This window comes from Crinia signifera, chromosome 4 (assembly GCF_055691185.1).
Source record: "Crinia signifera chromosome 4, ASM5569118v1, whole genome shotgun sequence".
NCBI classification, from domain to species: Eukaryota; Metazoa; Chordata; class Amphibia; order Anura; family Myobatrachidae; genus Crinia; species Crinia signifera.
In genome coordinates, this window is record NC_139220.1 from 274,704,194 (window position 1) to 274,776,282 (window position 72,089).

At 45.2% G+C, this 72,089-nt stretch overlaps 1 long non-coding RNA gene across 1 annotated transcript; it reads right to left on the reverse strand.

Moving 5' to 3' along the window:
• Positions 1-8,876: 8,876 nt before the first annotated feature.
• LOC146072595 (uncharacterized) lies at positions 8,877-60,033 on the reverse strand. The gene is made up of 4 exons (XR_014473206.1): positions 59,939-60,033; positions 11,927-12,090; positions 11,427-11,700; positions 8,877-9,708 (listed from the first exon to the last, which is right to left on the reverse strand). It is a non-coding gene; the product is annotated as an uncharacterized LOC146072595 (long non-coding RNA).
• Positions 60,034-72,089: the final 12,056 nt, after the last annotated feature.

Below are 72,089 nucleotides of genomic sequence, written 5' to 3' on the forward strand. Positions count from 1 at the left end.
CGAAAGCTCTAGGTCCATAGTTTTGGACATGCCTGCCATAGAGGAAAGGTGCTGCATTCGTTTTTCATTATATAGGATATAGTTAATGGGTACTTTAAAAATTTGGCACTGATAATGGGTAAGTAAGTGCCCTACTTCAAATTCGTATTAAACAGATTTTCCCAGTATGGAGTATAAGAATGGAGCATAAAAGGCCCACTTAAAAGGAATAGGTCTTATTCCACAGGAAACTACTGTAGGTGATTCACCTTACACAGATTGCGTTCTTAATCCCTGACACTACTTCAAAACCCTGTTAACTAACCACACAGCACAGCGACTCAGACACTGCAACAGATTCTTCATCATCAGCCTACTGGTGGGCATATTGTCAGCATAATAGACCTGATCGGCCTGGTATATCGCCATCTCATTGAGCAACCCTTATTTATTATCAGTTTTTTATATAGCGCACACATATTCTGCAGCACTACAGCGTATATTTGGACATTCACATCAGTCCCTGCCCCAGTGGAGCTTACAATCTATGTTCCCTACCACATGTTCACACACATACACACATTCTAGGGTTAATTTGTTGGGAGCCAATTAACCTACTAGAATATTTTTGGATTGTGGGAGGAAACGGGAGCACCCAGAGGTGATCAGGGAGAACATGCAAACTCCACACAGTTAGGGCCATGGTGTGAACCGAATCCATGACCTCATTTCTTTGAGGCAGTAAAGCTAACCATTACACAGTCCATTACCATCTTGCATCACAAGCATCGTATGGGATTTTATCTACTTAATTGCAATCTACATTTTGTACCACATTGACTATTTTTACTATTGCTGGATCTTTGAATGGGGACACAACATTATAATCTTTACAGGCACCTTGCAATTTATATTAGCCCTATTGCCTGTTATTTTATTTTATTATCTATACATATGTGTGTTTGTGTGTGTACTGTTTAAATAATTTTTCTTTTGTGGAAAGCGCAGGCTCCTGAGTCTCTATGGGTGCAGAGCACATGTAAACTCTAAACAGATTAACCCCTTATATATACACTAGGTGATTCATCGCGCCCTACGGGCGCTCTTCACACCGTCGTAAGGGGCTGCGCCCCCTTAATTTGTGAACGTTTGTATATGAGAAATATGGTTAGAATTGTATGAAAGATGCCCTGTATTGCAACTTAGGTGTCCGCGAATCGCGGGAGGGGGGGTCGCGGAGGGTGCCGCGAATTGCAGGAGGGGGGGTCGCGGGGGGTGCCGCGAATTGCAGGAGGGGGGGTTGTGGGGGGGTGGATGCTGCGAATCGCGGGAGGGGAGGGATTGCAGAGAATCGCGGGAGGGGGGTCGCGGGGTGGGTTGCCGCAAATCGCGGAAGGGGGGTTACGGGGGCGGGGGTTGCGGCGAATCATGGTAGGGGGGGTCGCGGGGGGTGTGCCGTGAATCACGGGAGGGGGGGTCACGGGGTGGGGTGCCGAGAATCGCGGGGGGGGTGTGTGTGTGCCGTGAATCGCGGGAGTGGGGGTTGCGGGGGGGGGTGGGGGGGGTGTGACGCGAATCGCCACAAGAAAAAATCAACACAGAAAGGTCAACACATGTAAATGTTGACATAAGTGTGGCACTTTATTGGTGTATATGTCGACACATGAGAATGAATATGAAAACATTCAAAAAATGAAAAAAAAAACTTCAAAAACTCATGTCAACCTTTTTCATTGTCGACCATAGCCATGTCAGTGTTTTCCATGTGCAATTCAATTCTGGAGCTGCCGCGAATCGCGGGGGGGTGCCGCGAATTGCGGGAGGGGGGGTCGCAGGGGTGGGTGCCGCGAATCGCGGGAGGGGGGGTTACGGGGCGGGGGTTGCGGCGAATCATGGGAGGGGGGGTCGCGGGGGTGTGCCGTGAATCGCGGGAGTGGGGGTCACGGGGTGGGGTGCCGAGAATCGCGGGGGAGGTGTGTGTGTGTGTGCCGTGAATCGCGGGAGTGGGGGTTGTGGGGGGGGGTGGGGGGGGTGTGACGCAAATCGCCACAAGAAAAAATCAACACAGAAAGGTCAACACATGTAAATGTTGACATAAGTGTGGCACTTCATTGGTGTCCATGTTGACACATGAGAATGAATATGAAAATATTCAAAAAATGAAAAAAAAACTTCAAAAACTCATGTCAACCTTTTTCATTGTCGACCATAGCCATGTCAGTGTTTTCCATGTGCAATTTAATTCTGGAGCTGCCGCGAATCACGGGGGGTGCCGCGAATTGCGGGAGGGGGGGGGTCGCGGGGTTGGGTGCCGCGAATCGCGGGAGGGCGGGGTTCACAGGGGTTCCGGTGGGGGGTTGCCGCGAATTGCGGAAGGTGGGGGGTCACGGGGGGTGCCGCGAATCGCGGGGGGGTTGCGGGGGGGGTGTGACGCGAATCGCCACAAGAAAAAATCAACACAGAAAGGTCAACACATGTAAATGTTGACATAAGTGTGCCACTTCATTGGTGTCCATGTTGACACATGACAATGAATATGAAAACATTCAAAAAATTAAATAAATCTTCAAAAACTCATGTCAACCTTTTTCATTGTCGACCATAGCCGTGCCAGTGTTTTGCATGTGCCATTTAATCCTGGGGCTGCCGCGAATCGCGGGGGGTGCCGCGATTTGCGGGAGGGGGGGGGTTGCGGGGGGTGGGTGCCGCGAATCGCGGGGTTCATGGGGGTTCCGGTGGGGGGTTGCCGCGAATTGCGGGAGGGGGGGGGTCGCAGGGGGGTGCCGGGGTGCCGCGAATCGCCGGAGGGGGGGTTGCGGGGGGTGTGACGCGAATCGCCACAAGAAAAAAATCAACACAGAAAGGTCAACACATGTAAATGTTGACATAAGTGTGGCACTTCATTGGTGTCCATGTCGACACATGAGAATGAATATGAAAATATTCAAAAAATGACAAAAAAACTTCAAAAACTCATGTCAACCTTTTTCATTGTCGACCATAGCCATGTCAGTGTTTTCCATGTGCAATTTAATTCTGGAGCTGCCGCGAATCACGGGGGGGTGCCGCGAATTGCGGGAGGGGGGGTCGCGGGGGTGGGTGCCGCGAATCGCGGGAGGGCGGGGTTCACAGGGGTTCCGGTGGGGGGTTGCCGCGAATTGCGGGAGGTGGGGGGTCACGGGGGGTGCCGCGAATCGCGGGAGGGGGGGTTGCGGGGGGGTGTGACGCGAATCGCCACAAGAAAAAATCAACACAGAAAGGTCAACACATGTAAATGTTGACATAAGTGTGCCACTTCATTGGTGTCCATGTCGACACATGACAATGAATATGAAAAAATTAAAAAAATTAAAAATAAATCTTCAAAAACTCATGTCAACCTTTTTCATTGTCGACCATAGCCATGTCAGTGTTTTGCATGTGCCATTTAATCCTGGGGCTGCTGCGAATTGCGGGGGGGTGCCGCGAATCGTGGGAGGGGGGTCGCAGGGGGGGTGCCGCCAATCATGCAAGGGGGGGTCGCGGGGGGTTCTTTTTGCCGCGAATCGCGGGAGGGAGGTCGCGGGGGGGGGTGTTTTTTCCGCGAATCGGGGGGGGGGGTGTCACGGGGGAGGGTTTGTCGCGATTCGCAGGAGGGGGGGGTCGCGGGGTGGTGGTTATGCCGCGAATTGCGGGAGGGGTCGTGGGGGGGTTCTTTTTGCAGCGAATCGCAGGAGGGGGGGGTCGCGGGGGTGTTTTTGCTGCGAATCGCGGTAGGGGGGGTCGCGGGGGAGCGGGTGTTTTTGCCGCGAATCGCGGGAGGGGGGGGGCGCGCGGGGGGGGGAGGTTTTGCCGCAAATCGCGGGAGGGGGGCGCTCACCTGGTGGCTGTGGAGTAGCAGTGCTGGGCAACATGGGAAGGCAGTGGGTGTCTGGCACTGTCTGTGGGCTCACTGGGCTGGTTCTCTGTCACATACCTCCCAACATGACCCTCTCCAGGAGGGACACAATGCTCTGTTTCTAGACTTCCCCTTAATGTATGATTGCCATCACCTGTTTTAAACAGGTTAATTTCTCAGAAAGGTGTTCAGCACAGATGAAGGCAATCACACATTAAGAGGAAAGTCCAGGAACAGAGCGTTATAGACACAGACACCCACTTTGAGTGACAGATGTAGCCAAATATATAGGAGATATTGGGGGAAATTTTATAGGATGAGAGATTTGGTAAGAAATCTTCAGTCGGCCCTGGGTGAGAGATTCAGAAAGTGAGAGATATGGTGAGAAATCTCCAGGTTTTTTAAAGCGGCAATCATTTACCCTGTAAAACCAGTTTGATTTTGCAGTGTAAATGATTGCTGCTTTACAAAAACTAGAGATTTCTTACCAAATCTCTCACTTTCTGAATCTCTCAACCTATTAAATGTCACCCAAACTTTAGTATCAGTGCATTGGATACATTATTTGCTTTTGTCCATTTATCTTAAAAAGGGAGTGCTTCTACTACCACTTGCTGCTGTTGGAAATTATTAAGGACATATTACATATAGGCCCCTATTCTGATTGAGTCGGATGGCTGCGTGTTCGGTCGGACGGCCGATGTTTTGTGTGTGCGCATGTGCAGAGGCTTTTCTGCACATGTAAATTATATTACCAACTATAATCTCCCTGAAACTAGTTTTCAAAAGTAGGCAAGTATGATATAAACTAATATAAAAGGTGCTAAGAAATATTGTCAAGCCATAACATTTTAAATGGGTCTTTTATGATACATTTGATGTTAAGTAACACCGTTAAAAGATCATTTAACAAATAGGTAGTTTATTAGAGGTTCAAATATTAATACCAGTACTATTGGACTCTTATTAATATGAATAGCAATTCTTGGGAGGATTGAGCATTATATAGTGTTGCATAACTGCCTAACGATTTACGTCTAACTATGTTTAAGATATATTAATAATCTTCCAGTTATTCATTTCTTAATGGGGTCTGAGGGAATTTCACCTGATAGAATCCCAGTGATGAATACTATTCCTGGGGCATCGTCATTAAAAAGTTGAACCATTAGCAAGTGGAGGACCCTGTTAGATATACATACAGTATATTTTGTGACTACGTAATTTAACCTTGAGTGACCACAGGAATTTGTCACTTTCAAGAAGGATATACTGTACCGTATAATTACGTAACTGGTCTTTTAAATGATTATGGCCTTGATTCAGTGTCTGCTGCAAATTGCTGATTGCAATCTGCGCATGTGTACACGCGACTGCAGTTTTAGTAGTGACAACGCGATGGGGAGCAGTGGCCGAGCACTAGCAGTGAGGGATCGAGCATTTTGTGGGAGCAGTCTGGCTGTATTAGCGGCTGTATTCGCTTGCTGCCAGCTGGGCATCACACTGGCCGGACCTCTCTTCGTAAAAGACTGTAGTCAGGCTGTGCAGGATGCAATGACCATGTAATACCCCATGGCAATGAGCATGCAATCTCCCATGGCAGTGAGCATGTAATCCCCCGTGGCAATGAGCATGTAGCCCCCCATGGCAACAAGCATGAAACCCCTGGCAAAGATCATGTAAACTCCCATGGCACCGAGCATGTAATCCCCCGTGAAAATGAGCGTGTTATAGGCATTAAGGTATGTGGCATAATGTGTATTAGGCATTATTTGTGTGTTATAATGTGTAATGGGCTTTACGGTGTGTGGCATAATGGCCCTGATTCCGGTTCATTCGGTCCCCTGAGCGTTCACACAGGGGACCAATGTTTTTTGAATTTGCATGCAAATAATGATTTATGTCCATGTGCAGGGTCCCTGGGTGAATGGGCTAGGTGACTTGCACAGAGCGATGCAGGCCGTGGGTGTGGGATTTCCGACTCAGACGTTGCCTATGGGAACGCCCAGCATTTCATGGTCGCCACCATGAAATTGCCGGAAATTCCCATAGGATTGCGGATAGGACAAGGTGTGCATCCCATAACTTCAGCCGCCCGCCCTGTCTCCGGCCGGACGCCCGCAAATATAAGTCAGTCTCCACTGACTTATATTTGCGAGCCCTGGAGAAATCATTCAATGGTCGCCGGCCATCAAATGATTTTTCCAGCTGTGAGCACATGCGAGGGGATGTTTCTTCATCCTCTCATGGTTGCAAGGGGATATGACTACAGGGGGTTGCGATGCACGGGGCGGTACAACAACTGCTCAGTAAGCTGCAAGCTTCGCAGCTTACCAAGAAGATCAGCATGATGGCCAATGTGTAATGGACATTACGGTGTAAATTGTCCCGATATTGAAAGTTTATGTGTCTGGGGGGTTGGGGGGAGGCACGGAGGGAGGGTTACAATTCCTTTTCTGGCACAGCGCATCAACTGAGAATATGCGATCCGCCATGGCTTTACATGTATTGGAAAGACTGTGTATATTCACCCCTATGTGTATACATCCTATGGTACGTAGACTTTTAAAAGTATGCTTGAGTGAATGTCAGGTTCATGACCATTTTTCCATTATTGTGTGTTTGTGAACAGGGCCACTTGCTTCAATCCCCCCCCCCCCCCCCCAGGCTAAAAGTTGCCAGCCAGCCCCTGCCCAGCACCCTTATATTTGCCTCTGTAGAACAACAGTAGAACTAGATGAGAAAGAGTAGCAGCCATTTTTCTGGAGATTTTCACACTAGAGAAGTCACTGGGAACATGGCATAAGCAATTCCACTGTCTACAGTGCATCCTCTATTAAACCACCTCTGGATCTGGCAAACCAGTTAAAAACCAAAGCACTTTGTAGTGTGCTCCATAAATAAGGCCCACAGTGTGACGAAACCCTAAAATACAGTACTGTATATCTGGCTTTTATTCCCTTTATTCCTTTGTTGTAATGCAAGTTTTTAAAGCTCAGTTCTGAGGTTGTCATTCTGTCAGACCTCATCTCTGTACTTTTTTGGATGTACCCTGGGGATTCAGAGGTTATTTTGGTCAGAGACAGAGGCGGCAGCAGCAGGTGACTACAGGTGAGTGACAGCTGTCACTGCTCACTACCACAAAACTTAAAGAGTCAAACAGGGATAAACCAGGCAGGAAATGTACATGTAACTACTGTATAATGAAATAAATAAATCTCACACCAGATCTGCAGCAGTAAAATGTGAGTGTTTGTTCTAATTCTCTTGGCTACTATAAAACAAATTGAAGACTGTAGAGTACACTTACTAACGAGCACTTTGAAAAGCATCTGATCATCGACAGCCTTGATCGATAGGTTCAAGACGGCAATAAAAAAATCAGGCTCGAGCAGCATTTATTTCTGTTCCCATTTTGAAACCTACCAGTCAAAACCACTGATTGGCGGCTTTGGAACACCAATCATCAGTGGTTCCCGTCACATATACAGTAGGTTGAAAAAAAAACAACAGGCAAAGGAAAAGAAAGACGATGGAGAGGGAGGGCAGGGAAAATGGGCAGATCTTAACTAAACATGGATACCAAATGTCCTCAGCCCTAATTACTCCCCCTAATCCTATTTGGCTAAAACTCACTAATTTGCTAACCCACAAACTCCTTTTTGAGGCTTTAGCAATCTCCCACTCGCTGGGAGTTTATATTTGCTCCTGCTCATTCAAGTGGACATCACCACACATTAAACCTTATTTGATAATGATGATGATAATAATAATAAAGAAGTTCTAACTTATCTAGACATTATTACATGGACAACTGAAATGCCATTATAATGGGTCAACCATTATTTATTTTACAACATTTTAAACAAGTATGGTTGTAGAAGAAAGAACCTGCCAGATGATCAGAGATATTACCTCTTAACGCTGTTCTCATGTCCACGACATGTCCTTAACTCATCCCATTGGCCACGCCAATAGACTGCTGAGGCCTCAACCCTCCCCCCCAATGCACCACAATAGAGCCGGCTAGACAGCCAGTGCCCCTGACCCCCCAGTAGGGAAGGTCAGATTAGATCAGTGTATCGGAAAAGAGAGCGCGCTTCCATAAAATACTGCCATTCTTTCCCACCACGTACTGTGCCCGCACAAAGCCAGTGCTGAAACCATACTCTAAACTAGCCTTCAAGCTAACCTAAACTAAACTATCAGCCTGTGTGGTGAATCATATTTGTTTAGCATTCAGTTCAATTTACATTTTAAAACTGTTGGTCATGACTGCCAATGGAACTCATGGCAGAACGCCATGGAAGACTTTCTGCCAGTCTATCTTCAGATACTCATGTAAAACATAACTTTTCACCAAAACCTCCCACCTCTCATAAATCTGCACTCTTCTCCAATCCATTGACGTTCTCTCCTCCCAAGTTCTCCAAGTTAACCATTTCTTTCCTGTAAACTCTCAAGGGCAGGACCCTCTACCTCACATTCCTCCTCACTCTATCCTTGCTTCCAGTGCTCGACTGGGGCTGATTCTGAATCCCAGGCTGCTGCTTAAATTTAAAAGTCTGTTGCCGAAGTTGCTTCTACAACTGCATCCTAATGCTCTTGTCTGCTACTGTTCTTCCTTTCTGTTATTCCACTTTTCTGTCAGATAACAGTAATTGTACATCTGCACTGTTAGATATATTAAAATAATCCCCTTAGTTCTGATGTTCTCTGTTTTTGCATATAGGCTGAGAACATACTGTATACATAATTGCAAATAAATCTGCGATAGCCCTGGTGGGTGTCTCTTTTTATTTCTGGGTGGCAAATTGACTTGCTAAAATAAGCAGCAATATCGCCTATAAATTATAAGTGCCGTTGCATTTGCAAATTTTCTTTAGAATTTTCCAAGAGAACCAAGCTGTTTTAGCCCCATCACTCCATTTTAAATTAAATGGTTGAAAGACACATTTTTGTTTTTTCAACTTTTTCATCATATACTGTCCACGTGGACTACAATGGGAATTGTGCAGTTGTGGCAGAGCAAGGCACTTTGGAGTGAGCATCATGAGGGTACAGGATGCGATAATGTGGTTACATTTACAAAATGACACCACAAAAAGTTATTGTGTTGACCTTTATTACTATGTCAACATACTGTATTGTAACTATTTATTTTTTTGTGGTTTCTACCTTTTTCCATGTCTCTGTTGACCTTTGGTCCCAGTCACCCTACTGCTTTTTGTCCATATGGGATCGACCGAATTCTGGGCCGCCCAGTGATCCACATCCATCTCTGATGCCAAATTTTTCTCTTGCTCGTGGTGGATTTTTTTTCAACTACATCACTGTCAAAGGACCTCATTGGTGCATTGTGGGTAGAGCTCACAGTCGCTGATCTGATTGGTTTAATAGTTTAGCACTGAGAATCTCTCTTGCTCGGTTAATACAAGACAGTAGGTGCATCTGCCTCTTTATGCTAATTGCTTTACGCAGAAGTGTGCCTGACCCAGCATCACTTGCACCGGCTGGCTACAACAAAACGTGCTTGTGGCTGCAACTAAGTCTGCTCAATCTGTATTAGAGTACCAGTTTTCCTTGTCCCAGTCAAGTGGCATGTGGAGTGCCCTACTGTGGAAGCCAATGGGTTAAACCAATTCTGTTTAGGAGTCATAAGCTGCTTTGTGTTTTTAATGGATTAACCAGGACAATGTCTCAGTACTCCGAAGGTTTGAAAATATATTGCAAGTCTATTACATCCTTTCCTAGCTATAAATAAGATTTATACATAACCCATGGGGATTTTCCATTAAAAGTTCATAAATCAGGTTGTGCTTTTTCGTCTTTTCATCCGCAGTCATGCGAAGCTGGCAACAGGGGAAATAGTCTGAATTAAAAGATGAGCAGGTAAAAAAAAAAAAAAACAAGAATAAAATAGATATTTACTTTTTTATAAGAAAATACTGTAAATGTGGGTGTTTCAGTCTTTTTAATCCAATCCTAATACTCCATTTACAATCAGTTTGAAATTTATTTACCCCGGTGGAAAATGTATATATCTAAATATATAAAAAATGCAGCGCAAGCAGAAAATTCATGACAACAGAGATTGTGAGTGTAATTGGGACAGGAAACGGCGTAGAGCAGAAATACATACGTTTCGCTCAAGAAATAAATATATAAAAATCCTATACAAATACCTTGCAACTTTTCATTAAACGGTATGCTGAACTTGCACACTGTCCTTATTTACTGATGTGTGCAAATGTATTTTTATTTATTTAGAGTTCTAGAAACATTTCTCCGACAAATAATATCCCAATGTAGTAATCACAGACTAAACAATGTTATCTTTCTACGCTGGTCTAGCTATGCACAAAATACATTACAGAAAGTGCTGAGAGCTGCAGCTCTCCGAACTGGAACCCCAAAATGTTGTTGATTTCAAAGCTAAATTCGGTAGGGGTATACCAGGGAATGAGGAAGGAGTAACCGTTGACAAAATTATGATAAATGGGTAAAGTGTATGAAGGGAGATAGAATTACTAGGATGGGTGAGATGGGATGGGGAGGGGGATTATTCAATAGTGCGGTGGTTCCCAACCTGGTCCTCAAGTACCCCTAATTCAGGTTTTCCAAGTTACCCAGCCAGTACACTGTACAGTATACAGATGGAGCTGCTCCTTGCGATAGTATCGCCAATCGCTGCTGTGCGCCATCTGACAGAATGGGGCGCACACACGAGATGCTCGTGTGCCCCATTCTGTCAGAGCCACCGCCCTCCGCCGGCTCCCCGCAGCTCCACCGTAGCCCCCCACAGCCCCCACTCGCATTGCCCGTCTCTCTGATATTCCGCCATCAGATGGCGCTCCTGTCTCCCACCCTGCGCCAGCTAAGGACATCTGGCAATCCTGCAGGCTGCCTGACAGGTGCTCCATCTGTTTCGCCAGCTGTCACATTTAATAATCCACTGGAAAACGTGAACTGTTACAGGTACTTGAGAGCCGAGGTTGGGAACCACTGCATTAGTGTGCTAAGCTGGCCCCACATACACAGATTCTATGACACGTGTGTAGCCAAATCCCTTTTGTAGATGGCAGAGCCAGGTGGGAGCATGCCTGTGACGTAATGCCTGTGATGTTTTATTGAAATGCTTCTCAACCAATCATGACACATTGTCTAATTGTGGTGCAGCTGGGAAGTCTCCTGGAATTGGGACGGGCCCACTGAAATCAGGACAGATGCAATGTATGAAACTGGACAGACAGCACATAGGATTACTGTATATATTTATCTCACCACACTCAGGGCGAGATGTAAGCCTTGAAAAGTGATTAAATGGAGAGTGATAAACCCCCAATCAGTTTCTACCTGTCATTTTTAAAACACAGCCTGTGACATGACAGGTAGGAGCTGATTGGCTGGTTATTTATCACTCTCCATTTTATCACTTTTCAAGCTTAGTACATCTGGCCCTCAGGGACACAAATGCAATAGATAAAAATTGCTATGAATGTTTTGAAGAAGCTTTGGGTTGTGGGAAGAGCGCTTTATTGGGAGACACAGAGCAGGTGGTTAATCTTACCTGTACATGCAATTAAATAGATACAGCACCAAGGAGACGTGGAATACTGTATAGGCATTGAAAGCGGATATCCTGTTCCTTGAGCTATGCAATGCAGATTACGGGATCAATGGCATTCGCGGTGCACTGGCAGTGGTGGCGGGTTCTAGTGCAGCAAGTATGTTCACCATAGCAAGAGTAGTTGAGATCAGTTTCTGAGTGGCTGGAGTCACGTACATGTTTTGTTAGAGGTCCCCAAAAATCACATATAAAATATGGGATGAAATCTTTGTTTCTGAAATGATTTAAAATTTAAATTACCCAATCAGCTTCTGTATAACATCCTCACTCAAACTGTGGTTTATCTGGCTCAAAGTCTTCAAAGCTGCTAGGCCTGAAGAAACTTCAGCCCTCCCTCTGTGGTTAACTTCAGCCCTCCCTCTGGGGTAAATAGACTTCCATAGCATTGCAAATACTATCCCCAGATACTCGTAATATTGTATTTGGGAACCCAGCCTTACCTCCAATTACTGTCTGAGGGGAAGCAGGTGCCATAATTTTCAGAACTATGCTTGCACTGTGGAGATTGGCTGCCAGGTATCAACAGGGAGTTTGTGCAAAGGCAGGGCCTTGTTGGAGTAGTGAAAACAAGTCAGTGGCATCAATTCATGGGGCAGGACATTACCTGCAATGAAAATGTATTAGTTGATGTTAGCCATTAACCCTTTGAGTGACAATTTGCTGTGAGAGATGTGCAAAATATCCGCTAAAAATGCCAGCCTCGCTCATAGTTTTTTTTCGGCACAATATTTAACTAAACTTCAATTAATTGACTTATCATCATTTGAAGTCATTTGCCCCTATAGATTGTAAGCTTGCAGCAGGGCCCTCCTACCTCCAAGTCTGTCTGTTGTTACCCAGTTTGTTCTATCACTGTCTACAATTGTAAAGCGCAACGAAATCTGCTGCACTATATAAGAAAATGTAAATAAATACATTTGCCGGCGATAACTAAAGGGATTCTTATTCCTCGACTACGACCCTGGGATGTTTAGTGGATATTTTGCACATACTGTATCCCACAGCAACATTACCACTCAAAGGGTTAATATCTATCCACATAATTCCAGACCAATGTCTTTTATCATAAAATGTACAGTATGTTTTGCCTTTAGGAATTGTCACGGTGACGGTACCAACACATACAGTATATGCTTTTGTTATATACATACTCAGAGTTTCTTACCGGGAGAGGGTAGCCAGCTAGATGAAGAAGGAGGTGGGGCTGGCAGAGGTGCCGTGAAAGGGCGGACCAGAGGTGGGGCTCAAAAGCTGTGATATGTGTGGGGCTTGGCCATTGTCATTGCGTCATTGTGGTCACACCCCCTACATTGTAATGCCTGTATTTCAGGCATTGCACAGCAGCAGTGGGGCCACAATTATGTAATTTGCATAATCAGGTCCCCCGCATCCTCCACACCAAGGGGGAATTGTGGGAGGTTGGGGGGAATGCAGGGGACTTGTCCACCTTTCTGGAGGGCAAAGAGGCAGACCAGATTTCCAGGAGCCTCCCACCAATGCAGGAGGGTAGGCAACCCTGATTACTGTACATGTCTACAGTTATCATTGCCATGAGCTGTCTTACTCTAGTGTTGTTACTGTATCTCGCTATGGCACAGATAAGGCAAAATAAGAAGCACTGCAATAATCCTTTCTTTAAATGAAATTTAAAGGAAAGCCTAATAACATTTCAGTTTCACTTGATATATTGAAGGGAACTGTTATAAACTAAAAAATACATAAATACATGTCGGCTTAGAAAGCAAATTATCTTTAAAGAGAAAAACGATCGATTATTGACTTGCTTATAGAATAACCAGATGCTTACAGTCTAACATCAGATTAAGCCGGCTCATGAGACCTTTTACATCTTTCTCTGGTCAAGGGACAGGCAAAGGGGAAATCTTGGCTTTGAAATCTGCACAAAGGCCCAAATCGCCCGCAGTAGGGAGGGTAGAAGAGGTTTGCAGGAAACTGTAGATAAGTCAGGAAAACCTGAGACTAAGTAGAAAATGTGATGGAATTGGCTTAGTTTTTTTTATCTTCTTATTGAAAAAAAAACTATAGTAAAACTACAAAGGGGTACAGGCTGAACAAGGGTATTGGCTCCCCTGCTTCTTTGGACACCCAGTGTGGCAGTGTCTTAGCCGGTCGCTGGGGGAAAGGGGCATAGCCTCATGGGTTGGTGGTATGGCATCATGGCCTCAACCCCAGTTTTCATCATTGCGAGGGGTCTGGGAGATGTAGGCTGCCCCCAGAGAGTGCCTTAGATGCAGAACCGACTTCTACACAGGGGCAGGAGCCAGGTTCCGCACTTAATGTGACAGTGCAGCACCCACTTGCTACTGAGCAGGAGTCCACACTGTGGTGCCACCTCTGTGGACTACAACTCCCTACTGAATCCACTGCACCCGTTATCTTCAGAGGAGGAGGTGAAAATGGAAATGTCAGCTGTTATGGAGTGACAGGAGTCCAGCGGGTAAAAGGGACATTCTCCTCCTATCCGGAGGAAGCCCCGTATCTGTGGGGATGCTGAGCACGTCCTGCAGTAATCAGGATTCCCTGTAAGGCCACACTTCCTTTAAATTACACCACACCCCATTTTGGGTACATAGAGAAGCATACAGAGTGGGCATCAGGTCACAAGATCCAATGACAGCTCTGACCTTGCTTAGTGTTTTTAAATGTGAAGAGAATGCGATTGAAAACATTTGTAGGCAAGACCTAATTTATATTTGTGATTTTCTAATCTATGAAACTGCTAGCAAGTGCCGCTACTGCCTACTAGGAGCCACTGGAGCCATTGCAAACCCATATGCAATTGCATTCACATTTGTAATTTACATGCAAAAATAAGGGTTATGGCTATGCAGACTGGACACAGCAGTAGTGGCACATGCACCATCTTTAACACATACGGGCTTGCAGCTGATGGCATGGACATCCAAAAACGTCCATGAAACGGCTGCCAACCACTCCACATAAAGTCCCAATTGATGCTCCAAACGGTCACTTCCTGTCAATCCCTCTGTGATATAATCCTTATTGCAAGAGAGATTTAGTGCCACCTTCATGCACGCACATGGTGATCATGGCAAATGCGAGATAATTGGTCATTGTGTACAGACATGAATTAGGCTCACAGGTCTTTAGGATAAGCAGAGCAGCACAGAACATGCTAGGGCATTAGTGTACGGATCTTGTTAGATGCAGGAACCTGCCCTCTATTGTCCATATGGTCCTGTCAGTGGGGGTGTCATGGGTGCGTCAGTGCAAGCGGCTGTAGGCATAGGATGCCATAGTCTGTTGGAGAACTAACACCTGTTATTGGTCTGATGCAAGTTTTTATGGTTAAATCAATGGTGGTGTGTAAGGATATATAATTTAGGGGGGTATTCAATCCGTGGCAATTTCCCATGGGGGAAATAGCGGCGGGTGCCTATTCAATTTTGTCTTTCCGGACAGCATTGAACAGGGATCTCTGAAGAATGGACCCAACTTCAGCAGCAGTCGGACCCATTCTGCCTGGAACAGCCATGGATTGTCAAGCTCCCAGTCGTAGCTCCGTGATCCACGGCCGTATCTCATGGCCACGCCCCCTTTTGGCATGGGAAATTGAATCCCACCTGCCTTTTCTTAGTTGAGCTGGCCAAAGACGGGACAGGGTCACGGATGTCAGGCCTGCCGGACAGTCGTGACCCAGGATTGAATATCCCCCTTAGTATTACAGCATGTATAGAAAATAAAAGTGGGCATTTCAGTCCTTGCACTTTGGCCTGCACAGAAGTACATGAAGGAAGGAGTCTCTATTGGCATTTGCATAATGTTGCAGGTGGACAATATGCATGCAGCTTAAAATATGGCTCTACTGTATGTGAATAAACAGCACGATCTGAACGTAGGTACTGTATATATACAGTAAAACAAGACGACTAAAATTCTAACTTGTTTTAAAATTAAGCATTTGGAAACGTCCCCTCTAGAAATACTGTTTGTTGCTGACATTTTCAAATTGCATAAACCTTATGTCAGCATAAACTTAGGTAACATTTTCTAAATGTTCTTTTCAATTTTTTTTTTACTTTTGGTTGAATTTTCCGTTAATGTATATGGTGAGCATGGGTACAGAAAGCAGAAGGGGGGGGGGGGGTGTTGAATAGGGGTATAGAGTAGCACCAGGAGTTAAAGTGAGGGGGAACGGGATGGAACTGAGTTCCGCCATCTCTAATGGTAGGGGGAACTGAGTTACACCTCTAACACAGCCCTGAACACTAATTCCAACAGAAAAGCCTGCATCTTCTTCTTCTGGCACAGGGTATGAGATGTCATCACCGCAGCTGAAGTGAAGAAGGGCCACTTGCTCCTCCTCAGTGACAGGAGCTGGCTGCAGCAGAGTAACATTACGTGCAGCATTTGGCTCCTGTCATACTGTAGGAGTCAACATTGCAGCCAGTCAATCTGGGTCATATATAGTGGTACATGTGTACAACGCGCTAGAGTGGTAGCTTCTCCGATACAAATGGAGTATTAGTTAAGTTAAAGAGGAACGCTTATAATCTACAGAGTGGTCACAGTGGGGTCCAGAGTTCCCAATGCATTTTGCAATGTGAAAGCACTTTTTCAGAGATCTCTGGGTCAGCCCGCATCTCTCCAGAGTGATGTCAGGCCACTCCCCCTTGCTGAGAGGTCATGTCTCTTCCTAGGAGGTCACGCTTCTTTTTTGCCAGTGCGCACAGTGTGACAGGGACGTCCCTGAGCAAACATCCCTGGACCACAGATCATGGACTGTGGGCCTGATTCAGACCTGATTGCATGGCTGCTGTTTTTGCAAATGGACAAGACCATGTTGCACTACAGATAGGGTAGATGTAACATGTGCAGAGAGAGTTGGGTGTTTATGTGTTTAAACTGTAATCTAAATTGCAGTGAAGAATAAAGCAGCAAGAATTTGCCCTGCACGGAAACGAAATAACTCACCTGCAGTGCGATCAGGACGTATGTTCCGTAGCCTGGTGCACAGACACGAATGCAAATTCTTATGCGAGCGTAATGTTTCGCCGGGTGCGTGCGGCCATGACGAGCAGAGTGTTCATCGGGTGCACGCACCCAAGACTACGGGCGTGGGGGGCAGGGGGGGCGGTGGGCCGGGGTAATTACCCATAGGAACTCCCAGCGTTTCATGGCCATTCTTATGAAAATGCTGGACGTTCCCATGCACATTGCCCTGTGACGCGGGTGCTGGGGGGCGGACAGCTGACATCACCGGATACACATCATTATAGTATGCTTTTGTCATTAATAATATATGGAGCTTGTGTTGGTAGCTAGAACAATGAGTGAATACGGTGATTAGTGTGAGACACCACAGAATGCCTAACGGTCAATTAATAGTTAATGATATGGTGGAACATGTTATTTCTGAACACAAGAGCTAATTATAACAAGCGATATACATAATGGTGAGACTACGTCACAAATGACGATGATTGCCACAGTATTCATCTTGGGAATAGAATGGGGTATTCTGTAACACATTCTGAAGCCTTCTGTAAATGTTATTATACGTTGTTCTAGTATGAAAAAATCAAAAGAAGATGTAAGATAGAGAAGTACCCACCAACATTTCCATTTTATAAATTGGGAGACTTGGAAAGGGGGCATGCCCAATGGCATATTGGCAGTATGCCAGTATGTTGAGCACTGTAAGTCTCCTAATACACAGCTTCAGATTTGAAGTGCGTAAGAGGTATATAATGATTGTTTGTAAAGAAGAACATGTTTCATCCCAGCCAAGTGTAGCTGGGGGATCTGATGAATGCCCCTTTTCTTTCTGCCACTAGCATACAGTATGATTAGCAAGTTGTTCTATTCTGTAGTTTGACACCCGCTAGTTATCCTACCTTTTGTTGAGAGGCTATTTTTAATTAAAGGTGTGAATACAAACTTCTTCTTTTGTGCTACCTGCCATGGGAAAGCGTGTACAGCAGCAGGCGTCATTGTGTACACAATGTGGCTACATGGTAACGGAACATTCCCTGCCATTTACAGTGTGTAACTGCCACTGTACTTACAGTAGATGCTTATCTCTTTAAGAAAACAGGTGCCATAGAAACGCTTGTACAATAACAATGTGGAATCTGTATTCCAGTTATTGTTTCCAGAGGAAGCAAATTGGACTAATTAAATGTTACCTATGGGAGCAGCAGGACAGGTTATCATCTTTTTAGTCATTTTTGTCTTGAAGGCTCGGAAAAAGTAATGAAAAGAACAACGCAGTGGCTGCATAGACAGGGAGTAGTTTAAACATGATAGGCTGGGTGTGCAGCTCAAGGGTCATGTGACTCGGGGACCCTATCAGATCTTGGGTTTGGCTGGTTAGCTGGGAATATCACCTCAGGAATGGGAGGAGTCTGCCTCTTTTTCCTGTGAAATCTGAGTGAGTAAGACGTATCACCGTGACCTTAGGGGTTTACTGTGGCAAGTTCTTCTAAATTATCTGTTAGTCACACCTTTAATACTGTGTGACTATGCCTAGGGCCAAGCAATCACCCGCTGTACGCCCCAAGCGTACTACCCGTCCCCCTGCCCGTTTTGACCAGGGCTCTGGTTCGGGCCTAGCAGAGGGTACCTCACCTGCGGCCTTGGCTGGTGCTTCGGCCCCCTCCGCGGGCTCCGGTGGCGAACGCGCTGTTGCTGCTGCCCCTGACAGGGCTGCAGCGTCGGTGCGCACTGCTGTGACGCGGGAGGAAGGGCGCGGGCGGCAGCACGCCCGCGGCGGACGTGCGGCTTCTGGCCGCGGACGTCGCGGTGGTAGTAGGGGGACCTCTGCCGGGGCTCCGGCACCCGGTCAGCGGTCCGGCAGGGGTAGGACAGCGGCAGCGGCGGTGAGCGCTGCGCCCGTTTCCCCAGACGAAATGGCGTCCGCGAGTGTAATGGCGGCGCCGTCTGGGGGGCGGGGCGGCTCGCGGCTAGCAGCGGCTGGGGCGCAGGAGCATCGGGGGGATGAGACTGCTTGGCCTGTGGCTCCGTTGAGGGCGCGAGGCGCTGGCAGGCCGGGCACTAGTACAAGCCCACAGTACAGGCCATCCTGGGAGCGCGCTGACCCTGGGCCTTCACGGAGGCAGCACTCATGCAGTGATGGAGGCAGTGTGCGCAGTGGGAGTGGATCCTCTAGGCACGCACGGTCTGGTGCTGAGGCACACAGGCGCGGCAGCAGGGGGAGATCACTTCCCCCTGATTTTGATCCTGCTTTCCTCTCTGCAGCGCTGTCTTCTGTGGCCGGGGCACTGGCACCCTTGGTGGATGGGACTCCTGGGGAGGCTAGGGCTTCAGGCCATAGCCGGCGCAGGTCCTCTAGGAGAGAGACTATCCCGGGTTGCGCCGCATTTGTGCAGGCTTTCAGGGGTACGGGCTTATCTGTAAGGGCAAATGCAGCCAGGGGGGACCGTGCTCACTCTACTGGCGCAGCATCACACAGGGTCACGCACAGGCAAGGGGGTAGGCGCAAAGGGCGTAAGGCCTCCCCTGGGTCCCCTTCTTTTTCCCTTGCAGCTGCTGACGATGTAGACAACCGTGGCGATGAGGAAGATGATGACGGGGACGACGACACATGGGCGGCACAGCCCGATTCGTCAGGTGAGGCTTCCTCTGATGAAGGGGGGAGCGAAGGATCTGGATCCTCCTCTGGGGGCTCCCACTCCACACATTATTCTTCTTCCTCCTCGTCCTCCTCTGCGGCAGGTTCAGAGGTGGGCAGCGCTGCTAAGGCGCGGAAGCAGGCGGCGAAGTATGCAAAAAAGGAGGCCAGCCGTCAGGCTCGGCTGGGTAAGCGCAAGCGGGCAACGCGCATTTCACGAAGGGAAAGGAAGCGTAGGAATCTCCCCTCGGTGGTTCACTGCGATTACACCGCCGTGCTGCGGGGGCTTAGGGACAGTTGCAGAAAGAAGATTGAGAAAGGTGATTTTGTGGATTTGTTCAGTTTGACTGATGAATCCAAAAAAGCATACAAGGCAGCGAAGTCTAAGGCGGGGATCGGGGCGGAGGCTTTTCGATCATACGATAACTGGCTGGCAGGCTTTTGCGTTTTTTCTGCTTGCTACCTTGAGGACCGCCCAGAGGAACACATGAATGTCATTCGGTACATTCATATGATCCATGATATGCACATGCGTTACGGCGGGGTGGCATGGAGGACATACGATGAGCGCTTCAGGCGCAAGCAGGATTGCCTGCACATAATAGATTTCGGCTGTAAGGATGTGGAGGTCTGGATGGAGATAGCCAGGGTCCATTCAGAGGTTGGGGCGGAGGGTCACCCTCCTCCCCCCACGGCGCCGGCGCAGGTTCATGTACCACAGCGTTCTGCCAGCGAGCCAGCAGCATCGAAGCGTTTTACACCAGGGGGTAGGGCATTCACCCCCGGTTCTGCTAAGGGCAAATGCTATGCCTTTAATAATTCTTTCTGCCAGCAAGGACAGCGTTGCAAGTATAAGCACATATGCATCAACTGCGCTGGCAATCACCCAGCTTCTACTTGCTTTCGAGGAAGCCGCCCCGCAAGAGGGGCGGGGTCTCAGGCCGGACCCAAACAGGGTACATCTGGCCCCGCTCGCTAGGGCCCCCACTCCGGTTATGGTCGAACCCATGTCCGCATGGCTTCGGCAATATCCGGATAAGGCAATAGCAGATTTTTTGTTTAAAGGTTTTTCAGTTGGTTTTAAGTTACCCATACAAGGGGATGTTAGAGGTGGGTCATTTAGGAACCTACAATCCGCGCGTGCTCTTGCTTCTATTCTCAGAGAGAAGGTTGATAAGGAAATTGCTTTGGGTCGCATGGCCGGACCTTTCCTGGGCCCCCCATTGGATAATTTGATTATTTCACCGGTGGGGGTGGTCCCAAAAAAGGTGCCTGGCAAGTACAGGCTAATTCAGCACCTGTCCTATCCGGAGGGATCGTCGGTTAACGATGCCATCCCTCAGGAAGACTGCACAGTTGTTTATCAGTCCTTCGATGATGCTCTTGAGATGGTTAGATCCTATGGCCAGGGGGCTCTCATGGCCAAAATCGACATAGAGTCAGCATTTCGGCTGCTTCCTCTTCACCCAAATGCATTCAGATACATGGGCTTCCGCATAGGGGCCGAGTTTTTCGTCGACAAGTGCTTGCCGATGGGATGCTCTGTCTCATGCGCGTATTTTGAGAGGTTCAGTACCTTTCTGCATTGGTGCGTGGAAGAGTCGACAGGGGTGAGCGGGATCGCTCACTACCTGGATGATTTTTTATGCGTGGGTCCATCGCATTCCTCTCAATGCATGGAGCTCCTGCACACAATCCGGTCTCTATTTGGCGAATTTGGCGTGCCAATCGCCGAGGAGAAAACCGAGGGCCCCGTGACGTGTCTGTCATTTCTGGGCATACAGATCGACACAGTACGGGGCCTGTGCCTCCTGCCTTTGGACAAGATAGTCAAACTCAAGAGCATAATCGAGCTATTTAGAGCATCTAGGAAGGTAACTCTGAAGCAGGCGCAGTCCCTGTTGGGGCAGCTCAACTTTGCATGCCAGGTCATCCCAATGGGGAGGCTTTTTGGCCGCAGGTTGGAGCGAGCCACAGCCGGGGTTGCAAGGCGACACCATTTAATACGCCTTTCAGCTGAGATTAAGCGCGACCTTGCAGTTTGGTCCTCCTTCCTGGAGGATTTTAACGGCGTCCGCATATGGTTGTCCCCGGTCGTGGACAATGCTAGGATTCAGCTCTTCACTGATGCAGCCGGTTCTTCAGGATTCGGCTGCTTCCTGGAGGGTAGCTGGTGCGCACAAGCCTGGCCTGCATCCTGGGTAGCGGATGGTTTGGTCAGGGACATGCTGCTCCTTGAGCTCTTCCCTATCATGGTTGCTATGGAATTGTGGGCCTCACGGTTGGCTAACCGTAGTGTCATCTTCTGGTGCGACAATTTCAGCGCAGTACATGCGATTAATAATCAGAAGGCGAAGTCGCTCCAGGTGCTTAGGGTCCTAGCGCAGCTGTCATTGCAATGCCTCCGCTTTAACATCCTTTTCAAGGCGAAGCATGTTCCAGGCATACAGAACGAGATTGCGGACGCGCTGTCGCGATTTCAATGGGAGCGTTTTAGGCAGTTGGCTCCTGGTGCTGATTCTGTCGGGGTATCTTGCCCACTTTATGTTTGGCAGGTCATCAAGCCGGACTGGAGGGGCTAGCGGAACTGTCGGTAGCGCCCGCTACCCTCAGGACTTATCGCCAGGCATGGTCTGAATGGGAGTCCTTTGCTGGAGGGCCTGCTCTCCCAGGTAGGCGCGGGCAAAAGCTCCTGCTTTCTTTCATTTGGGAAATGCACAACGCAGGCAAGTCCAGGGCGGCAGTGTCGCGTCACCTAGCGGGCATATCCTTCTTCGCGCAGCTGAAAGGCCTTCCTGATTTTACAAAAAGTTTTTTAGTAAGGAAAGCAATGAAGGGGTGGTCTCGCGCAGCTCCCGTAGCACCGGATAGAAGGCGTCCCATTGATTTTGACATGCTTAACGCGCTGTCAGAGAAAGTGTCCATCATTGCGGATTCAGCTTTCGAATGTTTATTGTTTCGTTTGGCCTTCTCAATGGCTTTTCATGGGGCTTTTAGAGTTATGGAGCTAGTTGCTCCATCCAAAAACAAAGACTCCACTCTCCAGCTGTCGGACATACGCATAGACAAACGGGCTCTTTGGTGTAGGATTAGGCGCTCTAAAACAGACCAGGCCGCGAAAGGGGTTTGGGTGCCGATGCATCAGGTGGTACCGGCTTTAGTTTGCCCCGTCACCTTGGCAAGCCAGTATGCAATGGTGAGGCCTGACATGGCGGGATCTTGGCTCCTGCACTATGATGGGGCCCCCTTGACGAGGTACCAGTTTAGCTGGATGATGCGTCGCTGTCTGAGCGAGCTGGGTCACCCCCCTGGAGATTTTGGCACCCACTCCTTCCGCATAGGCGCGGCCACATCAGCGGCTAGGGCTGGCTGGCAAGTTAGGGACATCAAGAGCCTAGGTAGATGGCGCTCAGCGACCTATAAGAAGTACATTAGGCCACACCTTCTGCCCTGATGACTGGGCGTGTCTGGTTTCTGTCTGGAGTGGATGTTCTCCTGTGTTACCCTTCCTTTAGGCCATCCTACTCGGGGATTAGCTACGCTCTGTTGTTGGGCCAGCGTCCGGAGTTTTCACGCTTTTTTACCTGACTGACGGACTGAATTCGGCATCTCTAATTCGGCTAATCAGGCACCAATTAAGAGTCCCTCAGCAGGTCCAGACGTTTTTTCTCCGGCCGAGTAATCCCCCTTTTTCCCCAACCCTATCCAATCCTCACCCTCCCATGTCTCGTCCTTCCCTTCTGTGTCGGGAGTGGCTTCACTTAGCAGTGAAGCAGTGTTACCACACCAAATTTGTGCACACCTAAATTTTTTCTTTTGGCAGATCCTCCTAATATGTACTATTTCCTCTCCCTGAATAAATCAATTCTAATCCCTATCTAAATATTTCTCTCCATATAGGTGCGGGCTACGATAACTGCAGGGGCTGGGTGGTAGGACACTCTTACGTGCATTGGGCTTCTAGGCTCATGGCTTCTGGTGATGGGCCTGTGTTGGAGTGTAGGAATTTGGTGCGTTGGTTGGGAGTGAGGGGGATGTCCTGGCGTGAGCTAAGGGCTTTCCTCCTGTTGAAGGTGAAGCTGTTTGGGTTACCGGAAGTCTTGGTGATCCACCTTGGTGGGAATGACCTCGGGAAAATGTCCCAATTGAGGCTGAGGTCCTTGATCTTGGATGATCTGGAAGCTATCAGGAATGCCTGGCCCAAGTGCACCCTGATTTGGTCATTTATTGTGCCACGACTGTGTTGGAGAGGGGCTTTAGATTGCCGGGCAATTGATGAGTCTAGAAAGAAGCTGAATGCAGCAGTTGCGCGGCGGGTGCTGGAGTTTGGTGGAGTTGCGGTCCAGCATGAGAGGATTAGGTTTGGTTACCAGCACTTGTATAGGCCTGACGGGATTCACTTAACCAGGGAGGGTCTTTGGTTATTTGTGGAGGATCTGTTATTGGCAGCGATGTCGGTGCTTTAGATCGGTGGCGGGCGGGGGTCTCGGGATCGAGATCCCCGCTTTGGCGGGAAAGAACGGCTTGTTGATAGGTTGTAAGATTTTCATTAAGTTATGTTTGCTGCGTATTGGTTGGTTGCGGTGCGCTCGCCTCTCATTGGCTTAGGCATTACGCTGTATCACCCGCCCGGGGACAGCGTCCCCATCCGGCTGGGTGGGGTAGTCATAGTAGTAGGAGGAGTGGATACCGTGTTGAGTTAGGCCAACCTACGTATGCTAGTTTGGGGTGGAGTTTAGTTTAATTTAGTTAAATAGCCGTTCTTTTCTGGGCCACCATTAAATTAATTAAATTAATTAAATTAATTAATTAAATAAAATAAAACATCAAAAAATTAGCTTAAAGATTTACAAATAAATACAGCTAACAGCTTCTGCCAAACCTAAGTCTCCGAGTCTTCATTTCTATTAGAGTGTTAAGTTGGTTGTCTTAAGGTATGCACGCCAATAAAGGCACACATCTGCCATTACAATGTTTAGAACAACGCAGTGGCTGCATAGACAGGGAGTAGTTTAAACATGATAGGCTGGGTGTGCAGCTCAAGGGTCATGTGACTCGGGGACCCTATCAGATCTTGGGTTTGGCTGGTTAGCTGGGAATATCACCTCAGGAATGGGAGGAGTCTGCCTCTTTTTCCTGTGAAATCTCCCGCCCTCCCTCCCTCTTAAACAAGGTTCTTTAGGGTGGGGCTAATAGTTTTTCTCTTCTTAATTGCGTTAGCTGTAGGCGGGAAAGAACGGCTTGTTGATAGGTTGTAAGATTTTCATTAAGTTATGTTTGCTGCGTATTGGTTGGTTGCGGTGCGCTCGCCTCTCATTGGCTTAGGCATTACGCTGTATCACCCGCCCGGGGACAGCGTCCCCATCCGGCTGGGTGGGGTAGTCATAGTAGTAGGAGGAGTGGATACCGTGTTGAGTTAGGCCAACCTACGTATGCTAGTTTGGGGTGGAGTTTAGTTTAATTTAGTTAAATAGCCGTTCTTTTCTGGGCCACCATTAAATTAATTAAATTAATTAAATTAATTAATTAAATAAAATAAAACATCAAAAAATTAGCTTAAAGATTTACAAATAAATACAGCTAACAGCTTCTGCCAAACCTAAGTCTCCGAGTCTTCATTTCTATTAGAGTGTTAAGTTGGTTGTCTTAAGGTATGCACGCCAATAAAGGCACACATCTGCCATTACAATGTTTAAGGCTTGTCTCTGACATTCCCAAATTCACTGGGTGTCTCAATGCAATATGTTAGCACACATACCAGTAACGCTGTAATAAATATAGATAAATAGAAAATTAATTTACACCTAGGGCCTGATTCTGGTTCACTCGCAAAAGCAATCTAATGGACAAAACCATGTGCACTGCAGGGGGGGGGGGGGGACACAGATGTAACTAGATATGTGCGGCGGCCACTTTTTCGGGTTTTGGTTTTGGTTTTGGATCTGGATCTCCCTTCGTGTTTTGGATCTGGATTGGTTTTGGCAAAACCACCCTTGTGGGTTTTGGTTTTGGATCTGGATTTTTATGAAAAAATGCTAAAAATGGCTAAAATAACAGAATTTGCGCCTGTTTTTGCCCCTAAAGTATTATTGACCTCAATAACATTAGTTTCCACTCATTTCTAGTCAATTTTTATCACTTCACAGCTTACAAAATTGTTTTAATTTACTGTAGTTGGGCCAAAAGGGTATACCGAGGTAGCTGGATAACTAAGCTAAGCGACAGCAGTCGGCATCACATACATGTGGACCTTACACTTCCAACCTGGCAGAGCGGCACTGCAGGGGCAGACAGGGTGGCAGTTTATTAAACTATCCCAAAAAAAGAGAAATGCTCCAAACAGCAAATACAAAGAGGTATCGGCCTTGTCATGACTAGTGGTAGCAGCTTCAGCACTCCCACCATTTCCTCCTCCATCATCCTCCAAAAATGTGTTTTTATTTTATTTATTACTTTTATTTCTTTTTCTTACTTTACACTGGACACAGCCTGTCACACTGGACACAGCCCCTTGGACACTGGACACTGCCCCTGGACACTGGACACAGCCTGTCACCCTGGACACAGCCCCTGGACAATGGACACAGCCTCTGGACACAGCTCCTGTACACTGGACACAGCCGTCACACTGGACACAGCCCCTTGTATTACTGCAGCCCCTGTACACAGTGTACTACTCAGCAGCACTGCCAGTGGTGGGCTGGGCTGGGGGGCAGGGTGCCATGTGCCCCCCGGGCCGCTTTATAGATTAGTGCCGCAGGCCACTGTCATTCCTTTTAGTATGTCCCCACCTTAAACACCAAAAACGGCCCTGGTGGTCCAGTGTTTCCTCCTTGCTTAGCCGCCCGTGGCTGCGCTCTGGCTTTGGCTGTCGGCGGCAGACGCGGTCACGTGATGTGTCAGCCTTCTCCTGTGCTACAGGGCTACGGGAGCCCTGTAGGTCCAAGATTCTCTACAAAGCAAACTGTGATAGGAGCATGCTGCCGCGCATAGGCGGCCGCACCACACTCACTGGGATCTTTAACTTGTGTGCGGCTGTGTGTGCGGAAGCTCAGCACGAGTTAGCTGAGCACACAGCATGCGCATCAAGTCTTGAGAGGAGGGGGGGTGGGGCCGCACCACCGCAGAATGACTTAAAAATGACACAGCCACGCTGCTACTAGGGGCCGTGGTGTCATTCAGAAACACCCCCCTCACATATTTTTTTGTAACTAGCTAAATAAAAGAAGTAAGTGTCCCTCTAGCTATAGGACTACAAATTCCAGCATGCTCTGCCACAGGTTTTCTATCAGGGCATGATGAAAATGTGTTAGGCATGCCAACCCCTGGCAGCCTACATGGTAGGACAGGGCCATGGAAAGTCCACCCTGCCCTGGCTGTACCCTGAAATTGAAAGGATGTAGACAGAAAAAAGTGGAGGAAAAGGAGAAGGAGAAAAACCCAGTTAAAGGTAAAGAAAAAAGATGCGAGAGAAAAGCAGAGTAAAAGAAGATTTCCAGGTGAGTGTACTGTATGTTTAATATGCTCTTTTTTTATTTTCTTTTGCTGTTGAAACAAAAAATCCTATATGTAATCTCTCTTTTTGTAAAGCTGTGTACACACGGGCCGATTTGGCTGGGAGGGAGGACAACGATGACGAGGGAGAGGGGTTCATGCTGCATTGAGCAGCATGGCCCTCCTTATGATCTAGCAGGTGCACAGTCTGACAGTCACAGTGAAGCCTGCACCGCGCCAAGCCACTCTGTGTCCTAGGCTCGGCTCTCTGCAGACTGCACTGTGTATTGTGCGTGCCTGGGCGCCGGGTGAGGGTGGCTGGGTGCGGGGGTCTGTGGGCAACTGCCCGGGCCCCTCCAGAGCCCGGGACAGATGTACCCAGGGCACCTCCCTATCAGCGGCCCTGGCTGTCGTTTTGGACCCCACAGGGCATGCTAACTGTCTTCGTTAGGAGAAAATTGCCATAAAATAGCCGTGTACACAACTTTACACTCTCCCTATACTGAACTTTCAGGGTTATTAAGACCTGATCGCTAGGCTGCTAATTTGCAAAGCCCTGCAATACGTCATATGCTGCCCAGCCAGAGTGGAATCCCCCCCCCCCCCATGCAAGATAAAAAAACTAATTTTTTTAGGTTGCGCTGTTACTTATTGGCCAGTGCTCTGGATTTGCCCTCCAGGCTAAAAGTTGCCAGCCAGCCCCTGAGCACTGCAGCCCCTGCGTGTGAGCACTGCAGCACTGAGTTAGTTAGTTAAATCACAAAAAACACAGGGTTCAGGGCTAAATAAATCACAACACAGGGCTTAGGGCTAAATAAATCACAACAGGGCACGGGCCACAGGACAGCCCCTGGACAGTGGACACTGCAGCCCCTGCGTGTGAGCACTGCAGCACCTAGTTAGTTAAATCACACTACAGGGCTCAGGCCTATAAACAGTCACTGACTCTCAAGTCTACAACACAGGGCAGTGAGGGCACAGGGCAGGTCACGGAGCACAGCATAGGGCAGTGAGGGCACAGGGCAGGTCACGGAGCACAGCACAGGGCAGTGAGGGCACAGGGCAGGTCACGGAGCACAGCACAGGGCAGTGAGGGTACAGGGCAGGTCACGGAGCACAGCACAGCACGGAGAACAGCACAGGGCAGTGAGGGCACAGGTCAGGTCACGGAGCACATGGCACAAAGCACAGCACGGAGCACACGGAGCTTCCCAACCACCCTCTTCCCTCTCCAAGATTGGAGTGAAGATGGCGGGGCGCGCGTGCGTCTTTTATAAGATCCCGCGAGAATCCGACAGCGCGATGATGACGTTCGGCCTCGTTATTGGTCCGGAATTCAGGCGGGAACTCCCGAGCCGGCTCGGATCTGGCCCGGATTCCCGATATTCGGATCTGTCGGATCTCGGGAATCCGGACCCGCTCATCTCTAGATGTAACACGTGCAGGGAAAGTTACTGCAGATTTGGGTGGAGTTTGTACTTCAAACTGATACCTATACTGCAGTGTAAAATAAAACAGACAGTATTTACCCTGCACAGAAACAAAATAACATCTGCCCTCCCCCCTGCAGTGTACATGGTTTTGTCCATTAGAGAGAGGACTTGCTTTTGTGAGTGAACCAGAATCAGGAACCTAATGTGATATTTACTGTATGTATGACTAATTAGACAAGTTTTATTATCAGAGTTAATTAATAAAAATTTTAGGGCTGGAAAGATAATTGTTTTTCTGGTACTTATATGTTAGTTGGGCGCCCACTAAGCTATTTGCTTAGTTTTACGCGTCCCCTTGCGGGGCTTGCTACGCTCGCCACGCTTCGGGCGCGGTGGCTCACTGCGCTCACCACACTATATAAAATCAACTCCATGCCGACATGGATAGTGGGGTATGAGCGTACTAACTATAGTGGGCGCCCAACTAACATATAAGTACCGTTTTTCTAATTATTGGTAGCCTGATGGAGCAATTCAATTGTTTTTTGGCATCGGGTTTAGCCACAAATATACCAAGCCATGGACTTTTTCTACATTTCTGCACTCCACCTTCACATCAGGAGGATGTGAGCGGAAATGTCTCATTCACACCCAAACGGGACAACAATTGAATTGCTTTGTGGGGCACCCATTAATTATAGCCTCCAACAAAACAATTGAATCACCTGCTGAAAAATAGTAAATGAAATATGAATACATAGTGTAATTAATCATCTAAAAGTAAATCCAGATTACCATACAGTGTACCCATATCACATGTGCATAACAATGTAAAGCAGGGCTCACCTGAAACCACAAAGGACAAAAGCCAAAACCTCAGGTCCAAGTTCAAAGCATTTCAGGGGCACATCAAGTCTCCACGGACTTTCTTTTAATCTTTGGACAATTATATGTACTTTTTCAACTGATCGCAATGGTTTATTTGAATCAATTACAGTATAAATTGCAATTGCAGCAGACCCTGAGCTTGTTGCAGAAGTGATATGCTTTTATAGGGAAACACTAGAGGGTGACTTGATCTAGTTATACCCCAAGGAACTGAAATTCTGCTGTGTTTTTTTTTAATTGATTTTAATTATCACAAGTAGTTCAGTTTTGTTGGAAAATTTACTATGCTATCCCTTGAATTGCTGATATCAAAGCTTGGATTCTAAATTCTGGTTTCAACATGTTTACAAAACACTGATTACCCATGAAGAAGTCACGTGCATGACGAAACGCATAGGATGCAGATACCTTGTTTGATTGTCAAATTTGAACAATTTTGTCTTTGAGGCCATACCTGTTAGGGGTATAGATGAATTGAAATCCATCTCTTCTGTAGTAGCAGTTTCATAGACGCCATTGGCCAAATATAATAACCTCCAAGTTCATTACATTACATTTGGCCACATATTTTAAGTGTGTTTCAAAGTTTTATGAACTGGTCATTTTTGTTAATTTGTGTATAATCAAAAGAAATGAAATTTGATTAGTGTGTGTCCAATTGGTCATTTTTGGGGGTTTACTTTGGATGAGTTGGTATACTGACAGATCCATTTGATATTTTACATTAACATACAGTATACCTAAGGGATCCGATATGTAATGCCGGCGGTCGGAATCCCGGCGGTCGGAATCCCGACCGCTGAGATCACGACATGGGGGGGACGTGGAGCGCCCCCCCTTGCCGGCTCGCTGCGCTCGCCACTCAGCGGGCCCGGTGCCTCGCTACGCTCGGCACGCTATTTTATTCTCCCTCTATGGGTGTCGTGGACACCCACGGAGGGAGAAAGTTTCGGGATTTCGGCGGTCGGGATTCCAGTGTCGGGATTCCGACCGCCGTGATCCCGACCGCCGGCAAATTGACTGCATCCCTACCTAAGAGATTGGCGGTTTAAGTAATGAAAGAACATAAACAAGGGCTCTTGAAGGGCTGTTTTGAGCTTGTAATATGCAGTAAGTCTATTTTCCTTTAAGAATACAAGTCTCTGTAATTTGGAACGTACAGTTGTGTGTAGTCAATTAGCACGCTCTAAGATCAATTTTCTCTATATGCTTTGGTTGGGTGCTACTAACAGAGGTGCCACTTAAAAGAGCAGGTCTACCTGATTGCTGTTTGGAACATTTGTGGGTATATATATATATATATATATATATATATATATATATATATATATATACAGGTTGAGTATCCCGTATCTAAAATGGTCGGGACCAGGAGAATTTTGGATAACGGATTATTCCGTATTTCGGAATATTTTACTATTTTAATTATATATTTTGAAGTATCTTGCATGTATGCTGTATAAACACATAAAATACACACAAATATATTTTATTACCACATAAAATACACACAAATATATTTTATTTGTTCAAAAAACAAGGTTTCAAAACATGAAACAAAATTAATGTACTATCTCAGATATTGAATTTGAATGCCAAGCAATCATTTTCTTGCACATATATAGTGGCAGTTACATATCATGTCACCAGTAGTGCTGTTACAAATGTTCCCAGTGAGTTTTTAGCAAAAAAAATATTTTTTTTTCACTTTCTGGAATGTCTGGTTTTCGGAATAATTCGGATAACGGATACTCGGATACGGGATACTCAACCTGTATAACAAATGGGGGGGACCCCTTCCTGCGCTATTGGAATAGAAGCAGCACCTCTGAAGGGACCTCTGTTAGACAAGACCCAAACAATAGAAATGGAAAAAAAAAGGGGGGGGGGTATCAGAGTGCGCTAGTACGCAATCAATACAGATTTGAACATTTGATATTTAATATAAAATGTACAAATATATATATATAATGTACAGAAATAAAACAAGCCCTTATTAGGGTATCACAAATACACAAATGGTGAACAGACATAAATACCATATATACTTGAGTATAAGCCTACTTTTTCAGACCATTTTGTATGCTGAAAAAGCCCCCTCTCGGCTTATACGCGAGTGAGGGTCCCACTTGAGTCAATTAGTTTTCCCAGTTTTGTTTTGTTGTAAAATTAGGTGCCTCGGCTTATATTCGGGTCGGCTTATACTTGAGTATATACGGTAATTATTGCTCAGTTCAGGAGATCTTGATCGGGCTATCTATTTGTGATCAAGATCTCCTGAACTGAGCAATAATTATTTATGTCTGTTCACCATTTGTGTATTTGTGATACCCTAATAAGGGCTTGTTTTATTTCTGTACATTATATATATATTTGTACATTTTATATTAAATATCAAATTTTCAAATCTGTATTGATTGCGTACTAGCGCACTCTGATACCCCCCCTTTTTCCATATATATATATATATATATATATATATATATAAATATATATATATATATATATATATATATAGTAGGCAGCTTGAGTGTGCTGAAGCACAAAAACGGAGACTGGTCAGCGTAGGTACAAGTAAAAAAGTTTACTGTGTGGCAACAGACATCTCTATACCCGGGTATTGTACCTACGCTGACCAGTCTCCGTTTTTGTGCTGCAGCACACTCAAGCTGCCTACTACCCATTACTACGCTGCGAGCACCGGAGCACTAAAAATTTGAAGCAGGAGTGCCGGACCACACCAGAAACTATATATATATATATATATATATATATATATATATATATATATATATATACAGTGCTATTTTTCAGCAGGCGACAGCAGGAACTGAGGCCCTTATTCTAGTTCACTCTTTCTGACAAAATCCTTCTTAGATGGACAAAACCATGTGCTCTGCAGGTGAGGCAGGTGTTACTTGTGCAGAGAGAATTGTATTTGGGTGGGGTTTTACTTCAAAGTGAGATCTATATTGAAGTGTAAAAATAAAGCAGCCAGTATTTACCCTGCACAGAAACAAAATGACTCACCCAAATCTAATTCTCTCTGCACATTTTAAATCTGCCCCCCCCCCCTGCAGTGCACATGGTTTTGTCCATCTAAGAAGGATTTTGTCAGAAAGAGTTAACTAGAATAAGGCCCTCAGTTCCTACTGGAGCCTGCTGAAAAATAGCATATATATATATAGGGATTTTTGTCCTTACCTGGTAAATCATTATTTATGAATCCTTTGGTGGACACTGGAACAGTGGGAAGGGGCAGAGCCAAGTAGCAAAAGCAAAACTTCATTGGTGCATCGGATGTGGTATATGATCCCGACAGTCATTAGCCCGACGTCGGGATCCTGACTGGCCGTACTCAGACAGCATAGCGAGCACAACAAAGCCCCTTACGGGCACGGTGGCTCGCTACGCTCACCACCTATTCTATTCTCACTCTATGGGGGTTGTAGACCCCCACGGGGGAGAATTGCCGGTGGCCACCGGGAACCCGGCTGTTGGTGTTAACAGTTGGCACCCCGACGTCGGGTAAATAACTGGTCGGGTAAATGATTGGAGATAAGTTTGAACTGGTGCCGCTGCCAGGAGTCCACCGGGGGGCGCGCCAACTCCCAGCAGCATAGTGTGCTGTGCCTCCCTCCCCTCTTGCAGTCCTAAGCTGCTCTGTAAACCGTCTCTTCCAGCCGCAACAGATCCGCAGCGTGCTGTGGGGAGGAGGAGGGGGTTAGGGGAGAGCAGCATACCTGCTGCTGGGCGCACATCTCCTCTGTGCCAAGGAAGGGGTCGGCAGGTCTGCAGCAATCCGCCAACTCCGGAGCAGGTGAGCAGCAAGTTGATTAAGTCACATCGACGAAACGCGTTGGAAAACCACTCATCTCCATCCATTCTAAGTTAAGCTAATCTCCTTTCTATTTATATGCTTATTTATTGATTTTAGGAAGATTTCCACTATCATATATTTTTATACTCCCCCCTTCTTTTTTTGTATATCCATTTGCATCTGTTACCAATTTTTTATCCTTGTATTTTTAAAATTGTCCATATTTATATGTATACTTTTTAGTCATCTAAATAAATATATTTTTATTTATTAATCAACTTTACCATCCCAGTAATTAGTCACCGATATCTTTATACATCTACCCATATATATATATATATATATATATATATATATATATATATATATATATATATATATATATATATATATATATATGTAAACAAAGAATGTGTGGCGCCACCTGTGTATCCTCAGTCCAGGCACCGGGTGTAAATAGGCAATGTCCCCCTTCTAATTATGGGGTGTCAGCCAATCTTCAAAGGTGAAAGTAATGGTAAGTTACTAGGGGTAAAACACGTGAATTCAATAAATGAAGATGCGGCGACTGATTGCTCTATAATAGTAAATACTATGTGTGCTGGTCCGCACTTGTTAAGAAACCAATAAAAAGTTATCTAATAGCAGTGGACCTAAAAACACGATATATAATTCACTATGGATAAAAAATGTCAAATGGTACGTATAAAAAATATAAACATTTATTTACACAAAGTAGAAGATATTTCCTTTAAAAAACACACAATTAATAATTTAAAAAAAAAATGTTCTAACCTAAAATAATCCTAAAATCAATTATAAGGTGCAAAAAGAGAGAATGGGTAGCTTAACTTGTAGAGATGAGACAGGAGGGCTATAGAGTCCCAACGCGTTTCGTCCTTCTGACTTAATCAAGGTTAAAGCCAGAAGGACGAAACGCGTTGAGGCTCTATAGCCCTCCTGTCTCATCTCTACAAGTTAAGCTACCCATTCTCTCTTTTTGCACCTTATAATTGATTTTAGGATTATTTTAGGTTAGAACATTTTTTTTAAAAATTATTAATTGTGTGTTTTTTAAAGGAAATATCTTCTACTTTGTGTAAATAAATGTTTATATTTTTTATACGTACCATTTGACATTTTTTATCCATAGTGAATTATATATCGTGTTTTTAGGTCCACTGCTATTAGATAACTTTTTATTGGTTTCTTAACAAGTGCGGACCAGCACACATAGTATTTACTATTATAGAGCAATCAGTCGCCGCATCTTCATTTATTGAATACATATATATATATATATATATATATATATATATATATTAGTTTCTATGAGATCAGTTTAAGAATATATCAGTCTTGATACCATAGGTTTTTGCATTTTACCTCTATCCTTCATGCATGACCTATTTTAAGTGACTTACCATCAATAAATACTTAGAGGTTAGCTGACACCCATACAAATAAGGAGTATCTAAAGAACTGCATCGACATAGGCCCTTATTCATATCTGATCGCATACAAATTTGTTCTCAAAATGGGCAAAACCATGTGCACTGCAGGTGGGGTAGATGTAACATGTATATAGAGAGTTAGATTTGTGTGAGTTATTTTGTTCCTGTGCAGGGTAAATACTGGCTGCTCTATTGTTACACTGCAATTTAGATTTCATTTTCAACACACCCCTCCAATATGTAACGCTCTCTGCACTTGTTACATCTGCCCCACCTGCAATGCACATGGTTTTGCCCATTTTGAGAACAAATTTGTACTGAAATTAGATCTGAATAAGGGCCCTAGTGTATTGGTGTTCCCTCATAAGTGGCAGAGCACTGTTTATATTATATTTTATATATATATATATATATATAAAGGAGGGCTATAGAGTCCCAACGCGTTTCGTCCTTCTGACTTAATCAAGGTTAAAGCCAGAAGGACGAAACGCGTTGGGGCTCTATAGCCCTCCTGTCTCATCTCTACAAGTTAAGCTACCCATTCTCTCTTTTTGCACCTTATAATTGATTTTAGGATTATTTTAGGTTAGAACATTTTTTTAAAAAATTATTAATTGTGTGTTTTTTAAAGGAAATATCTTCTACTTTGTGTAAATAAATGTTTATATTTTTTATACGTACCATTTGACATTTTTTATCCATAGTGAATTATATATCGTGTTTTTAGGTCCACTGCTATTAGATAACTTTTTATTGGTTTCTTAACAAGTGCGGACCAGCACACATAGTATTTACTATTATAGAGCAATCAGTCGCCGCATCTTCATTTATTGAATACATATATATATATATATATATATATATATATATATATATATTAGTTTCTATGAGATCAGTTTAAGAATATATCAGTCTTGATACCATAGGTTTTTGCATTTTACCTCTATCCTTCATGCATGACCTATTTTAAGTGACTTACCATCAATAAATACTTAGAGGTTAGCTGACACCCATACAAATAAGGAGTATCTAAAGAACTGCATCGACATAGGCCCTTATTCATATCTGATCGCATACAAATTTGTTCTCAAAATGGGCAAAACCATGTGCACTGCAGGTGGGGTAGATGTAACATGTATATAGTTAGATTTGTGTGAGTTATTTTGTTCCTGTGCAGGGTAAATACTGGCTGCTCTATTGTTACACTGCAATTTAGATTTCATTTTCAACACACCCCTCCAATATGTAACGCTCTCTGCACTTGTTACATCTGCCCCACCTGCAATGCACATGGTTTTGCCCATTTTGAGAACAAATTTGTACTGAAATTAGATCTGAATAAGGGCCCTAGTGTATTGGTGTTCCCTCATAAGTGGCAGAGCACTGTTTATATTATATTTTATATATATATATATATATATATATATTTGAAGATGCTTTGAATCAAAGGTGCCGATTCTGTGGGTGCTCAAGGGCCCGAGCACCCACAGAATTTGATGAGCACTAACGGGTCCGAGTCCTTCTGCTGGGCTGGCGTATTAACTTGCTATTTTGCGGCTGCAGCAATCGCATCGCCGGACCCACCAACTGGCAAATAGTATGCCAGGATGGCGGGAAGAGTGTATTCCGTCTGCGGAGTAATATGCCGACGTGGGCCGGCCAGCATGTGCGTGCTCTGGGCGTGCTGTGCGGCTGAGTAGGGCGTGCTATGCGGCTGAGTAGGGCGTGCTGTGCGACTGAGTAGGGCGTGCTCAGTAGCATTTATGTACCTGCACTGTGGGGGCATTTATGTATTTGGCACTGTGGTAGCATTTATGTACTTGGCATTGTGGGGGCATTTATGTACTTGGCACTGTGGGGGCATTTATGTATTTGGCCGTAATGTGTAAAAAGGAGGACTCTGCTGCTCTAATGTTTAAAAAGGGGAACTCTGCTGCTGTAATTTGAATATTGGAGACAATTGTGCTGTTTAATATAAATTGGTATTATTTTGAGGCCACGCCCCTTCCCATTGAAGCCACTCCTTTATATTTTTGGCTTGAGCACCCACCAGCAAAAACATAAATCGGCACCTATGCTTTGAATACAAGACGACAGTTAATTATGTTTGTCATTCAGTTTTTCAGATATTTTTGCCCCGTTATTGTTAGTCAGCCACAGCTTACTGCTTAGTTTGCCTTGAAAGGTAAGTACTCTCCTAACTAAAACCTAAGGGGTTAATGAAAGTTATGAGAGGACAGAATTACAGCTTGTCCTGTTCTAAGGTGTCTGACAGAATATATACACGTGCATACCAAGTAAATTATCTCGGTACAGCAGTTTGGATCAGGAATAACACAAGATATTGATTTGATTTTTTTTTTTAATAATGAGAACCATAATTTCACTGGCAGACTACTGATCTGCCCTTGACAACATAATTAACCTGGAGATGTTGAGCCACTGAGACTATAATTATCAGTGCTAAAATATGAAAATATTATAGAATAATAAAAAATTAGACTTTGAAAGTAGCAAAAGAATCCGGTGGAATATAGGGTAACTGTTAAGTAGTGATGAGTTTGACAGGATGGTTGGGAAAAAATATTTAATCTAAAATCTCATCAGAATAGACAAAGCGTTTCACTATTTTTAGAGTGAAATATACATATGTAGCCACGCTCATCTATCCTGTTGGGCTTCTGGCTTCGTTGTCGGCCATGAGAAATGTCCAGTTGTGGCGCTCTAAGGCGTACTAAGGCAAAAACATGTAATTACACCGCTTCGCAGCTGAGTGGCGATTTCGCCAATAATGAAAACTACAATACAGTGCCGCCGATGAATATGTGAAGCACTATCGCCATTTACTGTCCGCCTTTACTTCCACTTTACTGTGTACAGTATGCAGATCTTAATGTAGCTCCATAAGGGTGTGCTCCCTTGTGACCAATACTCTCGGCCCGCCACGGTGTTCTACAGGAATTATACTACATAGATGCTCATTCAGCCCCAGAGGCTTGGTGGGGAAATGTATGTAAACTCTGCATACATTTCCCCACCAAGTCCCTTCCTATATGTGTATCTTCCTTATGTGTAACTTTGCTCATTTACTCCCTTTACTACTGTTTCTCACTGGGGCCCATTTACCATTTACCTTTTGGGGAATTAGCCGCAATATTAAGCTCCAATATAAAGTATCCCCCAAATGTATGTAGGAGGGACAGCAGCAGTAGGGATGCCAATCTCGGAGCATTTTTTCAATCCTGGGATTCGGGATTGAAAATATGCTCAATCCCGGGATTCTCTGGATCCCGGGATTGGCCTCCCTGATAAAAATTTATAACAAACACCCACGCCCCTCCCCCCCAAACTGCCCGACCCACATATCAACAAGGCAGACTAATTCCCAACAGTTTCTCCCTATCCCCCCTGCCCTGCACTGCGCTGTCACTTACATGGTGGTGGTGACAAGAAATAACAGGACCATCTCTAGCGGGCTGGTGGCTGTGAGCTGCACAGCGGGCGGGCGGCTGAGTACTCCACATCGGGCGGGCGTGTGCCCAGGCGAAAGAGCTCAGAAGTGTGCTTTAGTGGCATGATGGCGGCCAGGCTGTGCAGCTTGACGTTATGTCAAGCATAGCCCAGCCACCGCCATTCCGCTACAGTACTGTTCCGAACAGCCGCCTGCCGGTATTTTACAATTGGGTACTAATCTCGCAATCTGAGGATTGGAAGGCTCAATCCCTGGATTCAAATCCCGCCATTTTTAGGCCAAAATCCCAGGATCCCACCGATCCCGATCCCAGGATTGGCCTCCCTAAGCAGCAGGAATCTCCGATCCCTGCTGCAATCCCTCCTGTTCGGCTCACAGCCATTTCCCCTATAGATTACTATGGGGGATGGAATTCTACCCTATCAATATCAGGCAGCATCGCACAGGTCCTGGGGATACCGCCATTCTTAGGTGGTGGTAGCTCATTGTACCCTGTGGGCTACGGACCGCACTGCCATTGGGGAAGTGCAGTCAACTGGGCGGCATAGCATTACACCACTTAATGTGAGCATAGCGGAATTAATAGCACAAGTACAGTATGTATTTTGAATTGCAAAAATATTTTTGGGGAATTGCTCCATCGGGACCCTGATGCAATTTTGCAGACATGCCCCCCCCCCCCCCTCCACCGTTACCCAGTTAACCCCTCGGCCACACCCTCAGTATGCAATCCCGTCCCCACCAGCAGCATCCCTACCTGCGGTGACACCCAGTGTGGGAACATACGTACACTCCTACACTGTGACAGGAGCCAGGTGTTTGTAATGTCACAGTACAGCACCTGGATGCTGTCAATGTCAACACTCAGCTGGTGACATCTGGGTGCATTCTTCTGTCAACCATAATGACATCACTGGTTGCCACAGATGTACACCAATATTAACTAAACCATATTAATGACATCATGCAGAATTCATTAAGTTCACCTACCTGAACTTGAGGGGGCAGTGGCAGACTCTGACATCATTAAGTCCTTAAAAATGCCGGGTCTAAAGAAAAGGGGTGGTGCCAAATCATGCAAAATAAGGGATTTTATCCCTTACTAATGGCCCGCAATTGTTGGTCTTTGTCTCTCCATCCTGCCTACATTACTAGGATGGAGGTGAGATGAGGGGATCTGCGTTCTTTTCCAGGGGTGCAGGGGACTTCCCAAAAAATCTTGAGTCTCCCGCAAGTCACGGGAGAGTTGGCAGCTTTTATTCATTAACCACTGTACAGAAAGGAATACCTACTGTAATTCTTCAAAATTCTACATATATAAAGCAGCACAAAGAGACTAGCAACCAATAGTATTCTCGACTAATGGTGACATCTGATTGGTTGGAGGTTGCACAACATCATTGCTATTTGCACATTGTTTTGCTTTTTGCACAATGCAATTAAATATAATCCACTCACTGTGACATAAAAAAGCAGCACAGCAGGTACACAGCAGCTGACAACAATAATTGCAGCATTTATAATAAAGCTGCAGCTATTTGTTATACCATTCTCCTTCTTACAGTAGCTCATTGCCCATTTCTCTTGCACAATTATACCTACTGTATATACAGTACAATGCAGTTGATTACCGTTTTATTCTACTGTATAATGCGCAGTAATCTAGGTATGCGATATTAAACTTCTTTGTTGTACAAGCACTCCTCATGCGTGGCTGGCCTTACATTTAATTAACAACTCCAAGACTCCAAGAAGTGCATGATTAATGCAGGAGGTAGGAAGTTTCTGCTCCACGGCTAATAGAAAATGACTGGCGCTGGTGTTCTGCAGGTACCTCCGGAGTAATGAAAGGTTGACGTAGGCAGAAAGAAGGAATCCTCAACTCATTAATTACAACTGCTCAGAGAGGGAAATTTATAATTAAACACTGTTTACTCCCTTTACTTTTGGAAGAAGTAAATTAAAGGTAATTATGGATTCCTCCGTTATGTGCTGAGATTTGTGAGCCAGCTGTGGCGGATGGGTAGATACAGAGTAGGGTTATTTTTGTAGCCTTAGTCATAAGCTGCTTTCATTGTCGTTGCTGCTGCGATGTTAATATGGAATTTTTTTAATACACAAACAATGAGGCTCTATTATGTTCCACTGGTTATTATTCAATGGAGACGTTAAATCTAGGTGTTGCCTGGTGAGAAGTGTAATTGTTGCTTTCTGTTAAAGATGTATGGGAAATAAGTTCAGTTGTCATGGAATGTGCGTGATTGGGTGTCTGCAAAGTTTTCCTCAATATTCCTTTCTGTTAAAAACTTACCCAGGCCTGTGTTTATCGCATCACCCTATGTAGGTTTTGATTCCATTGCTATGTTATATACCACCCATGTACCGTAACAGAAGATTTTACTCTAAGGCACGTACTGTAGAGATAACCTAATGGGGGCGGCCATCATGAAGGGATATAAAGAGAATCTTCTATTAGGTAAACAGTTCCATAACTACATGCCGATCCTTGCAAGTGTCTACTTTTTATTAGAGATGGGCGCCGGGTCCTAAGATTTGGATTAGTTGCTGGGATTTGGATTTGTCAAGCGGTGGCGAAAGGCTTTGGATTTGTTTCAAAAATGGTCAAAAAAGGCCCAAATAGATTTTTTATGGGGACACACATCAAGGGGTGGAGTGGCCGGTGACACACATCAGCAGTGAGTACATCACTGCTGCCACAGCAATGTTCAGATCGCCGTGACTCCCCCTGTCGCCGGGCCTGCCTGTGGGTATACAATATTTTTTTTGTTCCATTGTATGTGCAGATATAGAGATTGTTGGGTTTGCTGACTCTAGAACATGCAACATATAATTGTCCATGGGCTGGATGCGCTAAACTGAAAATGCGTTAAAATCCCCATTACTGGAGTTTTTCAGGCATTTTCATATGCCAGAAAGCCCACATGATACCCCATAGAAACCTATGGGCTTCTTACCGCGACCCCCCGCCGCCCTGCGCCCTGCATGGACCTCCACCGCCCCGCGACGACCCCCTGCGGTCACCCCATCACTTTTGTATGGGCAGCACAATGGTGTGCTGGCCAGACCAGGGGCCTCCTCCTCCCTAGCCCCTACATCCCCTTTCGGGTGCATGGAGGAGGAGGCAGAGTTATGCCCGACAGCCAGTGCGATAATTATGTGTGCGGTATCCGGCGATGTGCTTGTTGCACATTTGCAGCTGTGAAATAACAAAAGCTGGTGATACCCCATAGATGCCTATGGGCTTCTTACCGCAACCCCTGCCTCCCCACACGGACCCCCGCCACCCTGCCACAACCCCCTGCCGACCCCCATCACTTTTGTCTGGGCAGCACAATGCTGTGCTGGCCGGACCAGTGGCCTCCTCCTCCCTAGCCCCTACATCCAGGGAGGTGCAGGGAGGAGGCGAAGCCATGCCCGACAGCCAGCAGACAGGTAACAGCCAGCAGCCGGGTAAGGGGGGGGAGCCACTGGGGACCCTCCGCACATCGCTGGCCACAATGCAAAGGACAGCTCTTAACGCAAGAGCTGTCCGTTGCGATAATTATCACATATGTTCATGCATATGACATGTGCATGTTGTACATTTGCTGCTGTGAAATAAACACATGGTCCATTTTCTATTGCTAAGTGAAAAACAGATGGAATTCATTCATGTATGGGAGATGAAAGAATTTGCATTACAGCTTCATTGCTGCTTATGTATCTTCCAGCCTGATACTGTGAAATTTCATCATGCATATAATAGTATGTATCAGGGGCGGTTCGCCGGCTGGGGGGGCGGTGCTGTTGGGTTGCTCACTGGGTTGCAGCGCGGGGGGGGGGGGTTCACTCACCAGGCTAGGCTGCTTCGATCCACCTGCAGCAGCTCCGGGTGGCAGTGGCAGGGAGGACAGCACGGTTCCAGCTCCGTGGCCGCCATCTTTATGCCTGGCAGCCGGCCAGGAAACAGACAGCGGCGGCCCGGCTGTAGGTGGGCGGGTTGTAGGGGAGTGAACACCCCGTTCACTCACCGGGCTCCAGCTCCATGACCGCCATCTTTATGCCTGTCAGCCGGCCAGGGGAGAGGCAGCGGTGGCCCGGTCAGGGGGGAAAGCAGCCAAATCAGGGGCGGCCCACCGGGAAATGGCCCGGTTTCATAGTGGCCCAATCCGCCCCTGGTATGTATATAAAAACATTCGCGTATGCGAATGCAACATTGTGTCCAAATTTCAATGCAATAGGTGAAGAACTTTTGGAGATTTAAGATTTTGAACAAACGAACATTTACCTTTTTATTATATATTTATATATATAGATTAAACCCAGTGATGTATTCAGATCCAGCAGACTTTGTTTCATTCCTTCATTTTATTGCTACACAATGTACTGTATGACATAGATAGAATCATTAGTGCTTGGTGAATTTCATTGGCCAACTGCCTGCTTCATCAGGGGAAAATATTGAAGAATTATTCTGGGTTAACATCACTTTGTATGGCTGTCTTTACATTATTACATGGGAAAAATCAGAGTGCCGCCAGTCATGTTGGCAAATATCCTGTGGTTGCCCTGGTATTGTCATATAATATATCATGGAAGCCACTCCAGGAGAGAGCGAGTGCATGGTATTAAGTGTTCTATAGCGTGAACAGGGTTGCAAACATTATGTTCTCACATGACAAATAAAAGGCTGCATTCGTCTTTCACCTAGGAAGTATGTAAAAGGTATGAACTTTTAGGCTGCATTATTTAATATAATAGTATTGTCACTTTTTCCATGCTGTGTTACATAGTATATGAGAATTTCAATCCAGCCCTGACATTAAGAACACTGAGTTTTCTTTCCTCAAGTAACCTTTCAGGTACATGTGAACTTTCACCTCGTAACTCTGGTAATAGAATTTCTACTGCGCCAGCACTTAATTAGTATGATAAATAAGCAAAATCTCTCTCTGCCGCCTGCCACACTTTGCTGACGTCAGCTTTAATGCGATTATTGTATTTTAGGCTGATTTAAAGAGACGCTTGCTCTTGCTAAATATTAATAAGTGTAAGATGTCTTGCTTTGAGAACCGGTAGGCTCAAGAGCTGTGAATAAGCACTTTTACAATAGAACTGAACATTATATTAACTATTCTTAATTGTTTGAAGGCAAGAAGGCTTAACATCTGTCTACTGCATGTAGATAATTTTCTTACTAAACAAATCCGAGATTTATACTAATACTCTATTAGCAGAACCGTCATAGGAAAGTACAGGGATGAGAACCGGAATCCAAAAGAAGTTTAAACTATGAGAAGTTATTAGCGCTGGCCTTTCTAAAACTCATCTTAGTTCTCCAAACTTTCCAAAGTGGACACATAGTTGTATGTAGCATATTTGCTAAATAACTTTATGTAGAATTAGCAAAATATGAATATTTGCTAACGTGAGAATCCTGCCATTTGTTCTGTTGGGTGCCGGATGACCTCCAAACAGTTGGGATTCCAACAGTCAGTAGACCAACTTCGGAATCCCAACTGTCAAAGACCTGACAGTTGGGATTCCGACTTACAGGAGCTATTCTCCCTGGTAGGGGACCATTAGAGGGAGGATAGAACTTGTGGCGAGTGCAGCCTGCAAACAAACGGCTTCATTGCATTACCCCGCTGTCAGAGTACCAGCACCCAGGTTTCCGACAACAGTCTAATAACCGTTGGCATCCCGACTGTCGACCCCCATACCACACCCCTTCTGTTATCGAGTCTGAAATAACTAGGCTAAGACATAGCTTAGATATCATTCCAATTTCAGATACACGTTCATATTTGAGGACTTTATACCGCTGTCACAATCAGTGACAATAATCCTGACCACCTGGTGACTGTGGAGGTATATCTTTAATTAATGCAGAGTAGCATTTTGCAAGACCCACACATCACCTGACTGGGCACAGCAGATACAGGATTACAGGAGTAGGACCAGAAGCAGAAAAGTTTTCTGCATTTTTTGCAAATGACTTAACTGTTTTTTCTACCATGTTGCTAAACATTATTATTATGATTAGGCGAATAATTGTATCCTTTGGGGTCTGTTTCTCATATAGGGGGTGCACTAAAGGAGAAATGCTGTAAAAACCCTGTTGTCGGGGCTTCTCTGCGGAGGGTAACGCCAGCTGTATGGGTGGGGATATTTCACAGCAGCATGTTCTGGTGGCCACTAGACTTCCAACCATATTGTTGAAACCCAAGGCTTTAACACAGGTGTAGTGATATATTAATCCTGCCTTTATGATGTTGGTTCCGCCTACATATGATTTGGTGCCGTCCACGTGAGGCCACTTCTAGAAAATTTTCGGGGACACTTTTAGTTCCCAATCCACCCCTGAATACATCTGAGCATTACAACATTGGGAATTGGGTGATATTATTATAGCACATCTGAGGATGCAGATGGTGATAAATCAGCCCCTTATTGAGTAAGAAGGATGAGTAGTGACAGCAGTGGTGATTCAGAGTCATACAAGCAGCAAGAACTGTGACAGAAGAGGAGATGTATGAAGCCTCGGAGAGAGATGTTGTCCGTACCTACCAATCAGCTTTTTACCTAGCAGAGCCTATTAAAGGACAGAAGCTGATTGGTTGCTTTAGGCAACTTTTCTACTCTACAACTCACCAAGGCTTGATACATCTCCCCTAGAGAGAGAGAGAGGAGTCTAAAGAGCCTTTGTCACTGTGAGACTGTGAACCATAAGGAAGATGTGACCCTGGCTTACCTTCTGAGTATTCCCAGCCAAGGGCTTTCTTCTATGCAATGAGAAAATGACCTGATTGTGGCAGTACCTCACCCAAGCCTCTAATTTGTAATCTATAATCTACCCAGCCGTTGTCCTGGGATAACTTCTAGTTAGAATTAGCTGTGGATAAAGTTTTATTAAGATGAATAATTAAACACATGTTCTGAATAAAGACCCACAATATTAAATATGTATTTGACTGGCATTGAATTCATTTAATTTACTTGTAGAAAATGTTATGTATAACACACATAAATATGGAAATCTCGTAGTTATTGCATACAACGCAAGATCAGCACAGGTCATTGTATACCCTACCCTAGCTCCGGTACTGTACACACCTGCTGCCTTCTTCTCTGTCCATGGTCCTAAATCAGGTCTGATCGCTGGACACATTTTGTTAGCAAATGGACAAAATTATGTGCACTGCAGGGGGGGGTAGATGTAACACATAGTTGTCTACCTTTGATTGTTCCTCTCCGGGAGAAGCCTGGAGAAAAGAACAGATACAACATGGGGGGATGATGTTACCAAGCCACGCCCCCACCGCACAAAACTCTGCAGAGAGGGGGCAAACTTAAATTATACAATTCACATAATTTTAGTCCCATCCCTTCCCTGAAGATCCCTGAATGCCGGCATTTGAATTAGCAGGGGGTGCGGAGGCTCCGGGCACATGCTTGCCCTCCTTCCCGGGGAGCCAGAATGAGGATCCGATTTTCGTGAGCCTATCGGCCATTTCGGGAGGGTAGGCAAGTATGATGTGAGTTATTTTGTTTTGTTGCAGGAATACTGGCTGCAATTTAGATTTCAGTTTGAACACACCCCACCCAAAACTCATTATTTCTACTCATGTTATATTTGCCCCACCTACAGTACAGTGCACATGGTTTTGTCCATTTGCAAACAAAATGTGTCCATCGGATTGGCTGGTACACACATCATCTAAGCCAATACCGTGGACTTCTAGCAAACATGACAGCAGATAGCCCCAACTGAAGAAAGCATTAGTTACCTGGCCCAAGCTCCAAAATACTTAAGGGGCTGTTTCTGCACTCAGAAATGGAGGGAGCCATCATGTACCCCCCGAAAATATCTCATATCACGGAAATACTATATGATATTTGGACCACTATGCCAGAATTGATTCAAGTTCGATTTGTCCACCCTTTGATAAATAAAAATCTTCACCCCACTGTCGTATCTATAATGAGTGCAGGGTGCACACCCTCCACCCTTAATTATAATTATGTTGCTGAAGTACCAAGTCAAGTGGCACGGTGACGGAAGAGCAGCTAAAATCACTACCGAATCTTGTGGCGGACATTTTTCTGGTGACTTGCACATGCACAATAGAGAAGTCACTGGTGCAGACGCCATGTTCTCAGAGACCTGCGCATGTGCAGTAGACTCTGGCACAAAGACTGTTTGCTGCACTGACAGGGAGGAGAGGGCCCACACAGGACCTGCACACAGACCCTCTCCTCACTTTATCCACCTCATCCCCTCCTATTTCCCTTGTGGTCTCGTGCCTCTCTCTGGGGTGTGTCCTACAGGAACTTCAGGGCAAGAGCAGTTGAGAACAAGAACAAAGTTATATACCTGTTTTAATTAGCATTTCATTACTTTCAATAATTTAGCCTCAATTATCATATACTGTAATGATCGTGATGGGATGTCTCCTGTGCATAATAAGCACTTTCGCTCCATAACCCCATTAGGATACTGCAGTCAGCATCTTATAGCTACTGTATATTTTGCATAAACGGGCTGACAATAGAAAATTGCCAATGTTACAAGTACCTCTTACATAGAATGTTGGATTTTACATAGAAGCCAAAATGTGTTTTAGGTTTTTGTAGTCCTGTAATTAAACATTATGGGGTAGATTTATTAACATTCGATCAGGGGAATATGCGCTGTCCCTGTGCGTTAAGGCAGGGGATAGCGCTTCCCCTGATCTATGACACCCACGATGCGGGTGTGTAACATTTGGCGCTATGGGGGAGGACGAATAACGTATATCCCTTAGGGGGAAGTAGGCGCCTGACTCATACCTTGTTTATGAAGATCCTCTGTGGCCACGCGCTGCTGCCTTTATCTCCTGTACACAGCGCCAATTTTTTCTGGCGCTGTGTAATCGAAACTGAATGTATTATTTATTTTTTTTGGTCATTTAAATTAGAGATGTGCAGACTCGGATTCCGGAGATCCGAGCCCCCACGGACGTCATCATTCCGAGCCCGGTTCCGAGCAGCGCTCGGAGATTCCCGCCTGACTCGGGTCCGTCCGCGTGGTCAGAACGTCATCTCCCAGTGCCGGATTTCGCGAGGCTTTAAAAGCGGCTGCTGAGCCCGCCATCTTCACTCCAGTCTAGTATTGGGTTGGGAGAGGGTGTGTTGGTGCTGCTGCTGGGGCTTAAACTTGAGCTTGACCTTGAACGCAATATTTTTTTTCGCTGGGGCTGTCTCTCAGTGCTGCTGTGTAGTCTAACTGTGTACTTGTAGTACTACTGTCTCCTCTGTGCGGTCTACCTCTGGTGTGCTGTGCTGTAATTAATTATTTTATTCGCTGGGGCTGTCTCCCTCAGTGCTGCTGTGTACTCTGTTCTCCTCTCTGCTTAGGAGAACAGTCTAACTGTGTACCTGTAGTACTACTGTCTCCTCTGTGCTGGGGCCTACCTCTGGTGCTGTGCTGTGCCTGTAATATTATATATTATATATTAATAATTAATTAATTATATTATATATACAGTATAGTCCACTGGTGCTGCCTGCACTGAATCTGCCAGTATTATTTAGTTACTCAGTCCACTGTTGCCACTGGCAGTGCTACTGCCTACCTAGTGTACCTACCTAGTACATACTAGGCTGCTATATCTAATTTAATTAAAAAATAATACTTGTGCTGTGTGGGACTGTAAAAAATAATTCCATGCTGCTGGTGCACTGACGTGTGCCACTGAGTGCCACTGCCAAGCAGTACCTATTATAAAATTAATTATTATAAATTCTGCTGGTGCACTGCATAAAGCTACTGGTGGTGTGTAATATAATAACTACCTTTTGTGGTGATTACTGGCAGTGCTACTGCCTGCCTGCCTGCCTGCCTGCCTACCTACCTAGTAGTTTATTTTCTCTACCTACTAGGCTGCTATATTATTAATAGTTAATTGAATTATATATAGTCCACTGGTGCTGCCTGCACTGAATACTGTGAATAGAGGTTGCCAGTATTATTTACTCAGTCCACTGTTGCCACTGGCAGTGTTACTGTCTAAGTGTACCTACCTAGTAGTACAACTACATACTAGGCTGCTAGATCTAATTTAATAAAAAAATAATACTTGTGCTGTGTGGGACTGTAAAAAATAATTCCATGCTGCTGGTGCACTGACGTGTGCCACTGAGTGCCACTGCCAAGCAGTACCTAATAATACAATTAATTATTATAAATTCTGCTGGTGGACAATACTAGTATTGCTGACGTATCTACCTGTCTACGTATCTACCTGTCTTGTGCCACTGAGTGCCACTGCCAAGCAGTACCTAATAATACAATTAATTATTATAAATAAATATAAATAGTACTGCCGTATCTACCTGTCTGGTGCCTAGTACTGCCTTATCTACCTGTCTGGTGCCTAGTACTGCCTTATCTACCTGTCTGGTGCCTAGTACTGCCTTATCTACCTGTCTGGTGTCTAGAACTGCCATATCTACCGCTGCAGTGCCACTCTTACATGAGCCATTTGTTTGTGCCGCACTCTTGTGTGGCTTAGCATAGTTATCCAGCTACCTAGGTGCAACCTTTTGCCCTAAAAACAATATTGTGAGGTATGAGGTGTTCAGAATAGACTGGAAATACGTTGAAATGAATGTTATTGAGGTTAATATAGCGTAGGAGCAAACAAAAAAAACTAAATTCTGCGATTTTAGTTTTTATGCTTTTTTAACAAAAAATCGGAACCCAAAACCCAAAAAATCCAAACACAAAACACTTAGGAGGTGTTTTGCCAAAACCCATTAGAACCCAAAACCTCAAGGTAATCAGAACCCAAAACCTGAAAAGTGGCCGGTGCACAACCCTAATTTAAATAAACTTTATTGGTTCTCTGCCCGGCTGACAGAGTTCTCTCTCCCCGACACCTGCTGGTTCCCGATGGATGTATCTGCGCATGCGCCGGGTACACAACACGAGACAAGGTATCCAGCGCATTCGCAGATGATGCCATCAGACGTGTATGCACCATCTATTATGGGAGGAAGCGCATCCCCGTGTGCAGGGGAAAACGCACTCCCATAACATACCCAAACAAAATCATAGATTCGGCCGAAATGCAGGTTCACTTCACCACGATAAAGTGGTGAAACGAACCTGCATGCATAAAGAACGTTATAGGCACATTAATAAATCTACCCCTGAGAATCCAGAGATTATAATTCTAGAAGAAAGACCTCTTAAACCTAATTGTGTGTGACTGATTTATTAATGACCACAAATTTTTCCCATTATCTAGCATTTTTGTCAATGACGGATGGGGCCAACTACACAAAGTTCTCCACTGCTCTGGCTAGCGTGTACCTCCTTGTGGCATAAGCTGGAAGCTGGGCGCTGGGGTGAAGCTGTGAAGTATATGTACAGTACCTCTTGCTGTAGACACTGGCTCTCCTGTGTGAGTGTGTGTGTGGGGGGGGGGCACTGTACCTAACCCTCCTACCCTCTGACCTTGCACTACATGTACACATTCTAACCATCTCTGTGGCCTCTGAAAAAAACTGCCCTGACCCTAGGAATATACCCCACCATCCACCCCCTGGGCCCATTATGCATACAGAACCTTACCGTGGTGGAAAATGTTTTTTATTCTGTGGGGGGGGGGGGGGGTCAATGTGTTTCTGTTGTTTGTGGGGGCCACATTATTTCATTATTTTCCTCTAGGGGCAATGGGGAGCGTTCTACTTATTAGTTATATATTATAATATATCATATTTTAGCCAAAATGTTTAGAAACTAAGCAGAAATCTCCCCGTGTGTATGCCACATTGGCCTTTATGATACATGTAGGATTCCTGACCATCTTACATGACCAATGTCTTCCAATACAAAATATTCAAGCCCCAATTTTACTTTGTTTTACTATTGCTTGGACCTGGTTGAATTCATTAATTAATGAAACAGTGGGGTTTTTTTGCACATCCATGAAGTAATTCAGCCTAGGATTGTACAATGGGAATTCATTGGTACAGTTATACGCTGAGTCACAAAGGTCATGTTGGTGGGTCAGGTGTTCTAAGAGTGTACACTGAGTGCAGCCGATTCTGCGTGAATAGCAATAACTTAGTACTGTAACTTCATGTAATAAGATTTTGGTTTTGCATGAGTGTGTTCTGTCTGCTGTTATTTCTGGATTTTAAATCCCCTGCTCACAGGTGCTTTTCCCGGGTGTCTGCAGCTTTTTTTTTACAACATTCATTTTTTATTCCACTTAAACAAGCCCAAAAAGCATTAAAACAGAATTATAAACAACACAAGCTCAGAGAAAAAGGTACTTGTGTAATATCTGGCCGCTGGATTTTTTAATCGCATGCCTTAACTTAAGGCATGCGATGGGACCCGATGGGACCCGATTTTGCCATTGGACCCAATGTGTATCCAATGTTAAATGCCCCCCAGACCACCCGATTGTTCATTGTATACCCACCCTGATGGTTAATTATTAGGTCAAATGCCCCCCCCCCCCCCCCAGTGTTAACGCCACCCCACAATCAACGCCAACCAGAAGCGTGGCGAGCGCAGCGGCGGTACGCGTCCTTCGACCTTTTCATACCCCCACTATCCACGTCGGCGTGGAGTTGAATTTATTTAGTGTGGCGAGTGCAGCGAGCCACCGAGCCCGAAGCATGGTGAGAGGATGCGGAATACGAGCCGCATATTACTTAACATGTATTCCGCGTCCCCTCGCTGCGCTCGCCATGCTTCGGGCTCATATTCTGCGGGCTCGTATACGCATACGCTTCGGGTTGATCGTGGTGTGGCGTTAACATTTCACATAGTAATTACCCATCAGGGTGGGTATACAAATAAAAATGGGGTCTGTGGGGCATTTAACATTGGTTCCAATGAAAAATCGGGTCTCAGGGACCATTTAACATTGGATCCAATGTAAAAATGGGGTTGAATCGGTCGCATCGCATGGGATGCGACCGATTTTTCAGACCCGATGTCAAAATCAGGCACCCAGATATTACACAAGTACCGAGAAAAACATTACAAATGCAAGTGCATACTTTAAAAAAAAAAGAATCAATAAAAATGTACTTTTGAAAACGAAATGCATAACAAAAACATCCCTGAAAAATTATACATGTTGTTAATAGCATAAAATTCCCATGTGTGTATACTTCATGTTTTTTTAATGCAGAGAAAAACCCTGTTTCAGGCTGCAGCATTCTGCATTACAGAGAAGATCTGGTCACCTTAACTATTAATCATCCACCTGGGCTTTGCTGCATTACTGTCTGTTCCCCTCTTTCCCTGTGTGTTATTAGTGATGGCTTCTGTGCACAGTGGGGATAGCAGTAGATATTTGCACAGCCATCTGTCCCTCTCCTCTCCTGCCATGTGACCTTATGGATGCCATTTTCCAGAATGGCAAATTACAATATTCCCTTTTCCACTCCGCTTTACTGCATTTCCATGATAATAGCAAGACTCGTCTTCTCCTGAAACCTCATATTTCATAGAGTTGTGCAGGGGCTGCGACACTGTGACTAACAGAGCTTGCAGTTTTTTGTGTGGTCTTGTTCTAGGTAAATTACATCAGGTGCAATTTGCTGACACTAGTTTCAACTCAAGATGGGGAATTTGACCTGTTCTACAAGGCTGGCTATACATCAAATGTGAAAACAAAACTTAAAGATGGGTTCATCCCAGTATAGTTTTATAGAATTTGACAGCAGATAAGATCCATACTATATGGCCTATCCAGGATGCCCTTTAGGTATTACAGTTAGGGGTTAGAGTACTAAGGTCAGGGTATGAGGGTTAGTTTTAGAAGTTAGGGATTAGGGTTAGTTTAGGAGACTAAGACCCACAGTAGTAGTGCTACACAAATGCCCACAGTATTCATGCCACACGTAGTGGGAAATTTACTAAAGGAAATTTGTAAAAAATATGGCAATTCGTATTCGTATTGATGTGCTATCAATACGAAGACGAATTGCCGTATTTTTGGGATAGTAAATGTCAAAAATAAGTGTATTTCTGGATACAAATACACCTATTTTTTACAAATTTCCTTTAGTAAATTTCCCCCTTAATGTCCTAAAGTGGTAGTGCCACATATAATGCCAAGAGTATTAATGCCACACATCCCACCCACAGCAGTAGTTCCACACATTATGCTCAGTAGTAATGCCACAAATATCGCCCACAGTAGCAGTGACAGACAAACGCCCACAGCAGAAGTGCCACAAATACTGCTGACATTTGTCCTTTGCGCATATCATGTCCCAGTAGGGTAGGGGAGCAGGGGGGGGGGGGGTTGCAGTGCTTAGACAGGAAGAGCTTCCGCTTCAAGCTGCCAGTGTCGCTGTCACAGCTAAAGCAGGGAGGAGGGGAGTGAGAGAGGGTGTTGCTGCCAGTCTCCAGTTCGACCGGTGCAGCAGGCAGCGATAGCAGGGTAGCAGAGTGCATCTTCGGCCTGGCACCTCCCTGCTTTGCATACACTTGCTGTGCGTTTAGCACCAGTTTTTTGTATGAAACATCCATAAATTATTCATTGTGAACTAGAATTCACAGAATATATCTAAGGACAATATGATTCATATGTAAGTCAAATTAGGACTTCCGGTTCCGGCAGCGTGGAGTGAGCAGCGTCTCCACGGAGCTCCGTCCTCTGACCTACTCCTTATACCCAGCAAACTGTCTACCCCACGGAGACATCGATCCAGATCGCCCAGAGCAGACCCAGAGAACATGGAGAAGCGGTCACAGCCTCCGGCGACGGCGAAATCCCCACAACAAGCCACTCAGCTCCCGCAGATGCAGCGCCAGGAGAAAAGGCGCGGTGAACATGCGACGGAGCCAAACCCTGACAACGCCCAGGGCACCCCGCTGGCTAAGAAACCCATCGTAAACCCGAACTCTGACCAAAGTACAGGTATTTCGGCATTATCCTATTCAGACATGGTGGACGCCATACGCAGTACAATGGCCCCACTCCTACAAAAAGCTGTGTCAGACATTACAGACCAGCTTCACTCTCTTACAGGCCGTATAACTACAGCGGAATCCATGATTTCTGATAATACAGACCAAATCACATCCCTGCAGAACGCAGTCAGCGCTTTGCAAATAGAAAACAAACGCCTCAATGATTCTATGGAAAACATAGAAAACAGAGCCAGACGCTGTAATTTAAGAATCTCTGGATTGCCAGAAAGTCTAAAAGGTACACAGCTAGAGCACTTTGTGCGAAACACGCTCCCTAAAATCTTGAATGTGGAGCAGGAATGCTCTGATCTAGTAATAGAGAGAGTACACAGAATGGGGACACTACAGCCAAACTCTGCAGCAAAACCAAGAGTTGTAATATTTAAGATATTAAATTATCTACACAGACAAATCCTGTGGTCAGCATCACGTAAAATCAACCCCATTATTTGGGAAACACATTCATTAAGAATCTACCAGGACTTTTCCATTGAACTGTCCAAACTGCGTAAGGCATTTAATCCAGTATGCTCTGAATTGGTCAGAAAGAATGTCAAGTTCTACATGATGTATCCAGCACGTCTAAGAATAAGCACCTCTATGGGAAATAAGGACTTTACTTCTCCAGCAGAAGCTCAAAAGTTTGCTTCTTGTATGAAGCACAACCAAAACCCAGAAGATATCTCAGATAAGCCAGTATAAATGTTGTATAATTGTTATATCATCATAGCAGACTACTGCTAATTATGGTTTAAATATGTTCATGATCTCCGAAGGGGAAATGTTTTACATTTCACAGGTGTTTAGCCTAGTGAAATGAAAAAAAAAAAGGAGAGGTTGGTAGACGGTTGCCAGCCGATACCACATATTTGATAGAGGAGTAAGGGAGCTGATAGGACCTTAGTAAAGCAACACCGGAAGTCTCCTTGGTTGTTTACTTAGCTGCATTATAGTGTATAGTTAGTTAATTAGGTTGATGTCTTTTTGTCTTTATGCTGTCTTTTTTTCCCCTCTGTGTCCACTTCCCTCCATGTCCATACCAAACACTAACATAGCTTATTATACATCTTATAAGATAATATGTCAGTTACCATAGGCTCTTTAAACATAAGAGGTATTCATACGCCAGCAAAGAGGCGTAAACTGTTAACGTATCTGAATAAACAGAAGATTGACGTTATCTGCCTTCAGGAAACGCACTTAATGCCACCAGAAATTAAAAAACTTGCAATGCTGGGATGGGAATTAATAGGCTCAGCAAGTCTAAATGCTAAATCATGTGGAGTAGCAATCCTTGCTAGAAAACAACTTAAAACAAAAACAATAAATGTGGATGTGGATCCTGAGGGCAGATACGTCATAGCAAAAGTAGAGTTATATGAAAAGGAACTGGCAATATGTAGCATATATGCACCCACACAATATAAAAAATCCTTTTTTACACGCCTGATAGCTAAATTATACAAATTTGACCCAAAATCCCTAATAATATGTGGAGATCTCAATTTACTCTCCTCAATTGTATTAGATAGAACACCCCCCCCCAAAACATCCAATAACCTTACCCAAAATAGGAGTCCCCTACCTACTGAAGTGTTTCAATTTAATAGATTCTTGGAGAGCACTCAATCCAACTGAAATGGATTTCACATGTGTATCATTAACACATGGAACTAAATCAAGAATTGATTACATTCTTGTTCCTGAACCCCTCTTCCCAAGTCTGACTGGAGCAGAAATTTTTCCCCCAACACTATCCGACCATGGTTTAGTAACAATAAAGCTAGAATTACTAAAAAGGGAACGGACTTCTCCACAATGGAGATTTCCGTCGCATCTTTCGCAGTCTCGGGGCCTTAAGGACAAAGTTCTCCAGGTATGGACTAATTATACCAAAAATAATAGCACATATGCTATTGAGAAACCAATTATTTTTTGGCAAGCTGCTAAAGCAGTGTTAAGAGGAGAGGTGTTGTCCTATGTTTCGAGACTGAAGAAAAAACAAAATAAAGATTATATAGACCTCCAATCTGTTCTGACAAATAATTATCAAAAATACAAAATATCTCCCAATGCCACCAACAAAGCACAATATCAATTATCCAAAACGAAATTTGAGGAATATCTGCAATTGCAAGGTGACACTTATTTATTTAATATAAATTCGAAATTCTATAAGTTTGGCAACAAAGTAGGAAAACTTCTGACAAACCTACTACAGGGATCTAGAACCCAAATTACTATACAACCCCTTTTAAAATCAGATGGTACACTTACGAAAAATAATGCACAAATAGCTGAGATGTTTAAGGAGTATTACGAAACTCTGTACACCCCCCCGCGGGGGATTCCGGAGGAGCGAATGGGAGAAGTTGAGCCACAGCCCCACCCACTCTTAAATTTAACTCAAGATTATTGGGATACCCTGCCGATGCCTCAGGCTCCGTCATCTCTTACAGAACTACTTATAAAACCAATAACTAAAGAAGAGGTGTTATGGGCTATTGGTAGACTAAAATTGGCTAAGGCACCTGGGCCTGATGGCTTTACCAACGAATTTTATAAATCAATGGCCGACCAGATTGCAGAACCGTTAGTGGCATGCTTTAATGATATAATCAATTCAGGATCAGTACCAGACCACTTCACAGATGCTATAATAAAAGTTTTGCCTAAACCCAATAGACCGTTAAATTCCCCAAATTCATACAGACCTATATCGCTATTAAATATAGATTTTAAATTATTTACAAAGATACTAGCGGAAAGGTTAAAACCTATTTTACCTACAGTAATCCACGAAAACCAAACCGGTTTCATAACAGGCCGTCATTCGGTTGTCAACGTGAGGAGAGTGTTGGCGGCCATCCAGCAGATAGGTAATCCATCCCTCTCGGCGTCGGGCGTGATATTAACGCTAGACGCCGAGAAGGCCTTTGATATGGTCTTGTGGCCTCATCTTTTTAAAACATTAGCTGGTTTTGGATTGCCAACATTGTTTATAAACATAATTCAAGGGTTATATAAAACCCCGATGTCTACGGTTGCATGCAATGGAGTCTTATCATCACCTTTTAAACTAGCCAGAGGCACTCGGCAGGGATGCCCCCTTTCACCCCTGCTATTTGCGCTGGCTATTGAGCCCCTCGCAATAGCAGTAAGATCTTCGTCACTGATTCAAGGAATTAAAATAGGCAGAGAAGAACTAAAAATCTCATTATTCGCAGATGACACTTTAATTTTTATTACCAATCCCTCCCAATCGTTCCCAGCTCTGTTACATCTCATTCGCTCTTTCGGAATTGCCTCGGGATATAAAGTAAATCTGACCAAGTCTGAGGTTTTGCCCTTGGGATTACCAGACATAAATTTGATTAATAACCCAAATATACCGTTTATTATAAATGACTCACACTTTAAATATTTGGGGGTAAATATACCTGCAGACCTGTCAAAGTTATACTCCTTGAACTACACACCTGTCATCTCACAGATAACAACTAAATTAGAGGCGTGGAAGGATTTACCACTCTCCCTCCTAGGCAGATTAGCAATAATACAAGCTATCATATTTCCGAAAATCTTTTATAAAATGCAAATGTTGCCAATAGCATTAAATAAAACAGATATAGCAAAGTTAGACGCAATTTTCACCAAATTTATTTGGCAAAACAAGAGACCGAGGATTGCGAAAAATAAATTAAAAACTTTAAAATCTCAAGGAGGTTTAGGATACCCAGATCTTAAAGCATACTCAATGGCAGTGTTTTTCAGATATATAAGCGATTGGATAACAGTAAATTCAGTCTATACAGACTACAAATTGGAATGTGCAGTTTTTTACCCTTATTCCCCTAGTGCTCTGCTCCAGTCGGACTTGGCTAAGATCCCCATTGAGAAGAAGTCACATATTTTGTTTAAAGACACACGAGTGGCTTGGATAGATATGAATAAGGTAACTAAGAGATGTCCAAATACTACACATTATATTCCGTTATGGGGCAACCCATCGTTTCCCCCATCAATTTTGAACCAGGGCTTCAAAATCTGGAAAGAAAAAGGACTGGATACCTCCTCAAAAATGTTTGACCCAGGGGGAAAAATGTATTCATTTGAAAGCTTAGCATTCACGTATAACATCCCAAAATCGCACATGTTTATGTTTCTTCAGGTTAGACACTTTCTACAATCCTTAAAACTCCCAGAGGTGAAAGTAGGTAGGATGACTCTAACTTCCCAATTAACAAATATAGATTCATTGTTAAACTATACAAAAGAAAAACCCTATAAAGTTAAATTTTTATACAACATTGTAATGAATATAGATCTAACAAAGGATCCGCAGTGGAATAACCTGTGGCAAAAATGGAATGTAGATGTACCTGCAATAACATGTGTCTCGGATATGTTAGACTCTCATGACAGATCCATTGCAGCTCTGAAATCTGTATATTTACAAGAAGTCTATGTGAGGACTTTGCATCGAGCATACATTACCCCACACAGACGTAAATTCATGGTCCCAGGAGAGGAAGGACACTGCATCAAATGTGGGATGCGAGATGCAAATTACTCACATTGTATGTGGAACTGTTTTAAGTTAAAAATATTTTGGAATAAGACACTACAATTTTTAAATAATATGTTCACTACAGATTTTAAGCCAAGTATTGCAGCATATATGGGGTTATCATTTAGAGATTGGCCCACCCAAAATCTCAGCAAACAAGAGTTTTCTCTACTTATAATGATCCTGACAATTGCGAGGAAATGTATTTTAATACATTGGACTAAGAAATCAGCTCCAGGTGTAAATGATCTTAAACAAAAACTATTGCAGATCCTCTTCTTTGAAAGACGCTACGCCAGGTTGGATTTAGTGAATGGTGCAAGAACTTTTTATCAAAAATGGACGCCCTTTATAAATATACTGGATGACAAGGAAAAACTTCATATCTCATCGGTATTTGAAAATTGGAGACCACAACAGACGTCAAGGACCCAGAAATAAAACAAACCCACGGCAGTCCGGGACTGTTCAAACTTTAATGCGTTGTATCTTGGCGAATTAACAGTATAACAATTTCGAAACTAAGGCTGATCAGTATGTTTACTTCTATGTCTAATTCTATGTCTAATTATAAGTTTACTTTTAATTTACATTGTAAGTCTAAAAATAGAGTTTGGCGGACATATCCCCCCCCCCTCCCACCCCACCCTATCCCTCCCTCTTTTTCCTGCGTCACCCCAGTCTTTTGTCTTTATGTTATATGTTTAGAATGTTAGATTCATAATTGTGTTAACCCATTTCATGAATGACGTTTGGTCGAAATCGACAGGTCTACTATTATAAAATAACCACAACAAAGTAGAGGAATAACTCATTACAACTGGAAGGTTCAGAATTATAATTTTTATTAGAATTATAATTTAATTATTATCATAATTCTGATTATAAACAGAATACAACAGACAGAGAAACCAGTAGCCTGTACTATGTTAAGAGCTTTAGCTTGACTAGAATCTGATAAGTAACATTTTAATGTACAATTACTATATGTCGTTCATACTGTGTATTATGTATTGCTTTTGACTTATTGTTTTGATTTATTGAAAATCCAAATAAACAGCATTTAAAAAAAAAAAAAAAAGTCAAATTAGATTTTTTTTGGGGGGGGGGGAGGGGGGAGGGAGCAAACATTTTTTATTGTGCATACTCATAGATGATTTCTATTATATTTAATAATAAAGTTATCTTTGGACCCATTTTATGTAGGATTTTTGTTGCAATACTGTTTGGAGTTCCGGAAAGACAGCTATGCAGCAATTGCTCATAAGTTTCATTCAGTTGTAAACATGAGAGCAGCCACAGAGCAGAAGTGGATATAGGGGGATAATTCTGGTTGGATTGCAAAAGCAAACTCCTTCTTTATTGGACAAAACCATACTGCACTGCAGGTGGGGTTGATGTAACATGTGCAGAGAGAGTAACATCTCTCCTCTAGTCTGAACGCATGTCCACGTGTCCTAGTCTCCGACCTCAGAGTATTGCCCTCTGTTATATTTTTACATGGAATTGTCTCTTTTCTAGCACAAACATTTGGTTAATCCAGTTCCCAAACTTTTTTCAATTCCCAGTACTCTGGAGTATCCAAAAAATGCTTGTGGCACCACTAGACCAAAAGTTTCTTATTGAGTTCTCTAGAAAAAAATGTAAAAATAAATAGGTTTATATATTATCCTTAGGTTCAGTTATGTGGTGAGGGACAGGATTTGCTTCTGTTTGTCCACAGCTTTTAGAATTGAAAGCCACACGCACTGGTTTTTGCCCAATATATTTAATAAAAATTATTTAAATTTGTCCTGGACCACCAACCCAGGGCACCCCTTCAAGGGCTCAGCAGCACCCCACAGTGCCACAGCACACAGTTTGGGATCCACTGGGCTAATCTATCCTCATAGCTTAAATACTCTATCCCTCACTTGGTTGCCCTTCCACTGTGTCCTTTCTGTAATGTGGAGCCCAGAATTGCACTCCGAATTTCAAATGCCTTCAAACCTGTGCCTTTTAGATTGCATGATTACATTCTCGTTCCTAGTTTCCATACCCATTTTTATACATGCTAGTATTCTATTGGCCTCTGTTGGCCTTCCGGGCTGTTCCATGACACTGTGTACTGCACCCCATTTTGTTATCAAATAGGACTCCTACTGTAGGTCCTTTTCTATTTCTGATTTCCCTTATTCTACCCCATTAAATTTATAATTTGCCCCCAGATTATGCCTCCCGAGATGCATAAATTAATCTAATTTATTTCAATCCATCTGTAGCATGGAGATATCCTCAACCGTTCTAATCACCCTACACAGCTTTGTATCATCTGCAAAGATGGATACACTGCTAAGTATTCCATCCTCTATGTCATTAATGAATATATTAAACAGAATAAGCCCAAGCACCCAGCCTTGTGGTATCCCACTTAGTACTGATCTCCATCTTGAGAATGTGCCATTTACAACCACTATCTGTTCTCTATACTGCAGCCAGTTTCTTACCCATCTATAAAGTTTAACCCTTAGTCCCACTTCCTCCATTTTATTAATCAGCCTCATATGAGGCACAGTGTCAAACACCTTTGCAAAATCAAGGTACACCACATTTACAGCATTGCCAATGTCCAAGTTGGGCTAATTACCTTATAAAAACTTATTAGGTTAGTTTTTCAAAAACAACTGTTGACGTTAAGCTCACTGGTCTGAAGTTCACCGGGTCATCTCTCTTACCTTTTTTAAATATCAGCACAAGTTCCGCAATTCTCCAGTCCTTAGGTACTATACCAGAAGAAGAATATATTTTTTTCAAAATAATGTCTTTGTTCTGCTGCAAGAAAACATATAAAATAAAATAGTTGTCTGTCATTTAGGAGGAGCGCTTAACAGTACCCAGGCATCATTAAATTATTAGTTTAAATCTAATACACACCATAGCTTTAAATGTAATCTACACAATCCATATCTCCCAACATGATCCTTTCCAGAAGGAACAAAATGCTCTCTACCGGGACATCCCTCTTAATTTAGGCCCCCCAAGGCTTAATCTGGCCCTGGTAAACCCTCCAGTGCTTGGAGTAGACAGGGTATGCATTAGACCAGACCAACATTGTTGTTTAGCACACATATTTTCCTCAGATTACTATCCAATACATCTCTTCCTCTTACAGTATAGGCATAGGCATGGGGCGTGTCTCCTGGTGAAAAAAAGGGTGTCTCCTGGTAAAAAATGCATGTCGACCCATTGGTCGACATGCAGCTGTTTGGATGTTGCAGAATTGGTTCTTACTGTACTGTCTGCCAAGTGAGTCTCCTCTGCATGTACACAGATATAGGACAGGTTTTTCAGTGCTTATTTTGAGTGCGTGATTTTTGCAAGCACGTCATTTATATATAAATTATTTGCTGAGATACTGACATTTGAGAGCTCTTCTATGGGCGAAGCAGAAGGGTGCTTCATAAAGTGAAGCGTAGGCAGGATATAATGATGTGACTTGTGTCATAACACACCTGCCATTATAGAGATGCAAACTGTGTCATTACACTGTGGTGGACAACATACAAAGATAAAAACTGTGTGTACATGCTGGGTTCCATCAGTCATTTCTCAGTGTGGCCCAGCTTACACAGGTGACCTGCAGAATCCGGGCCTGATACCTAAGTCTCATGGCTTACAGTCTAACCTTATTCCAATCTGGTTTCTAGCATACAGTAGATGCAGTCAATTATAAAAGATACTTTTTTTCTTTTAGTGGCAAAAAAATAGAGTATTAATCTAACCATCACCCACTCTATTGTACATAAATGGGATATATATTCCAAGAGAGGCCCTGACAGTGGCATACAGATATACACAGGGCTATTTTTAGGCCGGAACGCCGTTCCTGAAGCTCTTTTCCAAAATGACATCATCAGGAATGGCGTTCCGGGACCTCTGTGGCCTGCTTCCCTACGGAGGGAGTAGAGCGCCTTGCGCGTCTCTGCTTCCACTCATTGTATCCCTGTGACTCTGGCTGCCATTTAAAATGTGGCTGGGCCATCAGAGCTGGCGGACCAGCTCCTGATTGGCTGCCGGCCCATGAGCTCTGATTGGCATGTGGACCGACCGCCGCAGGAGGCCATCGGACTGAGGTGAGGGCAGGAGCGGCACGTGCTGCGCTTTCCTCTCCCCAATAGCAGCAGTAGCAGACGGTAGCAGCAGCAACAAAAGGGAGATGCACTGCTGGTGGGAAATTCTGGAACCGTGGGGGCATATGTGTATCTGGCACTGTGGGGGCATACCTGGCACTGTGGGGGGCATATCTGACACTGTGGGGGCATACCTGGCACCTTAATAGCTGCAGTGTCAGCATCACCAGGTGACCTCTGGAGAGACTGTGGGAGATGTGCTGTGGGCTGCATGCAAACAGCACTGATGATATCCAGGCTTGGAGCACAGTGACAGTCTGGAGAGAAACTTTAGCGGTGAGAATAAGGGGGGTATGCAATGTGCCGCCACTATTTCCGACACGGGAACTAGCGACGGCTCCCTATTCAATGCTGTCATTAACGACAGCATTGATGCTGGATCACGGCAGAATGGGCCAGACTTCAGAAGCTGTGGGGCCCATTCTGCTGATAACGGCCGTGGATTGACATTATCCGGGCCGCAGATCGACAATCCACGCTCCCTTTGCACCCATCGGCAGGCGGGACATTGAATCCCGTCTCTCATTATGCGGGGAACGGGTCAGGATCACGGCTGTCGATGGGGATTGACAGCCGTGATCCCAGATTGCATACCCCCATAAGTGTTTAGTTACCTGGATTGTGACGTTTCAGTGCTGTCAGCACTTTTATGAAGAACAGCAGCAGCACCAACGCATTTCCCCACACTGGCGGACTTTGTTGATGGTACTTTATCTCTCTCTCTCCATTTAAATCACTGTCCAAAGCTTAGTACATCTCCCCTACTGTATATCAAGCCTTAATAGATTAGGTAAAATTGGGGTAGCATGGCAATATTTCTGCATGATGGCGTTGGCCTGACAGTATTGAGATCAGTGCTGCAATACTTTGGAAAAGGCTAGCATAGATGGAGACGTTTGCTATAGCTACTGTATGTATAAAGGATTTATATGCATAAAGTCTTTATTAGCCTTGTCAAGTCTGTCCAACACTGAGAGGGTTACTTTCTTCCAGCTAGCTGTGCTAAGTGAAACAGTGTCATAAAAATCGATGAAGTATGTTAACGGCATTCAAATAAGGCTTCAGCGTAGACAGATTCAATCACAAACACAATCTTATAAAGTACTCTTCTGGCATAGCTATAGCTGCAAGCTTGAGAATCATATTGCGCTCTATACAGTATGTCACAGGCAGTTACTGATGCTAAGCTTGATGGGTCCTATGCGCGCAGACACTCAGCAGCGGCCTTGTGTGCATAATGTATATTAATGATCTCTGTAGAACAGAACAACTGTATTCACTGAAATTCTTCATATCATAGTTCACATGTAGACGTGGAGCTGGAGATGCTATAAACTCTGCTTGGTGTTAAAGGGCGCTTAAATGGGTTTAACAGTTTGAGATTGTTTTGGACTGCAATCTCATGACTGGAGAACCTGATTCATGCAGCCCATACAGGACATATTTTCTCTGTAAATGCGCTTTCACCCAATGTGTGTTAAGCAGCACTTCTAAATCTTGACTGGTAATTCACCTCCTAAACTATTCTTGTTTTCACTCCTAGATACATTTGCCCTCTATGCTGTGATCTGGATCTGGATATATTGTGTATAAAGCATTTCCAACCATGTTTGTATGCTGGTGGCTAGTCATAAGGTGGTTCTACATACAGTAGTGGATTTCCCATTAGTGAGGCATGTGCCTAGGCGTGACACTTGTGTGGGGGGGCGCACTGCATGAGAGCCTTGCTAGGCCAATGGACGGAGGAAGCCTAGGCCTTCTTTTTTTAATTTTTTGTCATTACAACGTGTTCAATGGTCGTACATTTTGGTGATAGAGGTAGGGGCAGAGGGTGTGGCAGGGCATTTGCCTAGGGTGCCAGCCACTGGAGGGCAGTACTGAGCTGCTGCCACCCATCGCACGAGGAGCAGGGGCAGGAGCAAAGCTCCCGTTCGAGGAGAGCAGGAAGAAAGCAGCTGCCAAGTACGGTACCAGCAGGAAGCAGGTGAATGAGCCGTACCCCATGTGGTGTTCTCATGTGTTTGTGTTTGTGTGTGTATATATATATATATCTATATAGATAGATAGAGAGAGAGAGAGAGAGAGACAAACATATCAAGAGGCACTCAGAGACTTGTTGCTTAGTGAAAAATCAGGATTATGTTTAATCCATGTGCTACAGCCTGTAGTTTAATCACTATAATCAGCCCGGTGCCCACCAGCCTGGGGCACCGGGGATACCCCCGGGCTTTAGCCCAGGCTATGTTAATTCTGGGGTGGGGGGGATCCTTTTATTAGGGATTTCTCCACTCCTCCAGGGTCCCTGCCCGGGCTGACCAATCAGGGGCTTAATAGTTCAGCTGCGGAACCTTATATAATAAGTGTCCCTGGCTGTGCCATTACCCTGCTGGCTGGTTGGGCCCAGTGCTGGTTCTCAAAATAATGTAGAACCCTAATCATTTTGTCCCCTGTATTTTGGGAACCAGAACCGTCCCTTGAGCCTGGTGCTGGTTATAAACATTACGGGGAACCCCTATGTAATTTATTCCCTACATTTTTTAAATCAGGACCAGCTCATTGAGTCCAGGGCTGGTTACGGGTGTGGGGAGGGAGGCACACCCTTTTTTTTTTTTTTATTCTATTTTTTTACACACTGAAGCCTGCACGGATCTGAGTGATCCATGCAGGATGCCGATTCACATTTGTATTTAGCTGCTGTATATACGGCCACCAAATATGAATACAAGCAGAAAACAATATGGCTGTCTACGCCATCGTGAAATCTGAATCCCATGAACATGGCAGATTGTAAAAAATCTCAGGGGCAAAATGTGTCCGTCATTGCAATGGAGGTATATGCGCTGATTTACACCAGAATAGAACTGTAGTATATTCTCCAGTTGCCACTAGGATTGTATAGTAGTATATAATACTGTATTCCCCAGGTTTATGCTAGTGGTACAGTATGACAGTGCTTAGTAGTAGATGTTATCCTTGCAGTGCACTATTTGCACATAATATCATACTTTAATGTAATGTCATATGAATAAAATTGTCTGTGTGGACAGTGTTATTAATAGATGCTAATTCTCATTAATCATGCAAATAGAATACAATTGAATGCAGACACAAATATAAACAAGTACTAATTAAGTTCAATTAACTTAAAACATCTGCTGTTTTCTTATTTTATAAAAATGAAACAATGAAACAAATAGGAATCTCATTTCCTGCAGTGGTCCGAAAATATCTAACAAACACATAAGGAGATTTCAGGGTCCACAGAAGGCACATGATCATCATCACCAGAGCCTAGTACCCAGTTATTTGTCTCTAGACATGTGCATGTTTGGGCCAAATTTGCCACTATGCAACCTATGCACCTGCCTAGGGCACAGCAAGCCTCAACGGGCCTGTGGTCGGCCTCTGAAATCCAGCCCTGAAGTACAGCCGCAATCACAGGTCACGAGAAGAAAGACATCGGCTCTCCCCCCTCTATATCTCACGTAGAAGCACTGGTTGACAGTATGGGGGGAAAAATGATGAGCAGGGGCAGCTTGTCAAGGGACATGTGGGATGGAGAGTGGTTAGTTGCCGGCAAGATGTGGCTGTGCCGCAGGACAATACAGGCTATGAGTGAATGGATTTGGTCAACAAGGCTACAGCAGGGGTTATTGATAGCGTACAATGGGGCAGATGTATTAAGCCTTAACAAGAGATAAATGCAAGGGTGATAAAGAGAGATAAACGTCCAGCCAATCAGCTCCTTAAGGCCCCCATACACTATGCGATTTTGGGACGATTTCATCCGATTTCGGCACTTTGTGCCGATAATCGGATGAAATCGGCCCAAAATCGTAGGTATGTGACATTTGATCCGATCCGATGCGCGGTCCCGTGCGCATCGGACCGGATCAGGGAGGTCGGATGGTCTGTACATACGATCACGTCCGACCTCCCTGTATGCATATGCCTGCCACCTGACAGGCATATGCATACAGACACCGGGGGAGTAGTGGGGGCGGCCAGCGGCAGCGGTGGTGGGGGGGGCCAGCGGCGGTAGTGGGGGCGGGCAGCGGCGGCGGGGACGGGCGGCGTTTGCGGTGAGCGCAGTGTACTTACACATAGCAGCAGCGGCGGGGACGGGACGCGCAGTGGCGGCTATTATATTTTTAAAATACTTGTCAAATGACCAGCCGCTCTCTGATTGGCTGAGAGCTCTCCGGCCAATCAGAGAGCGGCCGGTCATTTGACAAATATTTTAAAAATATAATAGCCGCCACTGCGCGTCCCGTCCCCGCCGCTGCTGCTATGTGTAAGTACACTGCGCTCACCGCAAACGCCGCCCATCGCCGCTGCCCACCCCCACTACCGCCGCTGGCTGCCCCCCCCCCACCGCTGCCCGTCCCCACTACTGCCGCTGCCCGCCCCCACTACTGCTCACCGCCCTGCAGCTCCCCAGGGTTTTTTTTACATGGGATAAATCGCATGCGATTTATCCCATGTAAAAATGGCACATCAAGTGCCAAATTGTATGTGAGCCTCCCGGGGAGCTGCCGGGCGGCTCGCAGGTAAATTGGGTCCGACTTGTCCCTAGGACAAGTCGGCCTAATGTATGGGGGCCTTTACTGACTTTTTTTCAAACACAGCCTGTAACATGGCAGTTAGAATGTGATTGGCTGGACGTTTATCTCTCTTTATCACCCTTGCATTTATCTCTTGTTAAGGCTTAATACATCTGCCCCAATAGGTGATGAGTGTGCCAGGTAGCATGGATGTTTGTTATGATAAATCTATCTTTACATCTGTGTGTGTTTTTCCCGAACTTGATTTCTTGAGTGTTTTGCTTAAGAAAGTTTCCCTGCAATCTGGTTCTTTGATGCGGGCGAAAGTTTTATTACACTTTGGTTTCATATAGAAACATCAGTTCAACGTGACTTAATGGCCACCCCACAATGGCAGATTCAGGCACCAATAACATTGGGGTTGGTGTGTAAATTACACAGTAGATTATTGAGCAATACATAGTATCCACCTTCTTAATTACACCAGTATTCCATAATAATGCAAATATCTGATCAGCCAGTAATATGGCAGTGATTCCATGCATTAATGCATTCAGAATGGTGAAGAGGTTCAGCTGTTGCTCAGACCAAACACCAGAATGGGGTAGAATCAGGGGCGAATTTAGGGGTCAGGCCGCCCATAGGCACAACATTTTTGGCCGCCCCCCCCCCCTTAATATAATCATTATTAAGGTATAAGTTATATGTATATATATGTTATTTATAGACTACATACAAATGTAACTGTACCCCACCTCAAAAAAAATTTAAGCAGTCTGGGCTGCTAACTTCATGGAGGACACTCGAGTATAAGTCGACCCGAATATAAGCCGAGGCACCTAATTTTACCCCAAAAACCTGGGAAAAATCATTGACTCGAGTATAAGCCTAGGGGAGGCAGTGGTGGCCCTTGGAAGGGTGGAAAGCTCAGGTTGCAGCTGTCTGCATTTTACGCAGTGGTCATAGAGGGAATTTAGTGGGAGGTATGGAAAATGTATAGAATGGCCGTGTATCTGCGGTACACCTAAAACCCCAGAAACGTTAGGGATTTTGATCATGGAAATCAGTGTTATATAATATAAAGAAATCCATAGTATATGACAGAAATTTCCCTACCAACCCATGTGTCAATCCACCTCTTCCCAATATCTGTATTATTTAAACTTTACTTGACGTCTCCCACATCACCGCTGCTTCTCTTACATCACCACTGCTTCTCTTACTGCCCTCTGCACCTATCATACCCTCCGACCGCACCCCTGCACCTCCCACAGCAGTACCTCACTCCCTCATTGCTCCCCACCCCTGCACCTCCCACAGCAGTACCTCACTCCCTCATTGCCCCCCGCCCCTGCACCTCCCACAGCAGTACCTCACTCCCTCATTGCTCCCCACCCCTGCACCTCCCACAGCAGTACCTCACTCCCTCATTGCCCCCCACCCCTGCACCTCCCACAGCAGTACCTCACTCCCTCATTGCCCCCCACCCCTGCACCTCCCACAGCAGTACCTCACTCCCTCATTGCCCCCACCCCTGCACCTCCCACAGCAGTACCTCACTCCCTCATTGCCCCCCACCCCTGCACCTCCCACAGCAGTACCTCACTCCCTCATTGCCCCCCACCCCTGCACCTCCCACAGCAGTACCTCACTCCCTCATTGCCCCCACCCCTGCACCTCCCACAGCAGTACCTCACTCCCTCACTGAACCCCCAACCACCCCTGCACCTCTTACAGCAGTACCTCACTCCCTCATTGCTCCCCACCCCTGCACCTCTCACAGCAGTACCTCACTCCCTCATTGCCCCCACCCCTGCACCTCCCACAGCAGTACCTCACTCCCTCATTGCCCCCCACCCCTGCACCTCCCACAGCAGTACCTCACTCCCTCACTGAACCCCCAACCACCCCTGCACCTCCCACAGCAGTACCTCACTCCCTCATTGCCCCCACCCCTGCACCTCCCACAGCAGTACCTCACTCCCTCATTGAACCCCCAACCACCCCTGCACCTCTCACCCCTGTACTTTACACACTCCATCTACCTGTCACCACTGCAACTCACTCTTTCCCTGGACCCTCACTACTACAGATTACTCCCTCCATCCACCCATCACCGTTGTCCCTCATACCCCTCACCCCACTACCTCCATCCATCACCCCACTCCCTCCAGTCACCCCTGCACTGCAGTTTATCAGGCATCATTACCCCTTTAGTATGTAAGTCCCTCCTCAAACAGATCATTCTCCCCTCAGCACAGAATAACCCCCTCACAGTTCATCATCAGCCCCCCTCCTCCTTACTACAGAACATCCCCTTCATCCCTCTGAAAGAGATCTCCTCCCATCAGCACAGGCAGCTCTGCAGTCAGCCACTTTTATGTGCTCTTGTCCTGTGTGTATGTCCCCTCTGCAGTGACATAAATGCTGGCAGATGGCAGCACTTACCATACAGCAGGACAGGGACCGCTGGGGAATGTCTTCTTCCTTCCTCTCAGCCAGGCCAGGTGGGAACTGAAGTAACGTGGAGAAGCTGAGCTGCCAGACATGGGGGCGTGGCTACATGAGGAAGTAGCCGGACAGACTGTATACAATGTCCGGACTGAAGCCCTTGATGTGAGGGGAGAATGTAATCATCCCTGCTGGCAGAGGATCTTCCTGGTGCTGATGCCCTAGCCCCTGGTGCTCACACTGCAGACAACCGCCTGTGAGGAGGAGGCTGCAGCCAAGATCACCAGTCAGTGCACCCCACCCTCTCAGTAGTACTACAGCGTACCTCTCCCCCTGAGTCAGCAAATTACAGTGACTCCTGCCCCTAGGCTGTAATCAGGGTGACAGGCTGGTCCTATTCACCGGCTGCTGCTGGCGCCGCTCAGTTATCAGTCAGCCAGGCTCAGCACAGCTGGCTGCTGACTGACTGTGAAATCCGAGACTCCGCCCACCGTGTGCCCCGTCCTATAGCTCCGAAGGCTGGCTAACTGCGCTGCCGGCTGTCCACTTTTTTTCTCTGCGGCCAGTTCAGCGTGCGGCTCCTTAGGCGGCCACAAAATATGATGGGATCCTATTTTGACTGGGGGGGCCTGGAGCTATCGCCTGTCGCAGCCGCCCTGCCTGTAACACACCCCGGCCCTGCACTTCCGGCAGTGGCGGCTGCGCAGGGGGACCAAGGAGGTAGCTAGGGATATACTGTGTATGGCAGAGCGGGTGACGAGCGGCGCTGCCGCCGACATATGATGAATCATGTCAGCGGCAGCGCCGCTTGTCACTTGCCGCTGCCCACCTGCTCTGCGATGCTGCTATTTAAAGGAATGTGACCCTGCCGTGCCGCCCTTGATTGGTGCCGCCCTGAGGCCCGTGCCTCACGGGCCTAGGCACAAATCCGGCCCTGGGTAGAATTGTTACTGAAGTTACCTTGATATCAGTGTACAGTTTGGGAAAATACTTAAAGCCCTGTACACACTAGGGGATTAGCAACACCGGAGATATAGTTAACAATTGTGTAGTATGGGGCTTGATAATGTATTGTAAATTGGAACCCAGAATGGTATTTGTGTTTTATTCCCTTTTCTATGTTTGACTATAGAATTTGACACATTTAGAACCACTTGGCCCATTTCAAAAGTAACACTATGGTTATTTATTTTATTTTTTTGGGAGGCAATAACTCTGCTCGTATATTTTTGGATTAAGGGAGGACTAGAGTACCTGGAGGAAACCCACCCAATCACAGAGATTCTCCACACTCCATATGGTGAAAAGTGAACCATTGACCTCAGTGCTGTGAGGCAGTAATGCTAACCGTAACTCCACGTCTGTAATTTCTGTAATATTTACAGCTTTGAATAGTATGTAGGAAAAATGATAAAGTATGTAAGGAACATGTATCAGGAACGAAAATATAGTGACATGGATTGCTTAATGTAGGGAGACCCCAAACCTGTATTTGGCTAGGGTCCCAGGAAGCCTAAATCTAGCTATGAATTAAGTGTATCTTTGTGTTCTGCAAGAGTTGCACATAAAAGGAACTCAGGGTTCTGGGATTAAAAGGGAACAGTCAGAAGCTGATTGGCAAGTAATAAAGACACTTCTCCTCCCTTATCACTGCTTCCAGGCCCGGGAGGGTGCGAGATGTGGCTGCCCGGCCGCCGGGGGGGGGGGGTGCGCGATGTAGCCGCCCGGCCGCCGGGGGGGGGGGCTGCTGGGGGGGGGGGAGAGTGCGATGCTCACTCACCGAACACCTGTGAGCTCCTTCCTCCGGCTCTCCTGCTCCTCTTCTGCTACTGCTGCGGTAGCTTTCCAGCTCACTACTGCCCTCCAGTGGCCCTAGGCAAATGCCTAAACCTGCCTAGTGCCGGCCCTGACTGCTTCATACATCTATCCCTTAGGGGTAAAAGATGGGAGTTCTATTGAAGATGGCCCATAGAAATCAGATTCTTATTTATTTAGCACCTTCTAGAAGATAATATATAGAATCTGAGCTGCCCATAGCAACATCCCATCTTCAATAGAACTCCCATCTTAGTAAATTTACTCTTTATTGTACTAGGCCAGGCATGTCCAAACTCTGGCCCTCCAGCTGTTGTGAAACTACACACCCCAGCATGCCTTGCAATAGTTTAAGCATTCCCTAATAGCAAAACTGTGGCAAGGCCTGATGGTACTCGTAGTTTCACAACAGCTGGAGGGCCATAGTTTGGACATGCCTGTACTAGGGCTATGCTCCCTCCACTCTTCTGCCTCTGTCATCAAAAGATATAGTAAGCAAAAAACAAGAATTTTCTATATACAGCTGAAAGCGTGAAAGACATTTTCTGGGATTTACATAGTAAGAGGGGTTTTACGGTAAAGAACATAATAGGCTTATATCCAGCTCTCCATCAGGCAAATGTTATTTCCAGTCTCTGAGTTAGTGATGTAACTGATACACTTGGTTGTTGACTGGCTTGTTTTGGGGAAAGCTATAATGGGACAGGATAATGTTACAAATATTGACACTGTGGGCTTATTTATCAAATAAAGACTTACTATCAGTGGCGTAACTATAGTGTGGCAGACCCCACCATTGCTTGGAGGAGCCAGCACCAGAGGGGTCTGCGGTGCGCAGCTGAATATACCAGAGCTGCTGTGCAGGAATGACCAGCGCGGTGAAAGGGGAGGCGGGGGCTCCCACCCGCAGCGCTGACATCCTGCTCTGCTCCCATCTGCAGAGGTGACCTGCCTCCATCCACAGCGCTTACAGTCCTGCTCCTACCCGCAGCGCTGGTTAGGTAAGAGGAGATGCTCCGGTGGGACAGGACACTGCACTGACATAGCCACGGAACTTGCTGCTCCTGCTTTTCAGCTATTTCAAATCTCATGCCGCTACGTGAGCCCAGCAGCCAATCAGGAACGGCAGTGGTGGCTCCTGATTGGCTGCCGGACCAAGAGCTGTCACGAGATTTTAAATAGCCGACGATCAGTCAGGTTCATGGCCGGGCTATCTTTCCAGTGTCCAGTGCTCAGCTGCTTGTCTCCACGCTCAACTGTCACCTCACTCACTGCTCTTTAAACCCCCCCCCCCCCTTGGCAATGAGCATTGATAACGCTATGCCTCTGCTTACTTATTATTAACATTGCACCATATGAGGACATTATATTGAGCACTGTCATCACTGGACTTCCAAATAACTGTAGCTTGAGCAGTTCAGTTTTTTTATACTGAATGCTTTTGTGCACTTTAAATTACTGTAGCTTTATTAGTTATAGCACAGGAGCTTCTGTGCAAAATCTACCCTGCTCATTATTCCGCTCAACTGTGGCCACGAGCATTTTACTCCCCCGTGTCATTGAGCATTTCACTCCCCTGTGGCACGTAATCTCCCATGACATTGAGCATGAAGACCCTGGCATTGATCAAGAAACCCCAAGCAAATAACATGTAGGTAAGTGGCACTTATGTGGCATTATATGCAATAGCCAATAGTGGGGCAGATGTATTAAGCCTTAACAAGAGATAAATGCATGGAAGATAAAGAGTGATAAATGTCCAGCCAATCAGCTCCTTACTGACTTTTTTCAAACACAGCCTGTAACATAACAGTTGGCAGGTGATTGGCTGGACGTTTATCTCTCTTTATCACCCTTGAATTTATCTCTTGTTAAAGCTTAATACA